This window comes from Mytilus galloprovincialis, chromosome 8, assembly GCF_965363235.1.
Source record: "Mytilus galloprovincialis chromosome 8, xbMytGall1.hap1.1, whole genome shotgun sequence".
In the NCBI taxonomy this organism is placed as follows: Eukaryota; Metazoa; Mollusca; class Bivalvia; order Mytilida; family Mytilidae; genus Mytilus; species Mytilus galloprovincialis.
Window position 1 is genome coordinate 81,598,123 of NC_134845.1, and position 72,089 is coordinate 81,670,211.

The 72,089-nt window shown below is 33.4% G+C and overlaps 2 long non-coding RNA genes across 2 annotated transcripts; one reads left to right on the plus strand and one right to left on the minus strand.

Moving 5' to 3' along the window:
- Positions 1 to 1,282: 1,282 nt before the first annotated feature.
- On the minus strand, positions 1,283 to 43,686 carry LOC143042664 (uncharacterized). The gene is made up of 4 exons (XR_012968076.1): positions 43,492 to 43,686; positions 35,555 to 35,712; positions 6,301 to 6,524; positions 1,283 to 2,236 (listed from the first exon to the last, which is right to left on the minus strand). It is a non-coding gene; the product is annotated as an uncharacterized LOC143042664 (long non-coding RNA).
- LOC143043570 (uncharacterized) lies at positions 8,142 to 15,205 on the plus strand. Its single transcript, XR_012968474.1, has 3 exons — positions 8,142 to 8,344; positions 9,401 to 9,508; positions 15,047 to 15,205. It is a non-coding gene; the product is annotated as an uncharacterized LOC143043570 (long non-coding RNA).
- Positions 43,687 to 72,089: the final 28,403 nt, after the last annotated feature.

Sequence of the window (72,089 nt, forward strand, 5' to 3'; positions counted from 1 at the left end):
AATTGTTATCAAATCTTTAACAAATCAGAAGTAAATCATATTCCTACGTCAAGCAAATCAGAAGTAAATCATATTCCTACCTCAAGCAAATCACAAGCAAATCGTAAATAAATTGGCATCAATCATCAATTCACAGATTATAGCATTAACATCCAGATCAAAAATAAGTTCTGCCCCTGAAACCCCCAAATTTTGAAGCGCAAGTGTCTTCATTTTACCTTTAATAGCTAATCCACTAGTTGTAAAAAGGAGTACTATCTTTGGTTGCGATTAGGGACAAATTGTTCTTTTGAAGTTTCTCTTACTTTTTACCCGAATTTGACTAAAACGAAATTTGAAAAAAAACATAGGCAACCACGTGTACTTAGTAAATTAATGTTGAATAGGTGATGGGTCTTAGTCTTGGTCCAAATCTGCTACATTGTAATATATATATATATATATAGCTTTGTCCATTTTGCCCGGCACATGGTCAGTAAACAACAATTAAAACATTAAACTTGCCAGTGAATTTTATCTGCTGGCTCGGGAAGCTATTCTTGAAATGTTTTGATCTGCTTACACATCTTTTACACATTTTTATTTTTAAAATTAATCCTAACAGCACTAAACTATCATGATTATAACGAGATACTGAAATGCAAAGTTTCTGAATTTTAAAGGTTAACATTTGAATAGTATTAGTTAAATATGTGAAATTATAAATATAAAGATTCCTTACCATACGTCATCTTTCATAGACTGAATAAAACTCCTCATCTTGCAACCTTCTTTGTTCAGTTCATATAGAACAGTATTTGAAATTTGAATTTGACCTCAACCGGAAGTCAGAGAGATAGATAAACAAAGAAAACTGGAATGCATTAACATTTTATTCATTGTAGCAAATCATCAATGAATCACATCAAGATAGCTAAGAAAGTTAACAAATCGTTTTCAAATCATTTCATAGAATATTCAAAGTTAACAAATCATAACGAAATCACACCGTTCTAGCTAACAAAGTTAACAAATCTCTTTCAAATCATTTCATACGATATTCTAAGTAAACAAATCATAAAGAAATCACACAAAAACAGAAACAAATGGCTTACAAATCTTACAATAGAAAGAAATCACATAGAAATCAGATTTAGGGAATTTAGAAAATTCTGATTTGTCTATGATTTGTTTAATGAATCGCAAGCAAATGGTACTAACAAATCGCAGAATCACGATTTGAAAGAGATTTGAATACGATTTGAAAGCAATTTGTTCATTTATTTTTCTGTTTGGGATATAGTACATAGTTGAAACATTTCTTCAGGAAAATCAAATTACATTATACATCATTGTTTAAAAAGATATTCCATGACTTTGACTGAGGTGATGGAGGGTTGTTGTTGAGACAATCGTTTTCTATTTCTGCTAACACCAGTCTAGTAGACGTGCTGTTGTCAAGTCTAACTAAATCTTCGATAGTGTCACAAAATGATCTAGACATCAGCTTATCAAGCGATTCGACTTTTGTAGACTTGTCTATACCTTCTTGAATAATAGTTGAACCTAGTGGCGACTCCGGAATAATTGAAGGCTCGTTACTAGTAGATGGAACGAATGATTGAACTTTGCTGGTTACCGGAAGTGTAGTCGTAGAGGGTACAGTTACAGGAAGTGTAGTCGTAGCGGTTACAGACTCTTTTATACTAACCGTCTTTACCTTGTTGGTAGATGGAGGAACTTCAGTTGGTTTAACACACTGCCATTTGAGTAATAAGCTATGAATATCTTTTACAGTGTTTTCAATGGAAACAAGTCGACTTGAATCTAACTGTTGGTTAAGCATGCTGATGTCAAACTCGGATAAGTTCAGACTAAGTCTGCTCTCTTGTAGCCGTTGGTTGACCTTCGCACCCCGCGATTGAGTTTCTGCTGCTTTATCAGTTGGTGGCGGTTCAAATGGGTTGGCAGGTGATGGCGGATTAGATAGTTTGGCAGGTGATGTCGGGTTGGATAATTTGATAGGTGATGGCGGTTCAAATGATTGAGCAGATGCAGGCGGTTCAAATGGTTTGACAGGTGATGCCGGATTAGATAGTTTGTCAAGTGAAGGCAGCTCTTCTAAATGGCTGGCTACATTTGTAAACATTGGTGGTATATCAACGTGATGAATAACTGATCTGCTCAATTTAACTACGTTTGTTTTGATGCCAATTGATCTCATTAAATGGCTGAACTCACTTTCTTTAACTGGGTTCTAAAAATAAAAAAACTATTTATAAGTAAATGTGTTTAGTATGGCGTTCATTATCATTGGACTAGTATATATTTGTTTAGGGGCCAGCTGAAGGACGCCTCCGGGTGCGGGAATTTCTCGCTACATTGAAGACCTGTTGGTGACCCTCTGCTGTTGTTTTTTATTTGGTCGGGTTGTTGTCTCTTTGACACATTCCCCATTTCCATTCTCAATTTTATTAATATCCTTAATATAATTTCTTACTCCATTTTATCTAATAGTAATAAATAACTTAATTCGTAAAGATTTTGCATGCGATATTATTTATACTTACAGTATCTATATCTTATGACAATAATCGGTATCCATGTAAATGACTTAAACCCAGTTTACATAAGTGTATGTGATTAGCTGTATCATAGGTTTACATTAGAGAAAAACAATATGTCCATAGTACACAGATGCCCCACTCCCATTATCATTTTCTATGTTCAGTGGTCTGGACCGTGAAATTGGGGGCAAAAGTCTAATTTGGCAATGATATTAGAAAGATGATATCATAGGGAACATGTATACTAAGTTTGAAGTTGATTGGACGTCATCAAAAACTACCTTGACCAAAAACTTTAACCTGAACGAACGAACGAACGAACGAACGGACGGACGGAAGGACGGAGAGACGCACAGACCAGAAAACATAATGTCCCTCTACTATAATCGTAGGTGGGGCATAAAAAGGTTCCGATTTAAGTGTTCCTTAGCTAGGTGAATACTTAAATATGTTTATGCATACGACTTATGTATTTTTACGAAACTAAGGAAATTCTTAGTGAAATCTAAGATGTTTTATGCATAGGGACCATTAACAATGATCCAGAATGAAGACAATATCCATCTTTTTGGCAAATTAATAATAATTTATATTATAGTACTTTGTATTACTGTATCATAAGTCGGTCCTTTTACATAAATACTAGTGGTACAAATAGAAAAAAAACAGATCTTGCCGAATTTTCAATAAATGGTTTTCAACAAATTAGAAAACAACTTGCATTTTAGCCAAATATATTCTACTTTTGTATATGGTTGACATAAGCAGGATCATCCTATACATGTTATTTTATTTTCAAAAAGTGAAGTAGTTTTGGAGAAGAATATTTTTGAAAATAGCTTTTATCAAGAATCGTCAAGTGTAGTCAAAATTTTATTAAAGCTCTTAAAGTTAAAAAGGCAGAGCAAAGGTTACAACAACAGAAGACCAATAACATAATACCACTGCTATGTTGTCAGAAAACAACAAATTTAAAGTACTTAGATAGAATTCTCATCTTGTAAAGTTACAAACTACTAGTATTCCACGTATTGTCTTAATATATTCAGTAGTTGTTGTTTGTTGAAGTGGTTCATAAGTGTTTCTCGTTTTTTTTTTATATATATATAAAAAGAAGATGTGGTATGATTGCCAATGAGACAACTTCCACAAGAGACCAAAATGACACAGACATTAACAACTATAGGTCACTGTACGGCCTTCAATAATGAACTAAGCCCATACCGCATAGTCAGCTATAAAAGGCTGTAAAACAATTCAAACGAGAAAACTAACAGCATAATTTATGCGCCAAAAAATAATGAAAAACAAATATGTAACACATAAACAAACGACAACCACTGAGTCAAGGCTCCTGACTTTAGACAGGAAAAGGAACTTGGTTTTCCCGTTTAACTAGTTTACTAGTTTTACTCTAGTCATTTTTGGGGCCCTTTATAGCTTGCTGTTCGGTGTGAACCAATGCTTCGTGTTGAAGACCGAACTTTGTTCTATAATGGCCAGTTTACTTTTACAAATTGTGACTTGGATTAAGAGTTGTCTCATTGACACTCATATCACATTTCTTATATCTATATATTATGTTCTCTGCATAATTATCAAATTGAATATGAAATAAGGAGAACTGGTATGATTGTCAATGAAACAACAATCTGTCAGAACTTAAATGACATCAATAATGTTAGCAATTGTAGGTCACTGACTTACCGTACGGTCTTTGGTAACGAGCAAAAAAAAACAATACCATATAAAAAGTCCCGATATGAAAAATGTGAAACAATTTGCTCAAATTTACAATGCCGTAGTATTGTACGAAAAACAAATAAAACAGACATGCATAACCCTTCGGGGAACACTGAATACAGGCTGTTGACTTAGGACTGGTACCGAGATAAAAGATGTCAGTTGTTAGCGCTCCCCTTACATGGGACAGTGGAGTAATAGCACAACATAAGAACATACTGTAAAAATTGGTTGCAAATGACAACAAGAACCATCAAAAGTAGACACAATGCACCGATTTACCCATAGTAACTTGGGTCTAGTTCAAAGCCAAAAGTTCTGGTGATTTTTTGTTTTGTAGTTTGTAATCTTCTTTTACTATTGTTATTTATAAGTGAAGGCTTAATGCTTAACTCTGTACCACTTTCGTGTACATGTAGGTACTCGGTTTTGCGTTAGTTCTCGGTGAACGTTCGTAATTGTCTATTGTGTAATTGGACGAACATTTGATATTTAGGGTGGGGGGTTTACGGTCAATGGGCCAACCCAATCTTTATGCAGCCAATGTTATAGTACTTTCAATATCAACTAATATTTAAGAGGGTGTCCATGGAAAAACCCGGAAGTGGATGGCACATGATATATTTTGTTTTTAATTTTTTTTTCATGTATTTCATATCACAAATTCATTCTTTCTCAAAGTTAAATTTTGTTTTCTTTAATAACTGCAACAAATAAAGAGAAAAAAAATACATAGAAAACACTGAAAATTCATTGAATAGGGGAGATAACTCTTCATTTTGTACAAAATTTTGTTGCATTGTTAGTGAACTTTAAAATCATTTTCTGAGCCATCAACTGTTGATTCAAAAGTATCTTTGACATATATATCCTTTGTATGATATAAACATTGCATTGGAACCAAAAATTTAGTGGGAAAAAAATTATGTTGTGCCACCCATATCATAGGATTTGCCTGATATTTACTTGAACAATCTCTTAAGCTTAATAAACATGAAACGTTAAGCTCAATTGAAACGTAAACATTAAATATCAATAGAACAGGTACCAACCCCAAATTTCCAGGGCCTTACATGTTTCCATAAATCGCAAAATTAAAACAGATACTCGTCAAATAGGTTATTTTACCAATTCAAAAATATGAAAACTGAAAAATTGAAATAAATAACCCTTTTTTAAACGTAGGACTACAAGTCACTTTTGAGACGAATATATACAATTATTTAACTACATTTTGTATTAGTAGATTTATTGCAATAAAGAAAAAATAAGTAGATCACGTTGGCCTACATTTTCTAATTGAACAATTTAGGTCTCTTTCACAGATATTTGACATGGTAGAGGTATTTTTTTTTATGCACATATATTTATTTTTTAAGAAAAAATTGTCTTTTATTTTTTAGGTCCATATATTTCAGTTAATAAATATATATTTATTATTTATTCAAAGATATTTTATTTTATGAGTTCACAGATATTTTGATTTTTTTAATACATGTTTTGTTTTTATATACATTTATTAAATTTATTTTATTTATATTTATGAACATAGATATTGCAACGCCATAGCATTTTGACAAATACTAATTTTGATCATTAAAAAGCTTGATTTCTTATAACGAATACGTGGTAATTAAAACGTCCAGGGTTTTTGTTAAAAGTTAACTTCCAGTGTCGAGGATATCCTCATAAACGGACCTATTAAGGACCATCGATATTTTAAGAAAAGAGTCTACCTAACACGGTGTACATGTACGAGAAATTTTAAGACACAAAATAATTTTGAAATTTGTGTTAACAATATGATACTAAATAGTTCGATGTAATAAAAGCAATTTTGACCCCTTAGAATCGATAAACATCAAAAAATGTCCACCGTTAAAAGTTAATTTGCTTCGGACTGCTCACTCAGGGAAACAACCTTTTAGGGATGATGAACTTCGATATGCAACTGTTATACGGGCCTTTATTTATAATGTTTTGCGTTCTTGGGCTAAAAAAATGAACTTACTGGTTTGTCGTCATCAGGTGTAACAACTGTTATATCGTCATCGGCCGGTGTAACAACTGTTATATCGTCATCGGCCGGTGTAACAACTGTTATATCGTCATCGGCCGGTGTAACAACTGTTATATCGTCATCGGCCGGTGTAACAACTGTTATATCGTCATCGGCCGGTGTAACATGCTGCTCGACAAATCTGTCCTCAGCTTCTTCTAATACAGCACGATCATCTACAAAAAGAAAAATATGCTATATACATGGTATGTAAATAAAAACAAATTTTTGAATCCGTCCTCAAGTTCTCAATTCAAACATATCTTAAATCCAGAAAAGCGCTTCGGACGCAAGAAATTATTAAACGTGTTGTTTTCAATTTTTGTTTACATCAATGCATGCATGGGTCGATACCTCTGCTGGTGGACTATCAGTCCCCGAGGGTATCGTCAGCTCAGTAGTTCGGTACTGGCATGATTAAACAAACTACTAAAATTGTCCGTTGATAAATTTTGAAATTATTAAGAAGCAAAGGTTTCAACTCCTTCAGACAAAGTTGGCTTTAGATAAATTTGGCTATGTATTTTGGGAATTTTTGAGATATAGCTTTCAAACGGTTTCGGTACTTATACATCTCATTATTCTTCAGATTTCAAATGCTTCAGACAAAGTTGGCTTTAGATGAATTTGGCTATGTATTTTAGGAATTTTTGACATATAGCTTTCAAACGGTTTCGGTACTTATACATCTTCAGATTTCAAATGTTTGGCTTTGAGATCTCCTGATGAAGGTAAATCCAGATGCGCTTCGGACGCAAGAAATTATTAAATATGTTGTTTTCAATTTCTTGCATCACTGGGTCGATACCTCTTCTGGTGGACTATCAGTCCCCGAGGGTATCATCAGCTCAGTAGTCAGTACTTCGGTACTGATATATGATTTAACAAACTTGACCAAAATTGTCCGTTTATAAATTTTGAAATTATGCAGTAACTAAACTCCCTCAGGCAAAGTTGGCTGTAGATGTTTGTCTATTTATTTTAGGTATTTTTGACATATAATAGCTCTTCGACGGTTTCGGTTCTTATACATCTTTGGATTTCAAATGTTTGGCTTTGAGCGTTCCTGATGAAGGTAAATCCAGAAAAGCGCTTCGGACGCAAGAAATTATTAAACGTGTTGCTTTCAATTTTTTATAAGCAACCATACTACATCGGATTTTTATATTTTATATATCCTGACATAAGTTATATGGTTTGCTGCCGACCACCAACGGATCCATAGTCGGTTAGCAAAATCAATGGGCTCTGAGGCCAAATGTCGGGAAAAATTAGTAGCCTTTTACAAAACGACTATAATTATTACATCAAGTAAATACCAAATACATTTTTTTCCCTCGTATCTATATGTTCATATAGAAAATCTCAAAAATAATTGAAATTAAAAAGAAAATAAAAATTAACGATTTTGGAAAAAGAGAGGGATAAACAAACATTCTTTATCCCAATTAAGTACCTAGTTTGTTAGCGACCCGCTAGAAAGTTTAAACATGAATATACAGTATGACACTGCCCCTGCATGAGGCACCCTGTTAAATGGTAGGCACTTAAAGTTAACCATCGAGAGACGTTAACCACCGAGAGTCGGTTTTTAGACCCGCCCAGTGCACCTAAGCACGCCTACTTTTGGAGCTCTTTAGTATGAAGATAAGAAAAATATACAAAATTACGGAACTGTATACCCTGTTTTATCCTTGTAGTTGGTGTTTCTTGCGCATGCGCACAAAGCACGGTGATAGTTACGGTTACTGACCCAGGAACCTTGTATATTATATACGTTTAATAAACTGGATCCTTGTTGTGTTCAGTAATCGATACACTACGATGGAATTACGGACCAGTTTAACATAAACATGGTAAATAGATAGACAGCTGATAATCATAATTGATTAAGAAATAACCTGGAAGAAGAAATGAGTTAACTATTGATTACAACAGAGACGAGAATGCCATCGTGTTTGTTCTGCTAAAAAAAGCAGGAACATTGGAGTTTATGGTTAGATTTTAAATATTTATTGTCTCCAAACTGGGTAAATTTGATATAGTAACACCCCCCCTTTTTTTATTGTTAGTTTCAAGAATAATTAATCGTCAAAACTTATCCCCTCCCCGACATCAAAGGAAGTTAAATGTATTATCCCAAAATTAGACCAAATTTTTATGATATAAGGACGTCTTGACAAGCTATTATTTTGTTTTGTTTTGTTGGTTTTTTTTTGCTTTGACGTCTTCCTCCTGTATGAAAAAAAAACATAATAGACCCCCCCCCCTTTTCCCCATAATATAGCTTTTTAAGAAGTCATAACTATTTGGACTACCCCTGAATATATTTCAGACAGACTCTTCTCTAAAAAAATGTAAACATGATTTGAGAGAAATCTTTGGAATAGTTTTTTAAATGATTTAATTATTATGTCATGTATATAATTGACATTAACATAGTTATAAACTGAGACTACTAGTATAACACATAGTGTTATAGTAGTCTCAGCTATAAACTTTCCATTGTATTGACTAATATGACTAACTCATATGCTCTTTCCCATAAATGTCACAATATCAATATATTACAGTAAAACTGATAGTTTGATGACATTGTTTAAGACTATTGACCTCAGGTCAGCCTAAACTGAGTTTAAAACGTACTGTAATTTATTCATTTAAACAGTTCAAGACATGTACCTTCTGAAATGTGATTGCATCAAAATTAAACCTAAGGCATAACATACTTAGTGTGCAGGAAGTGCCACCAAATAAATACTGATTTGTAAAATTAGATGATGATATTTGTGAAGTCAAAGATATTATAGCTAGTTATAACTGGTTTTAGATATAAATCTGAGTAAAAGGTTGATTTATATGTGCTCTTTCATGTTTAGATTATAATTTAAATTTAATCTTTTGAAGTTTTTTTTATAATATTAAGACATTAAAATCACAATTATTTATTTATACACAAAAAAATAATTTTTGTCCTTTTTTAGTTGAATGACTGTACACAAACATTATACACACATAATTTTGATAATTCTGTAATGTTTTTTTTCTATAGCCCCAGAATGTGACAAAAGACTTATTAATCCAGATTTACAAAAAATAGAAATAGTTCAGCTACCATAAGACTGCTATGACAAAAATTTTGCAGTTTCCAGAATTTGAGGTAGAGTATAGTTAGGAATAGTTTGATTATGCAGATGCTTAGTTTGCCATAAACAATTATGCCCTTGATACAAAAGCAGAGGAAACAAAAAAGTATGAAAATAGTTGAAAAAAGTAATCATTATTACCTAGTCATATACTGTAAATAGAAAAAGAGATAAGCACTGGTTATGATTTGGTATTTTTAATAGCATTATCATTTGTCCATAACTTGGAATATATACTGGATTGAGCTTGACATTTATTTAATATCATTGACACATGGTTGCAAGAAATGAAAGATGGTAATTTAAACCTAGCAATTTTATTAAGATTTAAAAAAAAGCTTTTGATTTGGTAGAATATGACTTTCTTTGTTTAAAGCTCTACATGTATGGATTAAGTGAGACTACTGTTAGTTTTTTTTAAGTCGTACCTGAATAACAAAAGGTATACATTTGTAATGTTAACTCTGAACAACAACATGTAAAATTTGGTGTTCCCCAATGTTCTATACCTTGTCCTCTATTGTTTGTGCTATTTATAAATGACCTTCCCTTATGCATTAAAAATTGTGAAACAGACCTATATCGTTGTATATGCTGATGACACCACTATTCATAAATCAGGGGGAAACATCTAGAAAATATAAATGATGATGTTCAAGAAGATTTATACAGGGTTGAAGAGTGGTGTAAAATGAATAACATGTTCATAGATGCAAATGAAACAAAATGTTTGATTACTGGAACAAAGCAGAAACTATTCAGACTTTTCAACCAAACTTGATAATAAATCAAAGTATTACAAAATTCTTCATGTGAAAAAATATTAGTTTCAAAATTGACAGCCCACTAAGTAACTGGAGAAATCAAATTGACCAAGGTTGTGCTAATATATCATCCAGAATATACCATCTTTCTTAAATACATTTTTTTTTATATAACTGCAAGAATACATAATACAATGGGTGTTCTGCCCCTAATTGACTACTGTTGTATTATTTGGGATGAATGTAAAAATTGAGGGATAACAAGAATTTTAAAAATCCAAAAAAAGGGCAGCATGATAAATTCTAGATGCAGATCCGTTATCCCTCTTGGTATATAGGAGCACTATATTCTATGTTAACCTCCGCCAGTAGGTATAAACAAATACTGTTGATAGACGGTATATAGGAGCACTATATTCCTTGTTAACCACCGACGGTAGGTATAGACAAATACTGGTGATAGACGGTATATAGGAGCACTAAATTGTATGTTAACCACCGACGGTAGATATAGACAAATACTGTTGATAGACGGTATATAGGAGCACTATATTGTATGTTAACTACCGACGGTAGGTATAGACAAATACTGTTGATAGACGGTATATAGGAGCACTATATTGTATGTTAACTACCGACACTAGGTATAGACAAATACTGTTGATAGACGGTATATGGGAGCACTATATTGTATGTTAACCACCGACGGTAGGTATAGACAAATACTGTTGATAGACAGTACATAGGAGCACTATATTGTATGTTAACCACCGACGGTAGGTATAGACAAATACTGTTGATAGACGGTATATAGAAGCACTATATTGTATGTTAACTACCGACAGTAGGTATAGACAAATACTGTTTATAGACGGTATATGGGAGCATTATATTGTATGTTAACCAACGACGGTAGGTATAGACATATACTGTTGATAGATGGTATATAGGAGCACTATATTGTATGTTAACTACCGACAGTAAGTATAGACAAATACTGTTGATAGACGGTATATGGGAGCACTATATTGTATGTTAACCACCGACGGTAGGTATAGACAAATACTGGTGATAGACGGTATATAGGAGCACTATATTATATGTTAACCACTGACGGTACTAAGGTATAGCCAAATACTGTTGATAGACGGTATATAGGAGCACTATATCTTATGTTAACCACCGACGGTAGGTATAGACAAATACTGGTGATAGACGGTATATAGGAGCCACTACCGACAGTAGGTATAGACAAATACTGTTGATAGACGGTATCAAAGAGCATATATTGTATGTTAACCAGCGACGGTAGGTATAGACAAATACTGTTGATAAACGGTATATAGGAGCACTATATTGTATGTTAACCATCGACGGTAGGTATAGACAAATACTGTTGATAGATGGTATAAAGGAGCACTATATTGTACATGTATGTTAACTACCGACGGTAGGTATAGACAAATACTGTTGATAGACAGTATATAGGAGCACTATATTATATGTTAACTACCGACAGTAGGTATAGGCACATACTGTTGATACAAGGTATATAGGAGCACTATATTCTATGTTAACTACCGACGGTAGGTATAGACAAATACTGTTGATAGACGGTATATTGGAGCACTATTTTGTATGTTAACCACCGACGGTAGGTATAGACATATACTGTTGATACACGGTATATAGGAGCACTATATTGTATGTTAACTACCGACAGTAGGTATAGACAAATACTGTTGATAGACGGTTTATGGGAGCACTATATTGTATGTTAACCACCGACGGTACGTATAGACAAATTCTGTTGATAGACGGTATATAGGAGCACTATATTGTATGTTAACCACCGACGGTAGGTATAGACAAATACTGTTGATAGACGGTATATAGGAGCACTATATTGTATGTTAACTACCGACACTAGGTATAAACAAATACTGTTGATAGACGGTATATGGGAGCACTATATTGTATGTTAACCACCGACGGTAGGTATAGACAAATACTGTTGATAGACGGTATATATATAGGAGCACTATATTGTATGTTAACCACCGACGGTAGGTATAGACAAATACTGTTGATAGACGGTTTATGGGAGCACTATATTGTATGTTAACCACCGACGGTAGGTATAGACATATACTGTTGATAGACGGTATAAAGAAGCACTATATTGTATGTTAACTACCGACAGTAGGTATAGACAAATACTGTTGATAGACGGTTTATGGGAGCACTATATTGTATGTTAACCACCGACGGTAGGTATAGACATATACTGTTGATAGACGGTATATAGGAGCACTATATTGTATGTTAACCACTGACGGTAGGTATAGACAAATACTGTTGATCGACGGTATATAGGAGCACTATATGGTATGTTAACTACCGACGGTAGGTATAGACAAATACTGTTGATAGACGGTATTTAGGAGCACTATATTGTATGTTAACTACCGACAGTAGGTATAGACAAATACTGTTGATAGACGGTATATGGGAGCACTATGTTGTATGTTAACCACCGGCGGTAGGTATAGACAAATACTGTTGATAGACGGTATATACATTGTAGGAGCACTATATTGTATGTTAACCACCGACGGTAGGTATAGACAAATACTGTTGATAGACGGTATATAGAAGCACTATATTGTATGTTAACCACCGACGGTAGGTATAGACATATACTGTTGATAGATGGTATATAGGAGCACTATATTGTATGTTAACCACTGACGGTAGGTATAGCCAAATACTGTTGATAGACGGTATATAGGAGCACTATATCTTATGTTAACCACCGACGGTAGGTATAGACAAATACTGGTGATAGACGGTATATAGGAGCAACTACCGACAGTAGGTATAGACAGATACTGTTGATAGACTGTATCAAAGAGCACTATATTGTATGTAAACCAGCGACGGTAGGTATAAACAAATACTGTTGATAAACGGTATATAGGAGCAATATATTGTATGTTAACTACCGACGGTAGGTATAGACAAATACTGTTGATAGACGGTATATAGAAGCACTATATTGTATGTTAACTACCGACAGTAGGTATAGACAAATACTGTTGATAGACGGTTTATGGGAGCACTATATTGTATGTTTACCACCGACGGTAGGTATAGACATATACTGTTGATAGACGGTATATAGGAGCACTATATTGTATGTTAACCACTGACGGTAGGTATAGACAAATACTGTTGATAGACGGTATTTACGAGCACTATATTGTATGTTAACTACCGACAGTAGGTATAGACAAATACTGTTGATAGACGGTATATGGGAGCACTATGTTGTATGTTAACCACCGACGGTAGGTATAGACAAATACTGTTGATAGACGGTATATACATTGTAGGAGCACTATATTGTATGTTAACCACCGACGGTAGGTATAGACAAATACTGTTGATAGACGGTATATAGAAGCACTATATTGTATGTTAACCACCGACAGTAGGTATAGACAAATACTGTTGATAGACGGTATATAGGAGCATTATATTGTATGTTAACCACCGACGGTAGGTATAGACATATACTGTTGATAGATGGTATATAGGAGCACTATATTGTATGTTAACTACCGACAGTAGGTATAGACAAATACTGTTGATAGACGGTTTATGGTAGCACTATATTGTATGTTAACCACCGACGGTAGGTATAGACAAATTCTGTTGATAGACGGTATATAGGAGCACTATATTGTATGTTAACCACCGACGGTAGGTATAGACAAATACTGTTGATAGACGGTATATAGGAGCACTATATTGTATGTTAACTACCGACGGTAGGTATAGACAAATACTGTTGATATACGGTATATAGGAGCACTATATTGTATGTTAACTACCGACAGTAGGTATAGACAAACACTGTTGATAGACGGTATATAGGAGCACTATATTGTATGTTAACAACCGACGGTAGGTATAGACAAATACTGTTGATAGATGGTATATAGGAGCACTAAATTGTATGTTAACTACCGACGGTAGGTATAGACAAATACTGTTGATAGACAGTATATAGGAGCACTATATTGTATGTTAACTACCGACTGTAGGTATAGACACATACTGTTGATACACGGTATATAGGAGCACTATATTGTATGTTAACTACCGACGGTAGGTATAGACAAATACTGTTGATAGACGGTATATATATAGGAGCACTATATTGTATGTTAACCACCGACGGTAGGTATAGACAAATACTGGTGATAGACGGTATATTGGAGCACTTTATTGCATGTTAACCACCGACGGTAGGTATAGACAAATACTGTTGATGGACGGTGCAAAGGAGTACTATATCGTATGTTAACCACCGACGGTAGGTATAGACAAATGCTGTTGATAGACGGTATATAGGAGGACTGTATTGTATGTTAACCACCGACGGTAGGTATAGACAAATACTGTTGATATACGGTATATATGAGTATTGTATTTTATGTCAAACATCGACGATAGGTATGGACAAAATCCGACAAATACTGTATACAGACAGTGTATAGAAGTACTGTATTGTATGGTAAACACTGACGGTTGGTATGGACAATTTCTGTATCATGTATCAATTGTAAATAAAAGTATCATGTGAGTGACACAGGCTCATTGAAGCCTCTAGTTTTAATATTATTAATTTGGAGATCTGGTCTAATTTATCATTTTCTCTATTACATGCATGATAACTGCAACAATTGAATTGAAATAAAAGTGATAATATTTCTATTGTAGGTTATCAAGATTTAGTGTTTCTATACAAGTGACAAAGATTGAACAACAAAAACATCTCAAACTTTACAGGACAGAGTAGACTTTTTTCACTGTGCTTAGTTTTGTCTTTATGTCTAAATTATGATACCTTTGAAAAAACCAATAAAATATGGAATAACATTTATTTCTATCTTATAAAGTAGAGTGAAGAAATAAGGGGTCATTGAAAACATAAGAATATATTGCTATCATATATGCAGATCAGCAGCCCATACATTTGCTATAGCACATAAATATGGGACCAATAATTTCAAGTTGCCTTTTAAAAAAGACCTTATTAATGTTATGCGAGATACCACCAAAGACCACTAGGTGTTGATCAAATGATATTGTAAATAAGAGGGTTGTCCAAAATATTTCCAACAGCTGTTTGATAAACACTACCTTAATCAAACCACAATGGTAAAAAAACAGTTTTGGTCAGTCTTAAAAGAAGCAATTATAATTTAGAAAAAGTGCAAGCTGTTGATAAAAACTACAAATAACTGCCAGTCCTAAATGTGGGTGGAGATTACCATTTAGCACAAATGAGTTTCTGGACTAAAGAAAGTAATTTCGGCACAAACCGATTATACCCTTTCAAAAACTATGTGTAGTCCCTTTTATAAAAGTGGCAGATTATCTTTCTATCTAGAGTATCTATGACAACTAACTGCTGCTCCTAGTGACGTTAGTCTTTGGTTTTTGAAAAGATTGGATATATTGTCACAATTCTTTTCTAAGGTACCGGTCTGATAAACAGGAAGTAGCCAGATTAGCTACTAAATATATGCACACTGAAATATAGTCCCTTAAAATTCCCATGGCTGTGTACATGTTCAGATACGAACTATGAAAATTTTGTTTATATCTTTAGAGAAGTAAAATCAAGTATGTATGTCTTTAGTTTTGTCAAATTACTGTCTTGTTTTGTCCTGTTATTAGGTAACAGTACTGATACAATACTGTAAAAATACGGAGATGTGGTATGATTGCCAATGAGACGCCTACATGTATCCACTCAAGTTCAAATAAAGTGGATGTAAGCAGTTATATGCAACCATACAGCCTTCAACAATGAGAAAAATCATATCAAATAGACCCTTGTAAATAGGTGTTGATCAAATGATATTGTAAATAAGAGGGTTGTATATTTCATGACGGTATAATACTAAACCCCTAACAGGAGGGATTGTGCCTGATATTCATATGATGAAGACATAATCTTTCACTCAGTTTAATTAAGGTCTGGTTCTGGCATGTCAATAACTGCTAGTAGTCTGTTCTTATTTATGTATTATTGTCATTTTGTTTATTTTCTTTTGTTTCATATTCTGACATCGGACTCGGACTTCTCTTAAACTGAGTTTTACTGTGCGTATTGTTTCGCGTTTGTTTATTCTACATTGGCTACAGGTATAGGGGAGGGTTGAGATCTCAAAAAACATGTTTAATCCCGCCGCAATTTTGCGCCTGTCCCAAGTTAGGAGCCTCTGACCTTTGTTAGTCTTGTATGATATATAATTTTAGTTTCTTGTGTATAATTCGGAGCTTAGTATGACGTCCATTATCACTGAACTAGTATACATATTTGTTTAGGGGCCAGCTGACGGACACCTCCGTGTGCGGGAGTTTCTCGCTACATTGAAGATCTATCGGTGGCCTTCGGCTGTTGTCTGCTCTATGGTCGGGTTGTTGTCTCCTTGACACATTCCCCATTTCCATACTCAATTTTATAGTATGATTTACATCTGCAATAATCACGAAACAATCAGAGACAAGTTTGGGTCTAAATCTGTATGTCCCACATAATCAAATTGACCGAAGAGAGAGGCGAAAGATACTAAAGGCTTATTCAAACACATAAGTCAATAATAAACTGACAAAACCAAGGCAAAAAAAGAGAAAGATTAAAAAACAAACAACAGAATGCAAAACACAACAAAGAACATCACAGACTGAACAAAACGAACCTCGCCAAAAAACTGGTGTGACCAAATGACTAATTTATCTCAGCCTTACATTATTTAGCAGACCCTTTATTATACCAAACCAAACAAAGTTCTTTATGGTACAATGTTTTTGATCCATCGGTCTGTCAGTCCTGTTCTCGTTATTGCAACTCCTCTGAAACCACATAACAGAGTTTTATAAATCTTTGTAGATAATGAGGAAATTATGAAATTATCAATTCATTGATTTCCTATATACTCCTACAACAGTTTGTCATAAAATCTGTCTAAAGACCACAACAGAGTTTCATGAATTTTTTAGATAGTTAGGACATGCTATGTAAATGTGCATATTGGCAGAAAATCATGATTAATTTTTTTATGCCCCACCTACGATAGTAAATGGGCATTAGTTTTCCGGTCTATGCGTCTGCTCCTTCGTCCGTTTTCTCGCTTCAGGTTAAATGTTTTGGTCAAGGTAGTTTTTGTTGAAGGTCAGGTCCAATAAACTTGAAACTTAGTACATATGTTTCCAATAATATGTTTTTTTCTAAGCTTAATGCCAAAGAAGGTTTTTTCCCCTATTTCACGGTCCACTGAACAAAGAAAATGATAGGGCAAGTGGGGAACGGTGTACGATGGACACATTCTTGTTTTTGTCGAGCCTGCGACTTTTGTCGCAGAAAGCTCGACATAGGAATGGTGATTCGGCGGCGGCGGCGACAGCGTTAGTTCACTTTTTAAAAGCTTTATATTTTAGACGGCGAACGACCTGGATGCTCCATACTTTAAATGCAGATGCCTTAAGTTTGGAAGTTTCCGTCTGTCACATGTCCATTGTCCTTGAACTCATTTTCATGGTTCAGTGACTACTTGAAAAAAAGTTAAAGTTTTTTGTAATTTCTCTCATATTATGGGTAACTATGTTTAGTATTTGCGTACCTTGGTCAGCATGCCCATCAGACAGTTTTCACTTGACCTCGCCATCATTTCATGGATCAATGAAAAGGGTTAAGTTTTTGGTGGTCAAGTCTATATCTCAGATATTATATGAAATATGTCTTGTATATTTGGTGTATGGAAGGATTGTAAGGTGTACATGTCCAACTGACAGGTATCATCTGATCTTGACCTCATTTCCTTGGTTCAATGGTCAAAGTTAAGCTTTTGAGTTTTGTTCGTTTTTTCTAATACTATATGCAATAGGTCAACTTTATTTGGTGTCTGGAAATATCTTATGATGTCAGCCTCGCAAGTCTCATTTGACCTTGACCTCATTTTCGAGGTTCATTGTTCAGTGTTTAGTTTTTGTGCCAAGTGTCATCTGACCTTGACCTGATTTGTATTGAATGATTGTAAGGTGTAAATGTATTCCTCATTTTGGTCATATGACCTTGATCTCATTTTCTTTGGTCATGTTATTAATAAGTTTATGTGATAATTGTAGTAAAACTTTATATTTAGGTCTATCAACATAAATAAGGCGAGAAATTTCAACGTGTGTACTCTTGTTAGGAATTAGGAACTATGCCTTCTGAACTTAGAATTTCGGCCTAAATATACTTCTGCATATCTTCTGAAATTACACAACAGAATTTCATGCGTGTTTGAACTAAATAATCTGTTGAAATTTTGTTTGCTTAGTGACAATGTCGGGCTGTGAAGTATGTGAGCGTGCTCACAAAGGTTCTTTGATTACACACAGTCAATGCATTGTCTGTGCTTCCCAGATACAGTCTGTATGCATTTTCTTTGTTGTAAATTAAATTAAGTTTATGTATTGTACGTCGTTCTTAGTCTTTATACATTGTTTATATGCTTTGACTATGAGTCTAAGATACTTCTATTGTCGGTATATCTTAGATTTAGTCGGTTAACACTGTCTATGGATCAGAGACACAGTATGTATGCATTGTAAGTTGTTCCAAGTTGAAATAAAAGTCTGTATGTTTTGCCTGTTACTGCAAGATAAAGTGTGTGCACTGCCTGTGGCTCTTATATACAGTCTGTATGCATTTTCTGTATGCTTTATCTATGGGTCTAATTTTTAGATTCAGTCTGTATACAAACTGTATCTCTGACCCATATACAGTGTCCAAAAAAACTGTTTTAAGATCTCTAACCCATATACAGTGTGAAAATGATCTTTGGTTCTAAGATGCATTTTGTTTGATTGGCTGAATGCTTAGTATATATTGGTTTCGATATATGGTCTGTATGTATTGTATGGATCTTATATATTTGTATTTTTTTCCATCTGATGAGTAAGCCTTTTTCAACTGATTTTTATAGTTCGTTCTTATGTTGTACTGTTACACCAAAGTCCCAGGTTTTTGGAGGTTTGGGATCCCGCTAACATGTTTAACCCCGCCACATTCTGTATGTATGTGCCTGTCCCAAGTTAGGAGACTGTAATTCAGTGGTTGTCGTTTGTTTATATGTTACATATTTGTTTTTCGTTCATTTTTTGTATATAAATTAGGTCGTTAGTTTTTTCGTTTAAATTGCTTCACATTGTCATTTCGGGACTTGTTATAGGTGACTATGCGGTATGGGCTGTGCTCATTGTTGAAGGCCGTACGGTGACCTATAGTTGTTAATTTCTGTGCCATTTTGGTCTCTTGTGGAGAGTTGTCAGTAGTGTTTGTTGGACAGAATGAACCCATAAAGGTGGAAGTCGGACGCTGACGCTATATTTGGACCTGGGTGTGAACGCCGACGCCATATTTGGGCCTTAACGCGGACGCCATGGTCGACCATGAAATCGGGACGCGAATTTGAGGTTGGACCGTATGATTCGGACATCGAGACACCGACGTCATATTTGGGCTTTAAACTTGGACGCTATACCTTAATGTTGCATCAGACTACCCTTTAAAGTGACGTCATACCCTTAAAAGTGGACGGTATATTCTCGAAAATGGACGAGAATTTGTCTTTGATAAACGCTTACCCAACCCCTAGGTAATAAGTCTGTGATAATTCTGAAAAGAATCTTCTACCTCTTAAATAATTAACTGCTTATACATGTTTATAACAACTGTAAGAATTCTCAAAAATATACTATTTATATTAATCAGAAAAACTGTCACTCAATGCAGTAGGCGGAACTATTCCCGTGTAAAGAGAATTGGATTAAAATGTTTGATATCAATACATAAAATATTTGTCTTTATCTTTTTAATTATTGGATTTCTTATCTTATTAACATGACAATCGTGAAACATTCAGTAGTATTGCTTTCTACGGAAGCCCATTTAGGACCTCCCAAAAATATAAAATTATTTGAATTCGAAATCACGAATTTAAATTGTTATCTCGAATTTTATAATTCGTTTTAACAGATTAAATTTGTGATAATGAATTGGTGAAAATCGTTATAACAGATCTTGTAATTCGTTATTAAGAATTAAATTCCTTATCACAATTTTTTGTAATTTTTGATAACGATAAATTCGTTATAACGATTTTATCGTTATAACGAATTGTAGAATTTGTTTAAACTGATTAAATTTGTGATAACGAATTTGTGGAATTCGTTATCACAGTTTTTATTGTAATTGGTAATTTCAGATTAAAATTCATTATCACAGATTTTTAGCTCACATGGCACACAGAATAAAGAGAGCTTTCTTCCTCACTCTGCACCCATCGCTGTTTATTACTTTTACAAAAATCTTCTTCATTAAAACCTTTTTGACAAAGTGAAACAAACTTGACCGCAATCAATTTAGTTTTAACGCATTTTACACTATACCTAGAAATTTTTGTCGTGTAAACGGGTGGGTTTATTAGCCAGTGACCCAGTTTACACACCGAAACTCTCCGGGGGAAAATATGTCTAATTCTCATATTTCTTGACCGAAATATTTTTATTTTTTATTTTCTACCAAAGTTTTTTTAAGCGGTGAATATCATTAGTGTGTGTACCTGGATACATTTTACACAGATGCAACGGAAATAGTTTCGCCAACATGGTTTATCGAAATGTAAACCTAGGGATGAAAATCTTAGGTATTACACTTCGATTAACCATGTTGCCGAAACTAATTCATTTGCTTCTGTGTAAAATATATTAATTGGCGATACACACGAAGGAAATCGCCTGTCTGAGAAGACTTTAAATTAAGAAAAAGGAATACAAATGTTACTGTCACGAATTATGGGTATCAAACACATTTTTTTATGCCCCCGCCGCTAGGCGTGGGAGAAGTTTAGTCTAGCCCTTGTCCGTCAGTCAAGTCCGTTTGTCGGGTACGTTCCCAGAAATGGTTTCCGTTTGCCTCAACCAAATGTTATAAATTCAACTTATACACTATGCCAATTACTAAAACACACAGATAAAATTTGAAATTGAAGGGCGTCTCTTTTATAGTTCGTGAGTTATGCCCCTTTACAAATGGTCAAAGACGTAGTGTTTATTCTGTAATTTCCGCTCTCTACATTTAGTTTGCCTCAACCAAATGTTATTGAATTAATACACAATGTTTATTAACACAAAACACTGAGTCTGATGATCAAGTTTGAAATTGGGTGACGTCACTTTTACCGTTCTGAACTTGTGCCCATTCAGCGCTAATTTACAAAAACAAAACAAAACCAACAAACAACCAAATTAAGTGTCCAATAAATTTTGCTAATTTTTAAAATAGAAATCGTTAAAACTAAATTGCTCGTGGTCAAGTTTGTTTAACTTTGACCAAAAGGTTTCAGTAAAGAGAAAAAAGCTAACTTAACCCTGTGTGCCAGGTGAGGTAGTTCAAATTTAGGTGAAAATGTTTTTAATCTGGAATCACAAATTACATTAAAAAAAAATGTGATAACAAATTCCACAAATTCGTTATCACGAATTTAATCCGTAATAACCATTTATACAATTCGTTATAACGATTTTAATTCGGTATCACACATTACAAAAAATTGTGATAACGAATTTAATTCGTAATAATTCGTAACGAATTACAAAATCTGATATAACGATTTCAAACAATTCGTTCTCACAAATTTAAGCTGTTATAACGAATTATAAAATTCGTAATAACGATTTAAATTCGTGATTTCGAATTCAAATTATATTTGTGGGAGGTCCTATGGGCGTCCGTAGCTTTCCGACTTATTTGAACCACTTAATTAATATCCTATGGTCCTGTTTAACATGACATCTCAAATAATTAGATTAAGAGATAAAGCACATGTGGTGATTAAAAATAAGTATCTTTATACACTTTCTTTCAATAACATGTTTACAGGTGTACACTTTTTTATTTGGTTCTAATTAACGGACACCAATTATAAAAATATAGTCTGTGACATTAAATAATTATCTTTATCTTTTAGATAAGAATGACAACCGTAAACATTGAGTAGTATTGCATTCCAACTCATTTCAACCACATATAATTACTATCATATGATTAGGATTTCAACCCAAATGATTAACTAAAACCACGTCTGGTCATTTAAAATTGTTTCTCATTTAACATAATCTTAACTATATATTTGAAAATTCCACGGTCGTAGTTGGTTTTTATCTACACGGATAATATATTTAATCAATCAATATTTATATACAAGGAGTTTGGATTGGGTTTACAGAATAGAGAATAATGGACGAAAAAATAAATAAAGAATGATATGGGCGAGAAAAATAAAGAATAAAGAAATATGACCAAAATAAATATAAAGAATAGTGAAATAGGGACTGGTAAAATATATCGAATAGAGAAATATACGGCTGCTTAAATATAAGGAATTAAAAATTATGGGATGTTAAACTATAAAAAAAATTATAAAGGAATACAAACAAATACGACTGTTACAGTATATAATTACAGTAGCATTTTTTGTTTGTTTGTGCACGTGCAAGAATTATGTCCGTGCAGAGAAACAAGAACCGGTTTGAACCGGTAAAATGAGATGATTCTGGCTCTGTAGGTGGCCGGCTCTTAGCATACGGTCCAATCAAACAAGTTTTATTTCTATATAGTCCTTAACATAAAATTATGATGAAGATTACTAAATGCTTAAGGAAGAAAGATGATCAGGAGGATTCATTAATTATACAGAAACACAAAAAATTGTATTGACTATAAAAATTATTTCAACCGTATAGAAGATAAATTAGTCTACTGTACTTATACACAACACATTTTAGCCTATTGCAAGGCAAAATTTATGTTCCTATCCAATATACCCTTTATCCCGCGGGGTGGCCTCTTTTACAAGACCTATACCTATTGTATTTATGGTTAACGTGTTCTAAACATTCATGAATTATTTGCCACTGGACGTTAAGCAATCAATTACTATTTCCGTTTATTTCCTTAAATACGGCTTTGAGTATAACAAAGCTGTAAGAGAGATACTAAAGGTTTCACTGGAATTAACACTATGGACGAGTTTTGTTTATTTATTAATAGCGAAAACTCGCTTTCATCCATTGTTTGAAAATAACGTACGTGGCAATTTCAAAGTGCGCCTTGCAAAACGCTATACGTTGGATGGATCGTGGGAATGTGCATTGAAGGTGTCGTTCATACCGGAATTAGAAGCCTAAACGAGACGTATGTACTTCTGTTCCGATTTCGTGCACCAGTCGTACGTTAGGGAAAATCTCTCCATATTCTCCAGTCGATACGATTAAATGAAGATATCACGGACGTGATGTTTGGGAAACCAGTCTATTTCACGGTAACCAGGAATGAATTGTATCACATCGAATTTGTTTTGAGATACGATCATCTTCAAATATGTCGTCTAAAAGATGACCATGTATTTCTCTTGCTATATTTTCGAAGGAAGTCAAGTAAATCTATAAGAGGAAACTACTCACTGTCATTTAGGAAATTACGAGTATGTTTAATTGCAATATTTGCTGTAAAGTGTATGTGTGGCCGCACGATCTTCAAAGACATATAAGGAGTAAGCATTCTTCCGATTAGCCACTATACCACCCAGGTGTTACCCAGCAGCAGCAAAAGCAGTAACAGCAGCAGCAGAAAAAGAAGCAGCAGCAGCAAAAGCAGCAGCAGAAGGCTTTCGTGTTTAGACACCCTTTCACCATGATTCTGTCCGGTCCAACCTCCTGCGATAAAACTTATTTTATTTTATTTGTTTCAACACATAAAAAAACTGTGAAGTCCTAGTCCAGACAGGATCGTTTGGTTGTATAAAAGGTGGCAACCTCTTTACGAGGAAATACAACGAGCATGCAGTGCTTCCACGCGTTGAATTCATTCGTGGAATTCCTTTTGATCTCGAAAGGGACGATTTTTTCGATCCCAACATTCGAAACATGATCCTATTAGATGACCTCATGTCGACATCGGACAAAGACTCCAGAATAAATGATTTGTTTACGGAAGGGTGTCACCATAGGAATTTATCGGTCGTCGTTTTTAATCAGAATTTATACTTTGGCAAAGACCCCACCCAGAGACGAAACTGTCATTATCTCATTCTCTTTAATAACCCCATTGATCGACAGCCCATCGTGACTCTTGGCCGACAGATGTATCCTTCTCGAGGGGACTTCTTTCTCCGGAAATTTGAAGAGGCAAAGAGGACACCTTTCGGGTACTTTCTTGTTGACCTAAAAGCTAGAACCCCAGAAGCCTCCAGATTGCACACAGAGGTCTTGCAGGTCGGTCAAGGAGAGACACCAGACGGACAGAGGGATGACGACCGTCTCTCGAATACTTTTGAAGACGATAGTTCGGTCTCATCAGACGAAGATATTGCCGACGAGACAACACATATTTCGTCAGAGGATGCTGAAACACGGAAAGATCTCATCGCCTGTCAGGATTGCGGAGTACTTAGTGTTTGCTCACCTACGTGGATGAGAAGCCCAACGTCAGCAAGGTTGTGGGAATAAAAACGGCATTGCCCTTAACGATGACCGGGAAAGATGTAGAGGATGCTTTGAGTGGATTGCCCGTGACCGTTTGCTGTGCAGAAGACTTGCCTAGATATGTGAGCGACAGGCGTAGAAGGTTTGTGGTCAATACGGACAACTGTGATCAAAAGGGGAGTCATTGGGTTGCATTTCATTTCCCCGCATCGGGTCCATCAGAATTTTTCGACTCCTTAGGACGATTACCGGAAAAGTACCAACGCTATTTCAGAAATGTACTCATCGTCAATGGACCGAAATACTGTGTGGTTTGCAATCAAATCCAACCCGATGATTCAGATACATGTGGCCTGTATTGCATTTATTACGTCAAATTGAGATGTCGGGACTCGAGATGAAGGACATTATCAACAACTTTTCATCCACTGACACGATTCAGAATGACAGTAAACTCGTAGCACTATTTGGTTAAATGAAAAATAATGATACAAAAAAAAAATAATGAAAAAAGAAAGAAAAAAAACAGAAGAAAAGAAAAAAAAACTTAAAACACCTACATGGATGTATAGCAGGTCTCAAGTCTTGAAAAACTCTTTCTAGGGTCACTAAAAGTATTCACCCTGGAGGGTAGGCTGATCAAACATTAAGATATAGCGTCCAGGATTTAAGCCCAAATATGGCGTCGGCGTCTCGATGTCCGAGTAACATGGTCCAACCCGAAGTTTGCGTCTTGATTTCAGGGTCGACTATGGCGTCCGCTTTAAGGCCCAAATATGGCGTCGGCGTCTGCGCCAACTTTCGAATATGGCGTCAGCGTCCGACGTCCACTTTAATGGGGGTCATTCTGTCCCACAAACACTACTGTTGTCTCATTGACAATCATACAACATCTACTTTTTTATATTATATATGTATTATCTATACGTATATATTTTCTATATACGAATTTTACATGTTTAGATGATGCAATGAAAATTCAGAAGATATGTGGTAATATTGCCAATGGAAAACTTATCCACCAAAGACAAACGAATGTGAATCAGCCATGAGTTACACATATGTATTCATGTAAAATGCAATTAAAACCCATTCCTGACTAGATGTGACGAAAAACGAAAACTAACAGCCCGATTAATGCTGAAACGATAAACGTAAAATTAATATCAAAGACAGCAACCAATAACAATACAGTGCTCCTATATATCGTCTACCAACAGTATTTATCTATACCTACCGTCGGTGGTTAACATGCAAAACAGTACTCCTATTTACCGTTTATCAACAGTATTTGTCTATACCTACCGTCAGTGGTTAACATACAATATAGTGCTCCTATACACCGTATATCAACAGTATTTGTCTATACCTACTGTCGGTAGTTAACATACAGTATAGTGCTCCTATACACCGTATATCAACAGTATTTGTCTGTACCTACCGTGGGTGGTTAACATACAATACAGTGCTCCATTACACAGTCTATTGACAGTTGTCTATACCTACCGTCGGTGATTAACATGCAATATAGTGCTCCTATATACCGTCTATCAACATAATTTATCTATACCTACCGTCGGTGATTAACATGCAATAAAATGCTCCTACATGTGTATACCGTCTATTATTATTTTTTTTCTAAACCTACCGTCGGTAGTTTACATGCGATATAGTGCTCCTATATTCCGTCTACCAACAGTATTTATCCATATCTACCGTCGGTGGTTAACATGCAATACAGTACTCCTATTCACCGTATATCAACAGTATTTTTCTATACCTACCGTCGGTGGTTAACATACAATATAGTGCTCCTATATACCGTCTATCAACAGTATGTGTCTATACCTACTGTAGGTAGTTAACATACAATATAGTGCTCCTATATACCGTCTATCAACAGTATTTGTCTATACCTACCGTCGGTGATTAACATACGATATAGTGCTATTACACATACCGTCTATCAAAAGTTTTAGTCTTTACCTACTGTTGGTACTTAACATACAATATAGTGCTCCTATATACCGTCTATCAAAAGTATTTGTCTATACCTACTGTCGGTAGTTAACATACAATATAGTGCTCCTACATGTGTATATACCGTCTATCAACAGTATTTGTCTATACCTACTGTCGGTAGTTAACAGTCAATAGAGTGCTCCTATATACCGTCTATCAACAGTATATGTCTAATACCTACTGTCGGTAGTTAACATACAATATAGTGCTCCTATATACCGTCTATCAACAGTATGTGTCTATACCTACCGTCGGTAGTTAACATACAATATAGAGCTCCTATATACCGTCTATCAACAGTATTTGTCTATACCTACTGTCGGTAGTTAACATACAGTATAGTGCTCCTATACACCGTATATCAACAGTATTTGTCTGTACCTACCGTCGGTGGTTAACATACAATACAGTGCTCCATTACACAGTCTATTGACAGTTGTCTATACCTACCGTCGGTGATTAACATGCAATAAAATGCTCCAATATACCGTCTATTATTAATTTTTTTTCTAAACCTACCGTCGGTAGTTAACATGCGATATAGTGCTCCTATATACCGTCTACCAACAGTATTTATCTATACGTACTGTCGGTGGTTAACATGCAATACAGTACTCCTATTCACCGTATATCAACAGTATTTGTCTATACCTACCGTCGGTGGTTAACATACAATATAGTGCTCCTATATAACGTCTATCAACAGTATTTGTCTATACCTACTGTCGGTAGTTAACATACCATATAGTGCTCCTATATACCGTCTATCAACAGTATGTGTCTATACCTACTGTCTGTAGTTAACATACAATATAGTGCTCCTATATATCGTCTATCAATAGTATTTGTCTATACTTACTGTAGGTAGTTAACATACAATATAGTGCTCCTATATACCGTCTATCAACAGTATTTGTCTATACCTACTGTCGGTAGTTAACGTACAATATAGTGCTCCTATATACCGTCTATCACCAGTATTTGTCTATACCTACCGTCGGTAGTTAACATACAATATAGTGCTCCTATATACAGTCTATCAACAGTATTTGTCTATACCTACTGTCGGTAGTTAACATACAATATAGTGCTCCTATATACCGTCTATCACCAGTATTTGTCTATACCTACTGTCGGTAGTTAACATACAATATAGTGCTCCTATATACCGTCTATCAACAGTATTTGTCTATACCTACCGTCGATGATTAACATACGATATAGTGCTATTCTATATACCTTCTATCAAGAGTTTTAGTCTATACCTACTGTTGGTAGTTAACATACAATATAGTGCTCCTATATACCGTCTATCAACAGTATGTGTCTATACCTACTGTCGGTAGTTAAAATACAATATAGTGCTCCTATATACCGTCTATCAACAGTATTTGTTTATACCTACCGTCGGTGGTTAACATACAATATAGTGCTCCTATATACCGTATATCAAGAGTTTTAGTCTATATCTACTGTTGGTAGTTAACATACGATATAGAGCTCCTATATGGGTCATTTTCAAAAAATGTCGAATTTTGAAATTGAAAAATTTATTAAAAGTTACTTATTCAAACAACCCTCTACATAAGCAAATCAAAACAAACAGTACTTTAAGAACAACATATTAAAAGATGCAATCTTAATGATGTCATACAAGAATATCTTGAAACATTTTTTGATCGGTGGTACAATATTTTGTCTATCCTGTTACCATTTTCAAAAGAAATTTTGGGTTATTAAGAAAAGGTTTAGATAAAATGTTAAGCTTGTTTTACGTTACCAATTAGATGGTTTTCAAGAGAATAAACTTATATATATATTCATTCTGTAAAATAATAGATTATTTGCCAATTTTCTAGGTTGTACTGAAAAATGGCTCTAAAAATTGGTTTTCAAAGGTTGTAAAAATTACCACCAGTAATGCAAGTCTAAGATAGCAATTTATATTGTTCGGCCTTTTTTCACCCTTTCAAATAAACCCAACATCAAGTAAATCCCTCATAAGTTAATTTACTTTTCTCTTTATTTCGTTGGTAACAGGAACGTACGTTTCTGATATATCACTATATAAAAGTCTATCCTGTTACCTTTTTGTCTATCCTGTTACCGATATCAGTATTGCACCTGCAAATGCTTAATTGGGAAGATTAAGACGTTATAACCTTAAGATGAGTTCAAACAATGAAATATTTCATTCGTTTTCCACCTACATGTTAAGATAAAAAATTGAACGACGTTTTTGTCTATAATTGTCTATCCTGTTACTGTAACCATAGCAACCATAGTAACAGGATAGACATAACAGGATAGACAAATTTCTTCGTTTTTGATTGCTGTTGTGAAATAACTACTCCCTTTGGTGAAGTGATTATGGTTTTCTATTGTGAATTTGATTTCCAACACGTTATTGCACTTTTTACAACCATACTGTTAGTGTAATTAATCAAAATGGTTGGTAACAGCATAGACATGAAAAAAAGTACGCTCTATTTTTTTCACTAAATGTCTTGAAATTTCTTTTCTCTACACTGTGGTTCAAGAAACGAGGCGTTTTAAATGTAAAGATCACTTTGCATTTTTGAAATCAACACTGACTGATTCAATATTCATAGGGAGAATAATTTAACGACTGATTTAAGTAGCGGTAACAGGATAGACATGAACCTCCTGTACGCTGATTGAATTTAGTTTGTAGATAATCTGTTACATACAATGATAAAGAAGCTACGATTTTTCGTTAGAATTATAATTAACGTTCTTAAAAAGTCCCTTTTGCAGATATCAAGGCGATCAGAAAAAAATCATATGAAATGTGTTTTTCTGACAATGTACGCACACAAATACCCCCAAAATCGGACTTAAATGCAGTTTAATCTTATCAAAATAGATGTAAGGTGTGTTTATTATTAATGTTCTGAATCACAAATCCGACAAGCTTTCATTTAAACCATTACAACTGAAATTTCCATTAGAAATAAAAATTTTAGCATGGGTGTACTGAAAATTCGACATTTTTTGAAAATGACCCATATACTGTCTATCAACAGTATTTGTCTATACCTACTGTCGGTGGTTAACATACAATTTAGTGCTCCTATAAACCGTCTATCAACAGTATTTGTCTATACCTACTGTCGGTAGTTAACATACAATATAGTGCTCCTATATACAGTCTATCAACAGTAGTTGTCTATACCTACCGTCGGTGGTTAACATACAATATAGTGCTCCTATATACCGTCTAACAAGAGTTTTAGTCTATACCTACTGTCGGTAGTTAACATACAATATAGTGCTCCTATATACAGTCTATCACCAGTATTTGTCTATACATACTGTCGGTAGTTAACATACAATATTTTGTTCCTATATACCGTCTATCAACAGTATTTGTCTATACCTACTGTCGGAAGGTAACATACAATATAGTGCACCTTTATACTGTCTATCAACAGTATTTGTCTATACCTACCGTCGGTGGTTAACATACAATATAGTGCTCCTATATACCGTCTATCACCAGTATTTGTCTATACCTACTGTCGGTAGTTAACATACAATATAGTGCTCCTATATACCGTCTATCACAAGTATTTGTCTATACCTACCGTCGGTGATTAACATACGATATAGTGCTATTACATATACCGTCTATCTAGAGTTTTAGTCTTTACCTACTGTTGGTAGTTAACATACAATATAGTGCTCCTATATACCGTCTATCAACAGTATTTGTCTATACCTACTGTCGGTAGTTAACATACAATATAGTGCTCCTACATGTGTATATACCGTCTATCAACAGTATTTGTCTATACCTACCGTCGTAGGTTAACATACAATATAGTGCTCCTATATACCGTCTATCAAGAGTTTTAGTCTATACCTACTGTTGGTAGTTAACATACAATATAGTGCTCCTATATACCGTCTATAAACAGTATTTGTCTATACCTACCGTCGGTGGTTAACATGCAATATAGTCCTCCTATATACTGTCTATCAACAGTATTTGTCTATACCTACCGTTGGTGGTTAACATGCTATACAGTACTCCTATATACCGTATATCAACAGTACCTGTCTATACCTACCATCGGTGGTTAACAAGCATTACAGTACTCCTATATACCGTCTATCAATACTATTTTTCTCTACCTACCGTCGGTGGGTAACATATAATACAGTGCACCTATATACCGTCTATTATCAGTATTTTTCTAAACCTACCATAGGTGGTTAATATGCAATATAGTGCTCCGATATACCGTCTATCAACACTATGTTTCTAACCTGTTTCTATACCCACCGTCGGTGGTTAACATGCAATACAGTGCACCTATATACCGTATATCAACAGTATTTGTCTATACCTATCGTCGGTGGTTAACATGCAATATAGTCCTCCTATATACTGTCTATCAACAGTATTTAGTCTATACCTACCGTCGGTGGTTAACATGACATATAGTACTCCTATATACCGTATATCAACAGTACCTGTTTATACCTACCATCGGTGGTTAACAAGCAATACAGTACTCCTATATACCGTATATCAAAAGTATTTGTCTATACCTACCGTCGGTGGTTAATGTAAAATATAGTGCTGTCTATTAAAATTATGTGTCTATACATACTGTCGGTGGTTAACATACAATATAGTGCTCCTATATACCGTCTATTAACAGTATTTCTTTATACCTACCGTCGGTGGTTAACGTAAAATATAGTGCTCCTTTATATACCGTCTTTCAATAGTATTTCTTTATACCTACTGTCGGTGGTTAACATAGAATTTAGTGCTCCTATATACCGTCTATCAACCGTATTTGTCTATACCTACCGGCGGTTGTTATCAAAACAAACTAGTTTCAATCGACAGTCCAAAGTTTCGTATCTATACTTCACTCTGAATGACTGATGACATTTATTTGACCAGTAACATTCCCTATTGTATTCATTATTTAGTTTTCTCCCTGAACTTGTCTGAAATATTTGCGGCTGTACTGATGGCAAACAACAATCAATCAATTTCTTAAAGTGCTTCTTAATCTAAATAATATATTATTTTTTAATCTAACCAGTAATATGTGATCGGTGAATGTACGTATGACAATTACGCCAATTTTGAAAAAGCATATTTTTTTTCATTTGCGCACATTGACATTTTTTAATTTGCGCCAAATTGATTCGAAAGGTTAGGTCTGATAAATTTAGATGATAAAATTTAACTTGTTTAACCAAACGCAGCAATTCAATGAACACAAGCTACAATATAGATAAATGTGTGTATAGACACATGTTGAGCTCATGGGTATCATCATTTAATCACACTTCTGGTACCCGAACATTTACTTTCATATATGGAACCGATGCCATAAAGAAAAAAACAGGCTTTAACTTATAAAAATTTTGATAAAAAAGGGGATGCTTTATTGTAGGGAAGATATCACAAGGTTGCAGTTCAACAGAAGTGTTGCATGACAATACTCAGTTAAAAAAGATTTGTGCATATGCAAATGTGCTTTTTATGTCAAACTGTTACAATCTTATTTTATAAAGTGCTACTTCAAGTGTGATGTACACTTGCAATAAACTTATCCTGCTTTCAATCCCCCTCCTCCTCCTCGTCACGTGTGAGCAAGTGGCAGGTGGCAAAAGGCCAGAAGGAATATTTTTGTTATTATATAAATAAATTCTATACATCTTATATGCCTCATGACTTGTGTTTACCTGTTAATTTGTGCAAATGAAGAAAATAAATTTGGCGCAAAGAAATAAAAAAAAATAGGCGCTAATTAAGTGCAGATTGGCGCAAATGGAAAAAGCCGAAGCAAATATAATCTTTTCTCGTATCAAGATTTCAAGATTTTATTCATAACCTCAGACACATACTTGTGTACAAGAGGACAATAATATATACAACCATATTAAGATAATACATAGCGAGACAGGACAAACGAAACACAAATACATAGTATATTTTAAAAGACAATTGGTATAATTAGATTAAGTATTTATGATTTTCTTCACGAAAATTGATAATTTCCTTTGAACTTGTACGTTACATATAGACAACAAGCCAGTGGATTTCTTCTTGCTTGGATTCATTACATAGTAATTTGGTACAAACTTTGATCTAAGAGCAGAAACATCAGCATTTTTACAGGTAAACAATATATGAAACTCATCCCCTATTCCCTCATTACATAATGTACATATTCTATTTTCCCTCGCGATCCCCGCCCATCTACCCGTCTCAATAGGTAACTTCAAATTCGAGCATCGAAGTTCAGATATGTAATATCTGTCCTTAGGTAATAATCGCAATAGATACGGTTCCAAACCAAACTCGAGTTTGAATTAATAAAGAATAGAATTCACCCCTATCAGATCAAATTGGTGTTTTCTTTCTTTTTTTCGTTCAGTTTCATCTAGTCCATTTGTTCATTTGACTCTGTCTCCATCACGACTAGGATGCATTTTAATTTATAATGTAAAGTCGTTCAGGTTTTTGTTTTATTATATAAAAAAAAGAAGATATAGCATGATTGCCAATGAGACAACTCTCTAAAAGAGACAAAGTGACACCGGAATTAACTATTAAAAAAAACCTTTAACAGATCACGGTACGCTGACGGTACAGATGTCTGTAAATTCAGAAATTAATGCGAGGTTTTTATTATTGCGACAATAATTAAGACTCGCATTTTGAAGTATTGCGTTTGAATTTTTTCTTAATCGTTGTAATCAAAATCTCATTTCAGGCTATAATGACACTCATCGCATTAAATAGAATGAAATTCAAAACAGTGTGGCTGTGGCCATTGATTGACACATTAAATTCATTCATTGACTGGGACAATTTAGGTGAACGTTTGTATGTAAAGACCACTGCTCACTGTGTACTTTTTAAAGACACTTAAACTATGGGGTCACCAAAGGTTCTCAACACCTTAATAAAGTAATTCGAAAAATCAATCAGAAATAACACGATGTTTTGATTTATATCAATTATATAGATCAAAACATAAAGGTTATTCCTGATTGATTTTTCGAATTATTTTATAATTAAAGGCGTTAAGAAACCTTTTGTGACCCCACAGTTTAAATGTCTATCGTAGGTGCGTCGTGAACAGTGGTCGTTACAGACAAACGTTCACGTAAATTGTCGCAGTCAATGGATGAATTTAATGTGTCAATCAATGGCCACAGCAACACTGTTTTGAATTTCATTCTATTTAACAATTGCATGCAACAAATTTACATTCAAAAGACTATGAATTTGATGTATACTTGACAAGATTAGTTCGTTTAAGTTGCTAAAAATTCTATAATTAGTGTATTATTCTCCCAAGTTTATTTGAAAAGGTATAATTCCTCTATACAAATGGCAAAATCTTTCATAAAATATCCAGTAAGTTGGATAAACGTTTACCAAATCATCCCAATACAGTTTGATTTATATATTCACTTTGCTATTCCGTTCTTGCACAGTGATATAGTTCATTTTGCGTCATCCCATATTCTACCAAAGGGAGATTATCTCAGCATCACCGTTACATTAGTAATAGCTGTCGTACATAAAATAGTTAGCTCGAACTGTATGATCCTGTGTGAATCTGATCTTTATATTAAAAGTGCATAAATGGTTCACATATGGGTCTTATTTAAACATTAAACAGTATCAAAACAATTAGTGCATTATAATATAACCAAATAGGCATGCAAAAAAGAATCAATAGGCAAAATATGCTTGTCTACCGTCTAATTCTAATTGCTAATATTTACTGTATTGTACATAGCTCAATTCCATTCCATTCCATTCAATTTTATTTATTTTTTAATTTTCAGCAGAAAACAGTATTTCTAACAATTAAATTGAATTAATTTGATATGACGTTGACACACGGTAATCACTCTCATGTTTTTATTTACATCGCTGTCAATCATCCGGTAAAGATGAATATTCATTACTACCCTCGGTAGTTAACGTCCCTCGATGGTTAACTTTAAGTGCCTACCCTGTTAAATGTCCACATCAAGAAATGAGAGGAATTCATTCGGTATATATACATCCCGCAAGACAAGACAGATTCACTTTTTAGTATGCGTTTTACTGGCGTTTGTTTAACGTGTTCATATCTACACCCTAGTTTGTCTTTTGATAAAAAAATGCTCAGCGTTGATGTAATAATTATAGTCGAGTAGACTGGCTGCTAAAAGCGAATTGTCATTTTATCATTATCTTCATTAATGATTGAAAAAAAAAACATATTTTAGATTTTTATATATCTCGTAGCTAGTTAAGGGCAAACGAATAAAAAAAATGCACTATTTACAGTTTTATAAAATTTGGTCGACCCAATCTCCCTGCAAAATGATCCATAATGTCGTTTTAAAAAATAGGGTTAGTGCCCCTGTAATTTCATGATCTGAAACGGATTGAATTAGTTGTCTTGTTTGAATTGTTTTACATTGTCTTATCGGGGCCTTTTATAGCTCACTATGCGGTATGGGTTTTGCTCATTGTTGAAGGCCATACGGTGACCTATAGTTGTTAATGTCTGTGTTATTTTGGTCTTTTGTGGATAGTTGTCTCATTGGCAATCATACCACATCTTCTTTTTTATATGAAATAAACATATATATGCAACTTACCCGACAACTTGATAATTTTAGCAGGACACTCGGCACCATCCCAGACTACAGTTACGGTCTCTTGATCTTCGAATCCCAATCACGAAGTTTACAACTTGGTATGATGCTAGTCTGTTGTTCCTCAGGGAAGTAAACAGCGGCATAGCGTGGTCTTTTCACTAAAATAAACAATAAGAAATATTCTAGCTAATTCAATATAAATTTCACATAAATACATTTGTAAGCTTGATTTTTCACACAAAATCGGGAGTACTGACACGATAAACAGTGGCGGATAATAACGATGTAAGTAAGTTTCAACTTCATGTGACTATGACTTCAAACTTAGGGAGCTACCATTTGATTTTTATGGGGGGGCTAGGATGAAAAATTTTGTCCTGCATTTTTTTTTAGCTGTAATCTCTGTCCTGCCTTTTTATTTTTCACTCTGTTCGGTCCTGCCTTTTTGTTTTAGTTTATCCAGACTTTTTTTTACCTAAATTGTCGTCCTGACTTTTTTTTTTGCAAGTGTCTCATCCTGCCTTTTTTTTTTACTCAAAACTCCTGTCCTGCCTATTTTTTTCAAATTTCATCCTAGCCCCCCCATAAAAATCAAATGGTAGCTCCCTTACCACCTTGGCAAAAATCTTTAATCTAATACGGAATGTACAACCGAAGAAGTAGAATACAAGATTGGTACATAGGAATTTCGATGTTTCTCATTTTTTCTTTTCTTTTTACCAATCAGTAAGTTTGCATGTAGCTATGCCACATACATTTTAGCTTATTAAACGCCATGTTTGGCATGATACGGGTTATCATCTTTTCATATATTTTTTATAATAGATGATACTAAAACCTTAAACGGGAGGGATTTTCTTGATTTTCATATGATGAAGACATAATCTTTCAATCAGTTAAGTTTAGGTCTGGAGCTGGCATGTCAGTTAACTGCTAGTAGTCCTTTGTGGATTTATACATCATTGTCATTTTGTTCCCTTTTCTGACATCGTACTCGAACTTCTTTTAATCTCATTTTTAATGTGAGTATATCTGTGTGTTTATTTATTCTATATTGGTTAGAGGTATAGAAGGAAGATTGAGATATCAAAAAACATGTTAAACATGACAAGCCACATTTTTTGCCTGTCCCAAGTCAGGAGCCTGTGACCCTTGTAAGTCTTGTATATATTTGAATATTAGTTCATTTTTATGTTGGTGTTTAGTGTGACGTCCAAGTTAACTGAACAAGTACACATTTTAACAGTGTGCACCACATTTTTTATGTTATTTCGAATAGACAGAAAAAATATTACAGTCATTTCTTATAATTTAATTCTAAATTCCATTGTAAACAGTAGAAAACCATGAAAAAACGTTGATGACGTCACGGTCACAAGACTAAATTATGTCTATGGGCTCATAACAAAATAACGTCAGCCAATCAGAAGACGCATTACATCCAAAATTAAATTATACATATTTGAAAAATGCATATCTTAAAAAATTGAAAAGACAAAAATGATATGGGATCTACATGATTCTTGTAAAATCGTTCACCCATTTTCTCAAAATTTTTGCTAAAAAGACAGACTTGATCGGTCTTAAAATTTGAAAACTGGATTACTCTAAAACTGTTCATTGTAAATACACATTTACATAGTTATGTTTGATTATAATATTTTTAAAATTCAATAATATTTTTCACTTGTATCAAATGTTTTGGAAATAATTTCAGAACGATATTTCAACGAGACTGAAACATCAGAAGAATTACGGGCACACGATACAGTTACAGGGGATGTAATGACATTACAAATGTTTTTTTTTAAATTACATGTAGTAGTATAAAATTGAATGCGTATTGATCTAGAGTGATTGAGTATTCGGTATTTAGAACATATTTTACAGTTTTATAAAAAGGGAGAAAATAATATGGGGTAATCAGCTGGTTATCGAACAGGAGTGCAACATTTACCAGTCGAGTAACAAAGACGAAAAAAAGGAACTGTCCGAGCCAGTCAATAAAACATGGGAATAAAAAAAACCTTGTATTACATACTATCTAAACACATTTCTCAGTAAGCTTATTAAATATGAATATGCTTTTAATGTATACGCTTTTAAATCTGAGTTACTATTATAAAGAGTTAGGGAATAAAGCACTAACTGCTAAGCTCAACACGGTATTAAACAAAATTCTAAGCAGTCACGTTGTCAACCTAAATTTTCAGACCAAAATGTGTAAAACAAAAACCCAGTACATAACAGATGTGTTTAGAATCTAAACATCAATTTAAAGTTCACTTTTCCCTCCTTTCTTTTATATTTTTCAAGTTTTGTGTTCCTTTGTCCATTTTCAAGTTAACTGTCTTTCCTTGCCGATTGATTATGCCCTTCTTGGGGGAGCAGGCAATTTTAAGGGAAATATTCGAAATTACTTGTTGCCAATTTAGCGCTGTAAGTATTCCCCATTTTAGCAACAGTTCAGTGCCGTTCAGAAATAGAAAAATGTGATAAAATTGACAAGGAGACAACTATCAACAAAAGTTCATACATTTTAGTATGAAGTGGACCGAAACAATTATATAGACAACCTTGCGGTCTTCAACAATAAAAAAAACATATACTAGTACCGTATCGTCAGATATAAAACGCCTGGCATGAAACAAATATATTGAAAAAACTAACTGCCCAATTTACGAAAAACAGAAATGACAGACATGAACAAACGGCAACAACTGACCTACTTTTTCATTTAATCTCAACAGACACAAAACATTTCTATGTACATGTAACGTTATTATCATTAAAGTAAATACAAAATAGATTTTCTGAAATATATTATATCCTTTATACATTGTATATGAATGTGGGACGGTAATTCCTATGTACCCCCGTGGGACGGGTTTTCTTTATGTACACATGTTGGACTATATTCTTATATAGACACTTATAAGAGAGCAATTGGAACTTCTGGTTTAAGTGTGAAGCAAATGGCATATGATATACAGATATTTGATTTTATTATAGTGTCACATACCACTATAAAATATCATTCATCATAGCATACGTAAAAAATACACAAAACAGAGATTTTTAAAGAGTTAAAATATCGGTATCCAGTAACAACTGACTTATGAGACTTATTTATGTAGAATTGATAATGTAAACGGAGAATGTGACAAAGAGACGAGACAACAACCTGACAAAAGGGAAGAACATAACCGACGGCAAACCAATAGGTCTACTCCGCACCCGATAGTGTGATTCAGTTGGTACATACACAATAATGTATAATCACTATACTATTTCAGAAAATGGACGCTACACTTAACTACGAAACACTTATTAATAAATGAAGAAAAAAAAACCCACACACAATACTAACAAAGGCTGGAGGTTCCTCGAATTATGTATACTATAAATGAAAATCAAGCAGGTTTTAGAAGAGATTTCTCTAGGACTGAAAACATTTTTACAATACTTATTTTATTTGAATTATTGAAATTGAGAAAACAATTATATTGTTCTGTTATAGACTTTGAAAAAACAGTTGACTCTTAACAGCGACATTTTATTCTGTTATTGCAGGATGAAGTAAATGGGGAAAAATCGTGTTATTCATAATATGTATGATTATGCCAAAATCCGATTTCTTGTGAGATGGGGGTACGGCAAGAGAAAAAAACTTTCGCCTGCTTTGTTTTCTATATTTTTAAATGATATTCAAAGAGAAAATATGACTTGCTTATAATCGATATCACAATAATATCGAAAATAAGCTGAAAGTATTTTTGAAATAATTTTTACTTTTATATGCTGATGATACTGTTAAATTAGCAGAAAATAAGCACTGATCTACAGTACATGTTAAATACCTTTTACGAATACGTGTATTATGAAGAATGGAACATGAAAATAAATTAAAAAAAACGTGAAGTTTTGATATTTTCCAGTGTCAGAATGCCAGCAAATCTCAAATTTACAGTAAATTGTAAATGGTTATTGAACGTATCAAATATTAAGATATTTTCTTTTCTAGAAGTGAATCCAAGGAACAAGTCACATATCAAGCTATGTAAAGTCTATAATTACCAAAATGTAGACAAAACAATGCCAATCGAATGTCAACTTTAATTGTTTGATAAAATAGTTTTACCAATACTGTTAAATGTTTCAGAAATACGGGGATTTGAAAATACAAATATACTTGAACGTGTACATACAATTTTGTCTAAAAAGTCTACTCCAAACTTCGCAGTGCATGCAGAGTTTGACATACACCCCATTACTATGTCTTTAAAGTTGCGAATGATTTATTTCTAGAGTAGAAAGGAAATGTGTGTTGTATTATACAAACTTTTGCTTTTATTTTATAATGTTTCCGGAATAGAAATTAAGTGGATATCATATCTAAGTAAAAATATTTTAGATAATTGTAGTTCTATGAGAAATAAAGTAGCAGTGAAGTGTTAATGACATGCCAGCTCTAGACCTTTAGTTGATTAATATGTTCGAAAGATTATGCCATTGTCCTCGTCTTATGCAAATCAAGGAAAACCCATCTCATTAGGGTTTTAGTATCATGCCATCATAACATATACGAAAAGAACCCGCATTATGCCAATGCAACAACTGGTTTAAAAACGAATTAAGGTGGTATACCCTACACTTTCACTAAAATTAATTTGGCTCTTATAATTTTCATTAAATTTTGACGAAGTATTTACTTTGACCCTTTGACAAAAATATAAAAATTTCAAAAAATTTTAACCAACCGTTTTATCAGAAAAAAAAATACACTGATTATATAGCAGTTTGACAAACACTATTTTTGATCATTGAGACGTTAAAACGTTTAGCTGATTTTACAGAGTTATCTCCCTGTAGTGTTAGGTACCACCTTAATAAAGCTTTTTACAACAAAGGACATACTATAACCAATACTTTCTGCTATTAAGAATAAAATATAAAGATTTCGTTAAAAATGTTTGTAAAGAGTCAGAACAATGAATTTGTCATCATTATTTAAATCGTTAAAATTTGGGTTAATTTCACTTGCTTTAAAAAAAAAAACATATCGCAGATCTGCATAAAATATACAATGCATAAACAAAACATCTTCTACACAATTAATTGTACAGTAAAATATTTACATTTTTGGTCATTAAGAATATCAAGAGTTTTATTATGTCTTTGGTAAATACAAGTTATAAACAAGTTATTTAATTAAGCGGTTTTAAGAAATAATGGCAAATGATTGATTGATTGTTTAACGTCAAGTGACAAATATTTCATGCATTTTCAGCCCGAAACTGGGCTTTTGGTGTACGTGATTTATCATTTTAGCCGTTTAGTGTCATTGAAAAGAAATCCACACTACCCCCCAATTCCTTTTTCATAATTTTATAACACAATTTAAAAAGCCACATATAAAAATGTCCTTGTTAAATATATGAAAAGTCCACAGAAAATTATTTCCCGCAAAATTTAAATGGCTTATATCTCGAAAACAAGCACACGGAATCTTTATTTTTTTCCGCCTTTTCAGTGACTTTATTTATATACTATCAAAAATCGTTATATTATTTTGAAACGTTGTAGCGAATCTATCAATTCAATTCTTTATTTACACTCAGACACAACATATGTGTTACATGAGGACAAATTACAAATCAAAAACAATAAATGACAGAATAGATAGTCAAGTTGAAGCAACTAATAACAAAAGTGTAATTTCTAAAGATCATAAGTTTCTTGGTACATATAGAGAAGTTATTCAATAACTGACAGTGACACAATGACAGCATATTTTGCATTTTCAGTAAAGATGCGGGGTATGTTGTATAATAGTTCGGTTTATATTTCTTCCGAAGTTCAGTAATAGTACTCTTATTACATACATATAAATAATGATATTCATCAACAATACATGATTCGACTTATATAAAGTACATTATGACATCGGTTCTAGCGATGATGTACCATCTGCCAGTTTCCATAGGAATTTTTGTATTACATGCTTTCAGTTTTGAAATCCATATTCTTTTAATCCTCTGGAAGACGTAGAACTGAGTTTTAAATAACTTATAATATTCGCCACGACACAAGTTATCGATATTACTGAACCACTTCTAGGGAAACTGATCTTGATATATATATTATAAGAAACAGTATTGACTATCAATGCCGATTAAGACAATTAGCATTTTCATGGAAGGGATTCGGCTAATCAAACAATATGTCTCAATTTGAGTAGTTTGTATAACTTTTACCGAAAAAGTTTTGTGTGCATTAGCTTTGGGGCCAGCTTTTATGTATATGGCAATTGTTATAACACCAGTTATATAAAATTATAAAGGTTATTAAGATCTAAGTCAAATGAATTATTTCTGATTAATATTGACTTATGGTTGCATCTCTGAAATATTTGTTTTTATTTTAATTTAGCATACATACAAATAATTTTAATATGAATATTATACATTGATAAGTTTTATATTTCTATATGAAATCTGAAAACAAACATTATGTATGTGCCTGTCCCAAGTTAGGAGCCTGTAATTCAGTGGTTGTCGTTTGTTTATGTGTTACATATTTGTTTTTCGTTCATTTTTTTTTTATATAAATAAGGCCGATAGTTTTCTCGTTTAAATTGTTTTACACTGTCATTTCTGGGCCTTTTATAGCTGACTATGCGGTATGGGTGATCTCTAGATGTTAATTTCTGTGTCATTTTTGTCTTAAACGTGGAGAGTTGTCTCATTGGCAATCATACCACATCTTCTTTTTATATTTAAAATATCAAAAATAGTTTTCGAATAATGATATTTGATTGTCCACCTTTGTTATTGTTCAAACAATTATTAACATGTCAAATATATATTATTTTATCCGTTGTATAAAAAAAAATAAAAAATGGGACATTTAATGTGGGCAGGACCGACATGAAAGATTAGTACGCTGCTGCATAACTCAGACTAAAATAGAATCGGACTCGTTCTATAACAATCTCGGACGATTACAAACTCGGACTGCAATTAGTTGTATGCAGAAATAAATTGAACAGACTAGGACTACGATTAGTAAATTGTGGTTTAACATTTTTTCTGAGTCTTAAAAATTCTTTACATATAAAATTAAAGACGAATTTAATGGAGATAATGATAATTTATTTTGAAAAAAATCAATAGAAGTTATAAGGAAATGTATAAAAAATAAACTTAGGTCCATCATATAAGAAATCTATATATAATTTTCACAGCTTTCTAAATATTTTTTTATACTACTTGAAATAGACCTTGAATTTCTGGAAATCTTTGAAATAGGTATACTATGGACCGCATTTTTCCTAACCTGTTAATGCAAACTCATGGACAAATAGATTTTGGCTCAAAAAGAATTAATATATTTCTCTTTCACCAAAAGTTAATTTCATTTTTTCAAATTTGTTGGGTTGGGTTTTTTTTGTCAGGGGAGGGCTTCTTTATATGTTCTAAATTGGAGTAAGTGAATTGGTGGCTTGACAACGATAATACTATGGGCATATATTATACATAAATATTTCTTTTTTAAATATCAAATATTTGTATGTTATACGTTTTTTTTTTAATTTTATCACTATCTGCACAGAGCACGTCTACTGAACAATATTTTCGTTTTTAATTTAACCTATATTTTAATCTACTTTTGAACCCCCCCCCCCCAAAAAAAAAACAAAAAAACTCTACGACATACCCATTTCTGTAAATATTCCCTATTACGCATTAAGGGGTGTTCCTAAGATAGAAAGCTCATACAGAAAAAAAAGAATAAATAAGTATATAAATAGAAGACCTGTTGGTGACCCTCTGCTGTTGTTTTTTATTTGGTCGGGTTGTTGTCTCTTTGACACATTCCCCATTTCCATTCTCAATTTTATTTTTATATAAATATAATTTCTCTAAATTACTTACCAGCTGTCTTTGGTCTACTTGTTGTCATGATGGCAAATTCTCATGTGATGAATAGCCCCGGTTTTCTTTCACTTTTATTCAGAATGACCAAAAGTGGCATGTGTAATGTTAAATGGCTTCTGTGTGGATCAAGGGTGGCATGTGTAATGTTAAATGGTTTCTGGGTGGACCAAGGGTCACAAGTGTTTGACCATGACCGACTGGAAATTACAACTGTATGGCTTCCTGTGCCATTGTCTAAACCTTCATAAATATTTTTACAACCATCATCAGCAATTAAAAAATATAATTCAAATTGTTAGTTAATTATTTAAACAAGTCTGGGGTCAGACATTTTGGCACCAAAATCATATCTTAATAAACTGACAGTAACTGTTCATTGAATACACAAAAATATCATTTAAAACATCGTGTTTAATAAATGTATTAAAATTCTTAAATAATTCTAGTTACTGTTTTTCAATATTAAACTTATTTGAAATTTAAACTCTACTGACTTTGTTAATTATAACTTTAGATTAATACTTCACATGAATTACGTTATTCTACGGAAGAGACATAGAAAAAAAAATAATCATCGAATTTTTTTTTCAAAGATAAAATTTCGATTTTTTAAATCTCCAAAATATACTTAATTGAACTGTAATTTGACTTTAAAAATCTAGAAATATCGATTTTTAAACATCACCTTTCCGCGAATCTATGACTGATTGATTGTTGGTTGCTTAACTTCCAGTGGAAAATATTTCGTGTTTATTCAGGACGAAACAAATGTATGAACAAAGTCTGAATTACAAAGTGACTAGAATAAAAAAAACGAAATAGGGCACATGATAAACACAATTTTCATTTGTGTTTTATTCGTTTTTTTACATTAACTTTTCAAATTCTCGGTAAACGGACAGAAAGTCACAGAACAAAAAGTCACAAATATTTTGTTAAAAATTCTTTGAAAATATAAGAGACAGATCTCGAAATATTACTTGAAATTGTTTATAACTTAAAGGCTTGATTAAAGAAAGCTTATTTGTGCTGTATTTAGACCCCTCCACAACGAAACTTGTCTTACATGCACACGATTCAATCTTCAGTTATTATTTATATGACACCCCAAGAGGAAAATGTTCCTCGTTTTTTAGAACATGGAATAGTTTACAAAAATAAAAATAGAAGATGTGGTATGATTACCAATGAGACAACTCTCAACAACAGACCCAACGACACAGAAATTAACAACTATAGGTTACCGTACGGCCTTCAACAATGAGCAATACCTATACCGCATAGGCAGCTACATTTGTATAAAGGCCAAAGTCTATCTCTTCCGGATTGATTTAAAATGTCTACCCTTTTCAATTTCAAGATTATGGTCAAGGAGTGGACGAGAGTCACATTCCGGCATTTATCGAGATAATATCTCCTTTGCTCGGAGCCCAGATCTGAAGCTTAGATTCTTTATTATGTAATGTTCAATTCGGTGAGACTTTCAGCTGTGAATAAATAACAATGTTTCACATATAACAAGTACTAGTAATGGGAACGTTATTGATCTTATCATATATTTTTGATTTTTTCATAAAAGCATAAATTATTTGATTTTTATTATTTTTCTTTATAAATAAAACTATTTCTTCATTTCAGTTATTATGTATAATCCCTGACGTTTTTTCTAGTGATTATACATAATCCCTGAAAATTTTACAAATTAGCATGTTATAATGCCTATAAACTGGCCAGTGATTCTACATACTCCCTGAAAATTTCAGGGATTCTACAAATTCACTGTAACTTATATATGAAGTTAGGACTTATATACGAAATATTTCAGTGTATTGGTACAAATGTACGACTATAAGATGTATCAATGTGTATAGTCTTTCCCTTTGTCCCATATCTTTACAATAACCAAAACATTTTGATATAAATATAAAAAAAGAAAATGTGGTATGTAGGCAATGAGAAAACTCCCCACACGAGACCAAAATGCTATAAAAGGCCCCGAAATGAAAAATGTAAAACAATGCTAACGAGAAAACTTACGGCTTAACTCATGTTTACTAAGATGTGGCATAGACAAACTGTGTAAACTTACTGTCTGTAAAAAAGAAAAAAAATTTAGAATAACACAACTTCTATGCGCCAATCTGTTATTTCTCTACTGCGTTCTTCCATCCATCCCGTGTCAGTATAAGTTTTTGTTCAAGGGAGTGTAATATGAGGGATGCGGTATGGACTTTGCTCACTGAAATCATACCACATTTTCCTTTTTATATATGTATATATGTGTAAGAAAAATATAAGAAATAATTCAATTTGTCTGTAAAGCGTAATATATCTTCCTTGGGAATACTGCCTTGTGAACTACTAGGTTAAAAATTCGGCTCTGTGTGTCGGTATAGTCCAATCAGGGTTCATATTTACCTCACTCGAAAGACTCTTTCGTTCTGATATGAATGTAATATTTTTCACTGGACGTTAAGCGTCAATCCACCCATATATCTACTTAGTTTTACGGTCCATTTAACAACAGCCATTCCCGACAGTATACACGTAAGACAAGGCATGATACTATTTCACTTAATAAATTGGTCTCTATGGATTACAAAACAGACCATTGTACGCACCCGTAGAGACTGTGGTTCCTTGAGAACACCAAAAGTTACGCTACACAACTTCGAGTTTGTACTATGTCATGTGATAATTAGCATTGGGTATCAATATCATAAAATTTAGTTAAGACAAAGTAACGTAAGAGTAAGGAAATGGCAAATTCAGCCCCCCCCCCCATTTATACAGGAACACAACTTGAGAACAGTGAAAGTGATGCCACTCAAATTCGAGCTCGGTCTGTACAGAGTTTAGTGATGATACTTATTGTGTGCACGTTTATTAATACTGTTTGAGGCAGAGTAAAAAAAGGGTGCAAAGACGGCAAGTTTAACAATTTTCCCTTTAAAAAGGGAATAAGTCGAAACGGTGAAAGTAATGCCACCAACATTTTATCTTTCTGTGGTTGGTAGTAATACGCATGGTGTTTTATAAAACTTGGATAAGGGCAAAACTTAGTGGCCCCGACGATAGACTATTCAAACTTTTATAACTTGTACTATTGAATAAAATAAAAAAAAAAAAAATCAATTTAAGGGCCATATCAAAACATTTATCACATTAGATGACATGCAAACGTTAAAGCTTCGGTCACACCTTACCGGATAGCTCGAACGGACGCCTAAGGTATAACTTTTTTCAATCCGTTCATGTCCGTTAGACGTCCGTTCTTATCCGTTAGAAGTCCGTCCATATCCGTTGCATGTCCGTTAAGCCTCGGTCACACCTTACCGGATAGCTCGAACGGACGCCTAACGGATAAAAAAAAGTTATCCGTTGACAAAATTTTTATCCGTTGGGAGTCCGTTGGTGTACTAACGAACATGTAACGAATGCCTAATGTACACACAACGGACATTGAACGTACGTGAAACGGATACGTACCGGACAGAACGGACGTCGAACGTACATCCAACGGACGAGTACCGGATAAAACGGACACATAACGGAAGCGTAACGGATAAAACGGATGAACAAAATAATTTGAAAATTAAAGGCAATAAACCATCTAAAAATTAAAGGCAATAAACCTTCTGAAAATTTAAAGCAATAAACCATATAAAAATTAAAGGCGCGTCAGATGGACATGCTATCTAGTATATATAATATTTGCTTCTTGGAAAGTGTGGTCAGTAGGACAGGTATCAAGGTCACACGTACCAAGCAAATTGAACAATTTATCCGATTTTTTTTAACGTTTTTACACACGAGGGTCACTTTTAAAAGTTAACTGTTTTAGTTGATTTTATTTTGTAGTTGCGTCTTGTTTAGCATGATAGGTGTGCTAATATAAGGCCACTTTTTTTTTATTAGTTGGTTTACGGGATTCTTCTTAAAAAAGGAAGGGTAGGAGGTCGAAAAAAAAATAAAAATAAAAATAATGAAAAAATATAGGGTAGGAGGTCGAAAAAAAATTAAAAATAAAAATTGGAATTAATGCTGGTTTTTTTTAACCAAAAATGGAGAGAAACAACAAACAATGACATAACTCTAGGCTTAAATTAAAATATTGTTTGTTTGCCCTTTACCGACCGACCCTTTAAATTCGTTCTGCCTGAAAATCTTTTATTTGTATTTATCAGCAAGATTTTATTTTATTTTATTTTTTCGTTCCTACCAAAAATCTTTATTTGTATTTCCCGCTCAAAACTTTTTTACCGGAATCCTCGGGTTTTATCTTTATCGTGAAAGGTCTAGTCCGTTTGGTATCACGTGAGCGTTTGACATGAACACTTGCATTTAGAGTTTCAAAGCATTTGTTTGAAATTGATGTTGAACGCTTTGAAATCATGATATGACGAACGTAAACTATGTATTTTTATACTTGAAGAGCAGGGTTCATTTACAAAAAAGTTCGTTTAATACAAAATAGTTCGTTTAATACAAAATTATCAACGTGTGTACAAACCGTAGTATTTTGTGTAAATGGACCTTGTATTCTATGTAGGGATGGCCTTTTGTGATCCGTAGATCAGGAAGATTATGTTAACGATGCCTTCGACCAGCATTGCTATATTATTTATATCTGACATGAACCAAAGGTGACAAAAGCCTGTGAAGTGGAGAATTTTTGGCAGTAAAATCGCCCAAGTTTTCCATACAGATCATTTATAAATGCGATGTAAAATATGTGACAATTGAGTTCAAGTCTTGTAGCATTTTTATTAGAAACAAAGGCACACACGGAAATTTAAACACTCTAGGGACTTTTTCTACTAGCAATGTATGTCTGCCAGGACATATTTTACCAGGACAAAGTTATCTCTTACAGAAAACCTTTAGGTAGAGGTAAGCGTACAAGGTACGTAGTACAGAATATTAGTGCAAGCTAAAACTCTTCAAAGATCCAGGCATATTTAAACGTTGAAAATATGCGGCACAGCTCTATATTTTGGTATTTGAAAACAAAATAGTACTGAGTGCATATGAATTAACTTCACATTCTACATGATACTTTTTTTCGAAGCCTAGTCCCAGAAACTTTAATAGATCTATTAGCAAAAGCAAAACAGACAAAAATGACATTATGCAGATTTTGTATCTATAAAATAAAATATTATACCTACCTGCCTACCCATGAAAAAAAATATACCGAGCCAAGTTATTTTTTTGGGGAAAAAAATAAAATATTTTACCTACCTACCTACCCTGTTTCAAAACATAGGGTCTGAAAAGGGCAAACAAACAATATTTTAATTTAGGCCCTATATAATAGTGTAATATACTAACAATGTATGCAGATCGTTTCATAATTTGGTATTAATTCTTGCTGTTTTATTTTAAATTAAATGTGTTACAAGGAGTCAAATGCCAATGCAGATTGATGAAAGAAGATATATATATTAAATGTCCATGATGGAAGGGAAGTGTCTTTTCCAATTGCATTTCTCTTTGTTCTGTGTATTTATTTATCAAATTTAGATCAGGGAGTGACAAATTCCTCATAACACAATACAATTTTATTGAGGAAATACCATATGCGCTCTGCAGGTCATATGCCTTCATATGTGGTACATGAAAACATGTCCTTTTTAGGCTTTTTATGCTATTTTACACTGCATTAAGTATTAGCTTATATCTCGAAGTGTCCTGTGATTGTCCCTTTTTATAAATGTTGAAGTGATTTTAATTGTCGTCCATTCTATGACAGTTATACATGTTCTGACTTTGTGTTGGGATATTGTTCACCCGATGATAACCCATCTCTGTTCCATTAAATCTTAATGGGTACCGTGGGAAGGTATTTATATAATAAGGCCAATTAATGACACCCATCCCTGGCAGCAAGTTAAAAGATACTTCCCTTTAGTGACGTCTGGCAAGGCTATTTAAAAACAAATCTGGGATGCCAGGAAGCCTTGCCAGACGTCATAATTATTTGGACTAGTACCTGTAATGGAACTAAAACAGCCCCTTTCAACGGGTCTCAGACTTTCTGATCAACACTTGAACCAAAGTTGACCCGCCGTCAACCTCACTGACTGTCTGAAACAGGGATTCAAACACGGGCACTTGTTTCTATCCATAGGAAGGTCGACTATCCATATAAATAGAACTTCTAGAAACAAGTGCCTGTGGGTTCAAACTAGCGATGGTCCGACCTTTTAAACCAAAATACCCAAACGATCTCAAAAATAATTTTCATTTTTATTATTCATGACTGCGATGTTCAATTTGTTCAACCGCTAGATTTACACCGAAAATCTCCAACAATTAATGGGTAAATCTAAGTACGTAGTCTTTAGTCTTTACAAGTACGTATTGTAAAATCGTATCTGGTCCTCCATTTTCAACTGGTTCCTTTTCACCGCATTAGATCATGATGAAACGTTGACTGAACAGGGAACCGCCTTTGAACTGGTTCCTTTTCACCACATTAGATCATGATGAAACGTTGACTGAACAGGGAACCGCACGGGATTTTCGAATCCACTCCGAGGGTATTCCGACTGGAAGAAGAAAGACCGATCTTTTTTTTATCATGTTTTTATTTTTATTTGTACTTCTTTAAACAGAAAAGGATCGGCGGAATTAAAAAAAATCTTCAAAATCGTTTTTATTTTTATTTCAATATCGTGAAAAACAGGGTCGGCGGATCCGTAAACCAACTAATAAAAAAAAAGTGGCCTAAAGCTCCTCTGATTTAAAAAAATCAAGGTAGAAGCAGTGTGGTAATTCAGTTTTATGGGGTTTAAGTTGATTTTCTGAATTTGTTTATATTATGTACCTCTGGTATGAAAACGGATATGGGAACTCTCCATCCGTACTGCATGCTACGATATTTTGCTCCAGAAGCAAGGTGTGTAAATGTAATTGCTAACTGGAGTCCTGATTCCAGTGGATTTCTGTAAAAGGTATTCGGCTTGGCTATGCGAGGTCCAACCCGCTGATATATCTCGTCGAACATCTCTGTGGGCATTCGAAGGAAGTGTACAAAGGACTTCCGATCCTCCCGCCTAAGTTCGTCATGAGTTGGTCATATAGACCAAAACTGCGTCGTCTTTCAGGACTAAGCCATGGTCTAGTCCACATTCTCCTTTGTCTTCTCCTTCTTCTCCTTTCGACAGCTATAAGGTTTATATTTGCTACATTTAAGTTGAGTCTGGCCCGAATAAGAGCTGCTTGGTAGCGAAGACGTGCTCTTACTTCAAGATCCACAACGAATAATAAATATTCATGACACTCAAGAAAACATACCAATTATTAGCATTTCTGACGCGAAATTTCAATTGGCATTTGTCCGGTTTACATCTGGTAGGCATCCGTTTTATCCGTTATCCTTCCGTAAATGTCCGTTTCACATCCGTTTTATCCGTTAGGCGTCCGTTAGCGTCCGGTAGACGTCCGTTGGTGAATTGGTCTACCGGATCTCCAACGGATGCATAACGGACACGTTACGGATACAAAACGGACGAGTACCGTACAAAACGGACGCCTAACGGAAGTTCAACGGACATTTTATCCGTTGGACGTCTGATACGGTGCTTTTTGTCCGCAATTTGCGTTTTGTCCGCTTTTGCTTTTTGTCCGATTATTTTGCTTTTTGTCCGACACTTTTGATTTTTGTCCGTTGCTTTTTGTCCGTTTTGCTTTTTGTCCGACACTTTTGATTTTTGTCCGTTTTGCATTTTTAGCTCACCTGGACCACAGGGCTAAGTGAGCTTTTCTCATTTTCTCATTATCCGTCGTCGTCAATAATTTTTACAAAAATCTTCTCTTCTGAAACTACTGGCAAAATTAAAGCAAACATGGCCAAAATTATCCTTAGGGTATCTAGTTTCAAAAAAATATCTGATGACCCCGCCCAATAATTAAGATGGCCGCCATGTCTAAAAATAGAACATCGGATAAATGTAGATTTTGGCTTATATATCTGAAACAAAAGCATAGAGACAATCTAACAAGGGATAAAAACATTTCACCTCATAAAATAATGTGGATCAATCAGAACTTTTCATGTGGGACAATCAGAGCTCTTAAATTTTAAATGCACGATATTGTATCTGTATCTAAAATATTGAAAGCATTTATTTCGTGATAGAAATTAAGTAAATGCTTAAGTTAGCATTTTATTACTTTTGCCCCTCTTTTCGAGTTTGTCAAACAACAATAAACTACTTGGCTGATATTGTGTTAAACAAAGTCCTTATATTGCTAGACAATTCTGAAATTTATGGATTAATACAGTGTATTTTGATAAATAGCTAGTGCCACACATGTGTTCCTTAAACTTTGTGATAGTGTTCCAAAAATAAAGTTTGTTTGTTTGTTATATTTGTAATGTTTGTAATGTTTAAGAAAAATAAAGTTGTTGGGAATATGACGAAACTATTACCAAACTGAAATAAAAAAAAATTGAAATGTTGCAAAATATTTGGAGCAACTGTCAATCGTCTATTCGTATATAAGTGGAAATTGTGACTATATATCACTAGCGGGAAGAAGAAACTTTGCGTAATTGCGTATAAGCAATAACATGTCGTAAATGTGTGCATTTCCACATGCAGCAAACGCCGACACCATCACCATAATGGTAAAACTAATCAAACGAGAAAACCATTGATTTACAATTCTCAATACGACAAACAAATATGATATACAGAAACAACAGCTATATTAAATTACAGATTGAACCTCCGTTCCTGACTTATTTGTATGATTGTCATATTTAATTTTTAGCGCGGTTAAACATAAATTTAGAATTTCAATAACGAAACCATTACACAAAGATTATTTGATTTGATCAATTTCTAAACTATTATAAAGTTTCGAGCATGTTCGTCTAATTCTTTAAATATCCGATGCATTCTACATATTGGTGTAGGTACACCATTGCTAACACGTTTGAGGATGACAGACTAACTTACAATCAGAATGAATGAGAATTAGTCTATATAACACGATCTAAAATATCCCTACTGTAAAAGACTAAGAATGCCAACTCTCACACGTACAAATATCCGTATATCTTGCCATCTGCTTCTCCTGTTTATGTCTCTTTTTTTTCTATTACTTCCTTTTCTTTTTTCCACTCATCTAATCATTATGTCTATTTTATGTATCCATATAAATGTATATGAACGCTTATATATATATAATTATTGCGATATCATATAAAAGAGAGAGGTAAAATATACCAATGGACAATCACACTAAAAAAGGTTGAAACAAACTATCAAACCGCAGCTGAATGACAAACATCAAGACACACAACAATCCACAAAACACTAAAAAAAAAACAGATGTTAAACTCAAACTCTCGAACCCGTTGTCTTGGAAGATCTTTAATCCAAGGGGTCCTTAATAGTTGCTTTTTGATAATCCTACAATGAGTTTATAATTTAACTACTTGCGAACACTTTCATAAGGACCGACAATTCCTATCTGCATCTTTTTAATATTCCAAATATTGTATAAATTAAATAGGATATCCCATTTCAAACCCAGCGTCTCGGAAAATCTCATTTTAGGGCACTAGACAATGATTAGATTTGTAGTAATTCGTTAAAATACATGGATTTCTGGCTGATAGAAGAAATTTCACAATAAAAACTGAAACGCAAAAACGCACAAACGCATGTTTATTCAGGACAATAACTTTGTAAAAAAAACCAGCAGAAATATATCGTACCACCAATGGAGTTTGTAAAATACTGTAGGTGATACTTAAACGTAATTGTTCTTTTAATCTTTTTTGTCGTTAAGGGGACTTGAGGGTATTAATCCATTATTTTTTAACCAAAGGATTTTTTTCTTTCTTCTATAGATGAACTTTTATCATATACTTAATAGAAAAATCAAATAAAACATGGGGTTATCGTTCACTCAAAGCTCACAATCTGCCCTCGAAAAAAGCAACCATTTTTGTTTTAGTACTTTTTGTAAGTTGAACTAATAGGAGAAATAGAGATATAAATCGAAATAAAAAAGAACTAAATTACAGAAATCCATTCAATTTTACAACTTTTTAGTTAACCTAAGGCATATTTGAAAAATATATACTAGTCAACAAAAGAAACGATACACGACTTTGAAATAAAATTTCTCAAAAAGTATGAAATATAAAACAAAATGAGATACACTATTTTAAAAAGCTTTCATTTACAATTTATGCATATGTGATAATGAAAATCAAAACTTTTCGGAAAGTATTCAAATTCCGTGTAAACGATCATAGGGTGCAAATTGGTTTTGCGGAAAGTTGAATAAAAAATCGACACATAATTTTCTAAGTACTGAAAAAAATTCAAATTTGTTAAAAAATATTCAATATGCTAATCAAGTTATGTTTATGTTGTAATAAATGGGTTGAAGGACTGTTTTTTCAATTTTTTGGGAAAAAAAAGTGTTTATTGATTTTTTTTCTCGTCTCAAATCAATGGTTTAGATGTGAAAACAACCCAAAGTAAATTTGGAACCTTTCGGATTAGTTTTAAGATTGTTACCACTTTTTGAATATTACTTTACACAAAAGTCATACTGTCTATCAATTGATAATGTTAACATTTTAACGATTTCTCGTGGGGCCGAAATTTGCTTAAAAAATAAACGAAGAAACTGTACGATTTTAAAAAACAAATTGATGGCAAACACTGTCTTTACCTTCAAATGAGAGGTTGGCATCATTAGTTGGAACTTCTGATTTTAAAATTGTCGTTTTATGTAAATTTTGTAAAAAAATAAAATCGCCATAACAAAAATCACGAAAGCCAAAATTTTTTTTGTTATTAAACGGATTTATATTTCCATTATGATTAAGTATTACTACCTTCACTATTGGTCCAATGAACGGAAAACTGTATCTTTAATTTGATAACAAGTCTTGTATCGTTTCTTTTGTTGACTAGTATATTTAGGTCACCGATGAGTTGAAAAAGATATTTCAAGTCTAATGCCAAAACAAAATGTCATTAATGCACTAAAGGGAGATAATTTGGAGCTTTTTCAGTGATATAAACATTTAAAAAATAAATCTGGGGACAAAATCATTCGATTTTTTTGGGGTTGATTTTTGTGCCAAATCAAAAAGTTATAACTAATAATGTAATAAATAAAATTTGTAATGAAAACTAAAATGATTATTTTTTGCTGAAATTCTTTACCTTCGAGCCTCCGAAAGAGCAAGTATTGCACAAAAATAAAGGAATCATCCTTTACGAAAACAACTCTTGAAATCATCAGCTATACGTCGATGGCTAAAGGCTATTTATTTCTGAAATCTAAATTTTGTTTCGCTGTTCTAGGCGTTCAAGAAGTTAAATGCAGCTAAAATATTGGTAAAACATTTGAACAAAATACTGTTCTGTATCAAATGTACACAAAAGTAAAAGAATGAAATCCGCTGGAATGCAGTCCAGGACTCTTATAAATAAGCACATTTAAAAAATGACAGGTTACATGAATTGAGTGTCAATAAAAGCAAAAGTCTAACACTTGCTTTTTCAAAAATAAAATCTTTGTTTAAAATGGTAATCTTTAAACACACAAAAATTGAATATGAAAATTTACAAATCACAATAGATCGATATCAAACAGAAATGTTTCATTATCATTTTTTGGCTACAATGGGTATATGAAACATACTATGTCGAAATACCAACATAGAGTCCTAACAAAGAATGTTTCTGTAATGTAGTGCAACGAAATCTCTACAGCATGGTAGTGACAACACAAGATGTTAAATATGATCCAGCGAAAAGCCAGACTTTAGTCCATGAAGGTAGCAAATTGTCGGTGTGACCATCGCTGACGGCTTTTGGTAACACCCGATATGGTTGTTGGTTAACATTTTTTTACACCGGAAGGCCATTAAAATATCACCAAGGAAAGGTCATGTCAATTGGAACGCCACGCGGAATCAATATCGGAGATGTAAAAGACAAATGTATCGGTCCTGCTGGTCGTTTGTTGCTTTAAGTCTCAATAGACATGGCCTATCATTAAACGATCCTTTTGCGGAATCTGTGAATTATTTGGTCAACTGTAGATTGTAACGAGCAATTGCATCCTGGGAAAAGCCTCATTAGATTAAGCCCTAAATTGTTTGTAATTGGTTGTCAGAAATACCTGGCATATAGTCTAATGCTTATTGAACTTACCTCATGCACAATAAGGGATAAGCTAAACTTTACATGTCTATAATAAAAGCATGCAAGTCATATGTCATATTTTAGTTCAAGAGGAAAAGTTCGAACTCGAATTACGTCCCTTCAAATTACCCTGTACACCAGTTCCAAACTATCAAGCGAAAAGTATTCGACATTGGTCTTTAAAGTCATTTTTAACCAGCTATACATAGTTCTAATGATCATAAACTAGAGTCGCTGAAGAGCATTTGTGATCACCTTGGTCTATATGCATATTCAACAAAGGACACTCTCCGAAATTGTAAACAAGAATAGAGGTCATAAAAAGATCAGTCAGAGTTATTAATCTCAACATGATAATTTATGCAATTCCATTCAGAGGAAGGCCTTGCCTTTAAAATGGCCCATAGCACTTGCCCTTGACCCGTACGAGTAAGTCAGCAAAGGGTAAGGGCAGTACCTTGGTATATTAAAAAGTCGAAATAAACTATAACCGGTTGGCCAAAAGATTCTCCACGTGGGGCATGATGCCAATGGTAGCGGATTGCTTAAAAATTGCATAGAACACTTAGGCCTTAGACCCGTACGAGTTTGACAACAACGGATTTAAAGGGTAATAAAATTAACGGTACTAATTTTCTTGCACCAGATGCGCATTTCGACAATACATGTCTCTTCAGTGATGCTCGTGACCAAAATATTTGAAATCCAAAGCTTATATAAAAGACGAAGAGCTATAATCCAAAAGGTCCAAAAAGCATAGCCAAATCCGTGAAAGGAATTAGAGCTTTGCATGAGGGAGATACATTCCTTAATTTATAATAAGTTCATATATTTTGTAACAGCAAATTTTAATAACACAAAAAATCCGTATTTTCATGCCAGTACCGAAGTACTGGCTACTGGGCTGGTGATACCCTCGGGGACTAATAGTCCACCAGCAGAGGCATCGTGTTACCTCTGTTTGCAACGAAGTCGAAAAACACTATAATAATTACCGGCTGGCCAAACTAAGTGATTCTCCACGTAGGCCATTTCACCAGAGAAAGAGGTGGGCATTGCCTTAAAAATGGTACACTTATGCCCTATACCCGTACGAGTTCGACAATAATGAATCGAAAGCTGGTACCTCTGTTTACAAAAAAGTCGAATTTAACTATTGCCGGATGGCCAAACTAATAGATTCTCCACGTAGGCCATTTTACCAGAGGTTGAGATGGTAATTGCATTTAAAAGGGCCTATAACACTTAGTCAAAATACCTTTACAATTTTGCCTGCTTAGGGTAAAAAAGGAAAGATGGTACCTCTGTTTACAACGAAGTCGAAATAAACTATTGCCCACCTCTACCTCTGGTATAATGATCCAGGTAGAAAATCCCGAAGTACGGGTCTAGGTCATATAAGTGCAGTAAGCCGTTTTAAAGGCAATGACCACCTATACTTCTAGATCTGGTAGCATGGTCAATGTGGAGAATCTGGTAGTTTGACCAGCCGGCAATATTTTATAACGACTTTGCAATATACCAAGGTACCCTTCTTACTCTTTGCTGACCAACTAGTACGGGTCTAAGGCATAAGTGCTATAAACTATTTTAAAGGCAATGCCCACCTCTACCTCTGTTATCATAAAAAATGTGGCGGGTTAAACATGTTACGGGATCGCAACCCTCCCCATAACCTGGGACAGTGGCATAACAGTACAACATAAGAACGAACTATAAAAATCAGTTGAAAAAGGCTTAACTCATCAGATAGACAAAAATACAAGTGGACGTGGCCGGGTACTTATACATCCCGACACAAAAAGACACAATGAACAGATCTGAGAGTACTCGCAGTTATCTGACAGCTAGTCCAAAGCCACTAACAACTAATACAAAAATCATGCCTCTAAGACTAAACAATCAATCCGTACACATCCAACATACAATGGATTTAGTGTAAAGACGTAATAAACAGCCAGAGAAAAACATGACCTTGTGAATGCCAAGTTACAGGTATCGAGTGATTGTAGATCCATGAAAATGTATATGTATATAACATACTAGTAATATTTAGTTAGCTTTTAATCTACTGATAACAAAATCAATATTTATACCAATAAAACAATATTCAGTGATCTTTTTACAGTGTTGAATATGTAACCTTTTAGAATAAGTTTATTTAAAGGAGCAACAAGTTTACATAGATCATTTCTAAACTTCCGGGCACGGTTAACAACATTTCCGTAAAAATGAGGATGTGCTATCCCGTTTGAAATAAGTTTTCTACCACCAAACTTCAAAACAAAATCTTTATATCTATGGAAAAATTTAGTAAAGGTTTTAAGTGATTTATGGTACCGATATCCCTGGTTTAATAATTTACCAGTAATACAAAGGTTGCGTTTGGACAGCCGTCAATACTTTTGGTGGACTTTGTGATATACTAGAGTATACCCCTTACCCTCTGCTGACCAAATGGCACGGGTCGAGGAAAATTATAAAGTGCTATGGGCCATTTGTCATTTTAGAGGCACTGCCTACCTATACCTCTGGTATAATGGCCAACGTGCAGAATCTCTTAGTTTGAAGAGCTGGCAATAATGAAGTTTAATTTTACTTCGTGAAATACCGGCGAAAACGGCGAAGGGTTTGACTACCTCTACTTCTGGTATAATGGCCTACCTGGAGTATGTCTTCGTTCAGCCAGCCGTCAAGAATTTTTTTTAGACTTTGAGGTATACAATAGTATTCCCCTTGTCCTCTGTTGACCAACACCTATTAGTGCTATGAGCCATTATAGAGGCAATGCAATATCTTGTGAAAGAAATGAATATTTCATGTACAAATCAATTATAAAGTGAGTATGATCTGTATTTAACTCCTAAAAGGACATGGTGTTTCGAAGTTAAAAAAAAAATGAAACCTGCCAAAAATATACACATTTTTATATCGGACATAAAGCAAAATTAGCGGACAAAAAAGCAAAACGGACAAAAAGCAACGGACAAAAAGCAAAAGTATCGGACAAAAAGCAAAATTATCGGACAAAAAGCAAAACGGATAAAAAGCAACGGACAAAAAGCAACGGACAAAAAGCAAAAGTTTCGGACAAAAAGCAAAACGAACAAAAAGCAACGGACAAAAAGCAAAAGTGTCGGACAAAAAGCAAAATAATCGGACAAGAAGCAAAAGCGAACAAAAAGCAAATTGCGGACAAAAAGCACCGTATCAGACGTCCGTTCAAAGTTTTGAACATGCTCAAAATTTTCCACCGGACAGAACGGACGTCAACGGATAAAACGGACGCTTAACGGACATGAAACGGATATGGACGGACGCATAACGGATAAGAACGGACGTCTAACGGACATCAACGGATTGAAAAAAAGTTATCCGTTAGGCGTCCGTTCGAGGTATCTGGTAAGGTGTGACCGAGGCTTTAAGAGGACGAGTACCGTACAAAACGGACGACTAACGGACATTTTATTTGTTGGACGTCCGTTCAAAGTTTGAACATGCTCAAAATTTTCCACCGGACAGAGCGCACGTCGACGGATAAAACGTACGCTTAACGGACATGCAATGGACATGGACGGACGTCTAACGGATAAGAACTGACGTCTAACAGACATGAACGGATTGAAAAAAAAGTTATCCGTTAGGCGTCCGTTCGAGCTATCCAGTAAGGTGTGACCGAGGCGGCAGATAAATTCACCAACGGACTTCTACCAGACGTTTCTCGTACGTTGCATATCCGATACATGTGTCCCTTATGCATCCGTTACACGTCCGTTTAATCGGTCAGTACGGACAACAATTTTGTAAACGGACAACTTTTATTTTCATCCGATAGGCGTCCGTTCGTGTTATCCGGTAAGGTGTGACCGAGGCTTTCGACATGAATTAAAAGAAACAACACAGCCAAATAACTGTTATACCAGGCCAGGACAGCACTAGTTAACACATATACCACCTATAAAATAAACCACTAATAATAAGTATACGTGTGGCTAATTTGTATTTATTATCTTTGAACTTCTCCTTATCTCAAGATATTTAGATAAATACTTTCCCAAACATTTATATACGACTATAGGTATAGGGGGAGGGTTGCCATCTCACAAAACATGTTTAATACCACCGCATGTTTGCGCCTGTTTCAAGTCAGGAACCTCTTACCTTTGTAAGTTTACTAGTACACAATTTCATTTAAGGGCCAGCTGAGGACCGCCTCTTGGTGCGGAATTTCAAGTTCTCGCTGTGTTAAAGATCCATTGGTGGCCTTGGGCCGTGTTTCTGTTCTTTATTTGAGTTTTTGTCTCTTTGACACATTCCCCGTTTCAATTCTCAATTTAATCTAGATTTTCTTGTGTAAATAGCCATGTTAACCCTAAAAGGTTGTCTAAACATTGAACATTATTGCAAGTTAAAGAAATTTCAATGAAAAAAAAATCACTTCTATTATCAACATAAAGATGGCGTTCTTTTGAACACAAATCAAGCCAAAGGGTTTCAAGATTGAATTGTATCCTATTTTGACATCTGGATGCTTTATATAGAATTACAATACTTGTTCAGTGGTTGTCGTTGGTTGATGTTGTTCTTATGTGTTTATAGTTTCTCGTTTTTTATATAGATTCTAATTTGACGTGCTCCTTTCGTTTTATGAATAAACCCTTGCTCTAAATGCAATATTTGTTTTTGGACATGCGTATATTGACTACTGCAAAATAATAATTTTAACAAATTAATATATTTCATTAACTTAAAACACTTCAAAACTCTCAAACGATGCACATGTTGTTACTCATTCATTTATTATGACTGTTATGTGTTAGTTTAAACATATTTTATTGTTCAAAATGACAAAAGGACCAGACACAAGTTTTACAACTTAGTAACGTCTTCTCTGTAATGTGTTGCATTCTAGTAGATATCGATACGACAACCGTTCATTCTGGCTGTTTAAAAACTCCTCCCTCTGAAAAATTACAGTACAAGCTGTTTGCTTCTTTACAAACAAAAAAGGGAGGTTCATGGAAAAGAGCATACACAATCGCTTTACCCTTATACACATCGGACATAGAAATTACCTAAATTGTCCTAATCAGAATCAAATTCGAAATAATTGATGCAAGTTATACTTTATTGTAATTTTAACATAGGTAGGCAATATATTCGTGTTATATAAGCACTCACTATCGCTCGGGCAAAAATAATCACGAATATAATACCTATACCCGTGTTTAAACTACAATAAAGTATACATGTATAGCTTGCATCAATTATTTTTTAATAAGAACATTGGTTTTTCATCTTTGAATTGTTTTACACTACTAACGAGGCTGAAAATTCATCCCCTATATATGCCAAATACGACCGAGAAAAGCAGGGGGAATTACAGATTGATTCCCCTGGGCAAGGTCGGGTGCTGCTGATGAAAAACACCCAGAGACGATGCTCTGTGAATATTGCCGTAATTTGCACAGGCACGCCAATAAAAAGCCTGCTTTGTATGTGGGAACAACTAAGTTAGGTTGAGCACCAACAGAATAAATAGCAGATCAACAAAGAATATTGCATACAGTGTATAATATTGCCTTCAAAACAGGGACACCCACTTTGTTGTATTATGAAGCGAAATATAATTTTTAAGGCATACTCGGACTAGCCGGTCAGTTTTGATGGACAAGCAGTTCTTCTAACAGGATTAGTAAAATACTGCTGCCTATAAGTCATGGGCTAGTTAGCTATAACACGAAAATTTAACCCCTGTTAATACTTTGCATATTGACATCACCAGGTATTCGTCTGTTATTTTTGAAAACCTTTATCTCTGAAACTAAAAGGCATTTTTGAGGGGTCACAACGTTGAATATATAAACAGCACGCTCAAGTTAGAACTTCACCGTTTCATTGTTCCAATTAGGTGTTAAATTTTCTTATCCAGATAAATCCAGAATAAGTCTATCCTTCCTAGCCCAAGCAAGTATTGTAGTCTGTGATTTGAATGGACAGTCGATTGAGATATGTCTAAGTGCCAACTACGAGGAATTGAAACATGGAATAATGAAGAGTCACTGCAAAAAAGAATGGTAAGCATGTTAACACTGAAACTAATGTGTGACGTAATGTGTCTAGTTGGTCATGAAAATACACAAACAAGAGCCCACTAAAACATACTTTGCAGTATAAGTCCAGTATTCTTCGCCTGTTGTAATGGTTCTGCAGCGAATATAACAGATAAAGAAATATTAGACATTGACCCAGGAAATTTTTCCATGTTATTAATATAAGATTTTTATCACACTAGTATCGAAAAAAAAATCCAAATGATTGATTTCAACCAATTCGCCGTTTCAGAATCTAAAGCATCATGGGTAATTTCATTGTTCGTACCCCAAAGTGAAAATAACGTTACGTCATTAGTTTAATTTCCATTGTTTATAACGTTTTAAACCAATCAAAATGCTTTGGTGTACGCTTTTGAAAATATTACCCAGGATGCATTAGATTCTGAAACGGCGAATTGCAACATGTTTAAAAAATAAGCCTGATACTCTTTTGATAGCTACAGTATGGTAGAAACTTCATTCCAATTTTTACCATATGTTAAATATTAAACTTTCTGTGCCAATTCAACTAAGATTTCTGAATTTGTTTAGAGATTTATTAAATTTGTCAGCAAAAGTTGTAGTCGGGAAAACTAGCTTATATAAAATAAAGAAGATCTGGTATGATTGCCAATGCGACAAATCTCAACAAATGACTGTACGACACAGAAATTAGCAACTATAACTTGTTAATTAAGTCTAAGATGCATGATTTGTTTTATTAGTTGTTAGTGGCTTTGAACCAGCTGTCAGTAACTGTAAGATATGTACCTAGTTTTTTTTTGTTATTGGTTGGATGTACAAGTACTCAGCTTGAAGACTTACAAATGCTAGAGGCTCCTGAATTGGGATAGACGCAACAAGGGAATGATTTTTTTTTTCTGAATTTTGAAAGCGCATTTTTTGTATCATCGTTGGTGGTGCAAATCTGTTTTATTTATCATATTAATTTTCCATTGCAAGTGTAGTCCGATAGATACATTTAAAATTCCACTATTATATCATAATAAAATTTATTTACGACGAAGAATGAAAGATGTTACACATACAACATCAAGAAATACGTTACTTACATAATCAATTATATTAACAAAGAAAACCTGTCTTGTATGATAAGCCAAAAATAACATTAAAATACTTTAATGTGGTTTTATATCAATATAGCGATGTATTTTTTTACTCATAAAAAACGAAATTCCACAGTTTTCTACATATATCTCAAACGAAACATTTTAATATTTATGATAAGATATGCAATTATGTGAACAGAATGTCCTATCAACGCAAGAACAGGTTAATGTATTAAACAAGAACAGAAGGAACACTACACAAGAGGAATGTGGCATGTGCCCTATATAAACTAAGCCTATACCACCTATCATGAATCAGTTTTCGTAAACATACGTAACTTCTTTGAAGATCAACATTTATCTATCGTATCTAAAACATATACAAAACCCATCACAAATAATATGTTCACTCACAAACACATTTTCAGTTCAGGGTCTCAATATTTATGACTTGAATGCAAACATCTTGATTGCATCTATGCCTGTTCCTAATTCATATTTAAGTCAGCTGGTCATTTTATTTATATTGACCTAAACTTTGTCAATAAAACATTTCGGCGAAAAGTGTTATACGAAGGCTGAAATCCATCAATTTGAAACACCACAAATACGAATAGAATAAGTTGAGGATAATGCCATGCAATAAGATAAAGGAACAGTAGACGTTGACATTCTGTCAGAATATTTTAAATCTGTGAGGTCGTTGATGTAAATCAGAACTAAATCAATCTATACTAGTCAACAAAAGAAACGATACAAGACTTTTTTTTCAAATTAAAGATAAAGTTTTCCGTTCATTGGACCAATATTGAAGGAAGTAATACTTAATCATTATGGAAATATAAATCCGTTTAAAAATTTTTTTTTTTTGCTTTTGTGATGTTTTTTCGCGATTGTTTTTTTTTTTTACAAAGTTTACATAAAACGACAATTTTACAACTAATGATGCCAAACTCTCATTTAAAGGTAAAGACAGTGTTTGCCATCAATTTGTTTTTAAAAATCATACAGTTTCTTCGTTCATTAGTTTAAGCAAAGTTCGGCCCCACGAGAAATCGTTAAAATGTATACATTATCAACTGATTTACCATAGACAGTATGTGTAAAGTGATTTTCAAAAAGCGGTAACAATCTTAAAACTAATCCGAAAGGTTCCAAATTTACTGTGTATTGTTTTCATATCTAAAGCATTGATTTGAGACGAAAAAAAAAAAAAAAAAAAATAGCAATTTTTGAGATTTCAAAAAACACTTTTTTTCCCAAAAATAAAAAAAAACCAATATTTCAACCCATAAGCAATGATTAGTTACAACATGAACATAACTTGATTAGCATATTGAATATTTTTAAACAAATTTGAAATTTTATTTAGTAATTAGAAAATTATGTGTCGATTTTTTATTCAATTTTCCGCAAAACTAATTTACACCCTATGATCGTTTACACGGAATTTAGATACTTTCCGAAAAGTTTTGATTTTCATTATCACATGTGCATACATTGCAAATGAAAGCTTTTTAAAATAGTGTATATCATTTTGTTTTATATGTAACACTTTTTGATAAATTTTATTTCAAAGTCGTGTATCGTTTCTTTTGTTGACTAGTATATGATAAATACACATCCTCGGCGATCTTTAAATTCGTCAAATATGGCTGCGGTGTCTCCTTGACAAATTATTTGTTGATCTCACAGACAAAGCTCCACACACCATTGTTGTGTATGTTAATGACAATACATATACTGCTTGATAACGGAATAAGGTCTTAACCATTCATATGCAACTCAAGATATACCTACACGACACTTCCTAAGTAGGACATTTTATAAAGACATCATGTGTCTTTTTTATGTTCCTTTGGAAGTTCAACCAAGACGACGAACTATATTTAAATTGATTCGTTATTAAAGATAATTTTCTAACATAACTGTCAATACAAACAACGTATATCGTTAGTGAACTAATACATTTTTACAAACCAGCACGATCGTTGCGATCTGAAAATGCTTCTTTAATTGAGATGCCAAAAAATGCACGGACCAAAATGTATGGTGAACGGAGGTTCGATGTGGCGGCCGGAACTCTGTGGAATAGCCTTCCAACAAATCTTCGAAATGAACAATCGCTAGAACTGTTTAAGAAAGAACTGAAGACGCATCTATTCAAAGTTGCATTTGTGGATCGCTCATAAGTTAAGACCTGGAACTGGTTGTATTTGACTGATGTTGATTTTTAATATTTTGTACATTTTATTCTGATTTTATGACTTTCTGTATATTTCGATATAACGTTTGTATTTTTAATTTATTTTTTTACAAGTCGGAATATTTTAGTAACTTATTTTAAATACAAAATTTAGCAAGTTTTAGAAATATTTAATATTAAAATTTTTACTTATTCATTAATAATTCTTTTAAGTAATTTTTTACCAAGTTGCTGTAGTCTTAACTTTTTATAGTTGATTTGATGTATGCTTTATACATATTTCGGTATATTTTTAACTTTGTAATTTCGTGTATGTACGAACTTGTGTATTTTTGTTTTAACATGTAAAGCGCTTAGAGTAATTGTATTTTTATATAATGCGCTATAAAAATGCCTTGTAATAATAATAATAATATCGCTTGGTCTTCCAATTTGAACTTTTTATTTTTCTGATTCAAGCCCCAATCGGCGGGTCGTGTGTAGAGAAAACGCACATCTGGAAAACTGTAACCTTGATGATTGCTAAATCAAGAATACTATTACTTATTCTGAAATTGTGACTTTAAACTTTGCAAATAAGTGCCATATAATTTGCAAAAAATTTAATATGCCATATACATGTATATATACGTCTATAAAAAAGACAAACCAGCAAATAGGAGATGTACCAGATCGTCTAGATTAAAAGAGGGGGAATTTTATTAACTAAATCACATATTAATGTGCAAATGATTTATATTTCAGAGTATATTTATATTTTGATGACGAAGTAAGAAAGATGTTACACGAACAAAATCAAGATATTCATAATGTGCATAATCAATTACATCATCACAGAAAAAGAATGTTGTATACATAGCTAATATCACCAAAGTACATAATTTGTTTTTATATTTACATCTATCAAAGTATTATAGCAACATCGTGATGAAATATTATACTAATTAAAAATGAATTCCATACTCTGCATATACTTCAAACGAAACATATCTATAATTATGATAATATCTAATATGGGAATTATGTGAACAAAATTTCCTTTCAATGCCATTAAAAGTAATTGTATTAAACAAAAACCGAAGAAACACAGCACGAGTGGTATGTGGTCGGTACCATAAATCATCCAAAACCACCCATAATGGATCCGTTCACTTAAACATACTTAACTTCTTTTTTGAGGAATAATATTTATCTAAATTATCTTATACCTATACCAAACCAATAACAAGTTATATGATTAATTATAAACACATTTTCAGGATCTCAAAATCTACGTCTTCAAGTGTAAACATCCTAATTGCACTTATAAAAAAAGATGTGGTATGAATGCCAATGAGACAACTCCCCACTAGACACCAAATACCACAGAAGTTGACAACTATAAGGTACCGTATGGCCTACAACAATGGGCAAAACCCATACCGTAAAGTCAGGATTCAATTGTTCTTTATTCACATATAGTCACTTGTAAAGAAGACGAACGTCTGGCAAACTTGATGATTGCTTTGTAAAGAATAGTATTCCTTATGCTGATGTCGTTAATTAAAGCTTTTCAAAAATTAAAGGTACCAGGATTATAATTCAGTACGCCTGACGCGCGCGTTTCGTCTACATGAGACTAATCAGTGACGCTCATATTAAAATATTTATAAAGCCAAACAAGCTGGTAATTTATCAGGAGTCTTAATCAGAAACCAACTAGAATCAATAAGTGACTCTTCTTTGTCCGTAACACAATTTCCAGATTTACAACTTTCACTATGGGAAGCTGTGAAAAAAATTTCAAAAACTGATGGACAGGGTTATCTCTCTTGCAAATTTAATGGTGGTTGTAACAATTCGAAGTGTAAATGCAAAACACAGAATGTATTGTGTAATTCAAGGTGTCATGGTTTGCTTACCTGCTCCAACAAAAAGCACTATATAATATTGTATAGTATTATAAATAGAATTATCAGTGTGTTTCATATTGATTCGTAGTTAAAATTATTTTTTATTAATTGATTTGAAACTTATATGTAAAATATTGTTTATAAGTGAAATTATGTGTACAAATTTTAATTTGTACAAAATGATAACTTATACACAACATATGAAAAATTCGTAAACTGTCGCAGAAGGTTAAAAAAACGAGTTTCTAAAGTATCGATATCTGATATTCTGAATCTTGAAATTTACCGATGCAGTGAAATATATTCTCTGTTTCACCTTTGATAGGTATAAAATGTTGATGTCGTTATTTACGTCTATTGATGTGGACTTTTGGAAGCTCATTTAAATTGTGAGAAAGTTTAGTAGAATTTTACTTTTCTAAAGCAGAATATATTATATTGTCGTTTTAAATTTTTTATTTAATCCTTATGATATATTATATTCGTCTTAATATCAACCCAACAATGTTAGCTCTGTAAATTTTCGGAAGTAATTTGTTGTTCTTCTCTGGTCTGGACTCGAACTCACGTCAATGAGATATCATGGCATCAAATCGCCTTGCACTATGCCAAACGCGCTTGACCATTCGACTGTCTAAACTCTATACAACTAATAAAGCTATCATCAGTTTTTGTCTAGCTTTATAGCTTTTATACATCAGATCACCAGTGATGGTGATACGAGACTGAACACACATTCTATATATGCATAATTGTCTTAATACCAATCCAACAATGTTATACTAACCAGCAAATGTTTCATAAACTGGATCGTCCATACTAGACGATACTACTCAATTTATATAATAGTAACTAATAAAATATATAAATTCATATTATCTATATTTCTAATATACTTTTTAAGTTATATGTTGAATTCCACTGATGCAATCATAATTAATATATTGATGATGAAGTAAGAAAGATGTTACACGTACATCATCAAGAAGTACATAACTTGAAAAATCAATTCGATGAACAATAGAAAACAAAAGCTGTCACTATTCGATGTTGCGTGATTAGCTAATATCAACAAAGTACTTTTAATTTGCTATCCTTACTGACTATATATTAAAATACCTTATCAATATCATAATAACATAATATACAAATGAATAAATGAAATATTACAGTTTCGGTAAACAATACTCTTGACATATATCAGACAATTTTTAAAAATGATTAAATGTATTTAACGATTAATTAGAACTTTTGTGAACCTACTGTTTTATTAATGTTCGAAAAAGTTATTTCATTTCACTTTTATACATATTGATAGTTCAGTCATAGGTTTGAACGTTGTTTTCAGTTTAGACTTGTAAATATTTTATCTATATTTCTACTGTACTTTAAAAGGTCAGTGTGAAATTCCACTGACTATATCATAATTTATTAGTTTTATAAATTGACCATAAACCCACTTATTCATGGTATGGTATCAATATTTCTGACCTGACACTACGTACTTTTTATTGCTTAATTCATTAGAATTTAATATGCAATGTTTCGGGTTCTTTCGGGAATAATCCCAGGTAAACCCTCATCAGAGGTCGACCTTTATATATTTATTTCGTATCTAGTATCATAGATAGATGTGTGTCTGTTTCATAACAGTTTTTTTCAAATTTACTACACGTGCATATAGGTCTACGTTGTAGCTAGTCTTTTTACAGACTAAAGAAACTGACCAAGTAGATCAGCACCTTTGGTTAATTATTCATATATATAATGAAAAGACTTATTGTCTTTATTCAAGTGATCTAATCTATCATAAATCTACACGAGATCTAATAGAGATAGTAGTTATCAGTGCTATACTGTGGAATTCAACAGCAGACTGTCGTGTATGTTTTAACACCTATTTGATAATATACAAATGTCTCCATGTTTAACAATTGAAGTGGTTTGTGTAGATACCATGTCGGGTCTATACATGAATATAACAGGAACCATTCGGTTTTCCTTGTTTGTGATCGCTTGAAAATAAACGGCATCACGTCTTTTTTTTTACATCTGTTTCACAGATTGTATACTGAAGCCTCCCGTGCTGGGGTATTGTGAATCAATGTCTTTGGCTTAATGATTAATTATCATGTTGCCAATATTCTTATTGTTTTTTAAACCACTATCTGGTTTGGATTTAGATAGTTTGTTTTTTTTGTTATCTATCTTTTGGCAATCGGATCTTTCCGGTTTATATACCAACATTTTTGTTAATACCGTGTTAAGATATTCAAAAATATTTCAGTCATTTGTTTTCTAATCTTTGGTTTCTTTGAGAGTTTCTATATGCATCTATGCTAACTTAGTCTAACTGTTTCGTTAGGGTGAAATGTGCAAGACATGTATACTTTAGAACGTATATATACGCTTTTCTCATTAGTACATGTTGCTATTGTTTCTAAGAATTCTCGTACCTTCCGAAGGAATGAAAACAGTGTACTATTTCAAATAGTTGTTCACTTTGTTCACTTTCTTCATTAAATTTATTAAATTCATCAATTCTCATTCTTAAGTGGAATTTAATATTATTCTTATAGCATATTTCTCTGTTTTATGTCTATAATTATGGTCAAATATAGCAGTATCAGATATTTCCAGGGAGGCAACTCTGCCCATTGAAACGCCAACGATCTGTTGCTAGTATAATAGTATAACTTTCGTTGTTCATTGACAATCATATTTATTTGTTATTAGTTTCTATGTAACCTTAAACGGCTTGACATACTAATTAGTATCGATATTAGTTGCTGAACGTTTTGTTGCCAATATTTCATGTATGTTTAGGACTATGATATAGTAATGACAAGGTTGTTTGCTAGTATAATAGTATAACTTCCATAGTTCATTGACAATCATATTTGTTTTAGTCAGTTTCCATGCTACCTTCTATGGTTTGACATGATACAGCGATGAATAATTATTGTTGACTGCTTAACATCCAGTGGCAAATATTTCATGTATGTTTAGGACTCTATAAGATATAGTATAATGACATAAGGTTGTTTGCTAGTATAATAGTATAACTTCCATAGTTCATTGACAATCATAGTTGTTTTAGTTAGTTTCCATGCTACCTTGTCAGGTTTGACATGATACAGCGATGAATTATTGGCTGTTTGTTGATTAACATCCAGTGGCACGTATTTCATGTATGTTTTGGACTATGATATAGTAATGACATAGGGTTGTTTGCTAGTATAAAAGTATAACTTCTATAGTTCATTTGCAATCATATTTGTTTTAGTCAGTTTCCATGCTACCTTGTAAGGTTTGACATGATACAGCGATAAATTATTGATTGTTGGTTGCTAAACATCCAGTGGCAAATATTTCATGTATGTTTAGGACTATGATATAGTAGTGCTATAAGGTTGTTTGCTAGTATAATAGTATAACTTCCATAGTTCATTGACAATCATATTTGTTTTAGTCAGTTTCCATGCTACCTTGTAAGGTTTGACATGATACAGCGATGAACTATTGATTGTTGGTTGCTAAACATCCAGTGGCAAATATTTCATATATGTTTAGGATTATGATATAGTAATAACATAAAGTTGTTTGCTAGTATACTATAGTATAACTTCAATAGTTCATTGACAATCATATTTGTTTTAGTCAGTTTCCATGCTACCTTGTAAGGTTTGACATGATACAGTGATGAATTATTGGTTGTTTGTTGCTTAACATCCAGTTGCAAGTATTTCATGTATGTTTTGGACTATGATATAGTAAAGACATAAGGTTGTTTGCTAGTATAATAGTATAACTTCCATAGTTCATTGACCATCGTATTTGTTAAGTCAGTTTCCATGCTACCTTGTAAGGTTTGACATGATACAGCGATAAATTATTGATTGTTGGTTGCTTAACATCTAGTAGCAAATAGTTCATGTATGTTTAGGACTATAATATAGTAATGACATAAGGTTGTTTGCTAGTATAATAGTATAACTTCCATAGTTCATTGACAATCATATTTGTTTTAGTCAGTTTCAATGCTACCTTGTAAGGTTTGACATGATACATCGATGAATTATTGATTGTTTGTTGCTTTATATCCAGTTGCAAGTATTTCATGTATGTTTTGGACTATGATATAGTAGTGCCATAAGGTTGTTTGCTAGTATAATAGTTTAACTTCCATAGTTCATTGACAATCATAATTGTTTTAGTTTCCATGCTACCTTGTAAGGTTTGACATGATACAGTGATGAATTATTGGTTGTTTGTTGCTTAACATCCAGTTGCAAGTATTTCATGTATGTTTTGGACTATGATATAGTAAAGACATAAGGTTGTTTGCTAGTATAATAGTATAACTTCCATAGTTCATTGACCATCGTATTTGTTAAGTCAGTTTCCATGCTACCTTGTAAGGTTTGACATGATACAGCGATAAATTATTGATTGTTGGTTGCTTAACATCTAGTAGCAAATAGTTCATGTATGTTTAGGACTATAATATAGTAATGACATAAGGTTGTTTGCTAGTATAATAGTATAACTTCCATAGTTCATTGACAATCATATTTGTTTTAGTCAGTTTCAATGCTACCTTGTAAGGTTTGACATGATACATCGATGAATTATTGATTGTTTGTTGCTTTATATCCAGTTGCAAGTATTTCATGTATGTTTTGGACTATGATATAGTAGTGCCATAAGGTTGTTTGCTAGTATAATAGTTTAACTTCCATAGTTCATTGACAATCATAATTGTTTTAGTTTCCATGCTACCTTGTAAGGTTTGACATGATACAGCGATGAATTATTGATTGTTGGTTGCTAAACATCCAGTGGCAGATATTTCATGTATGTTTAGGACTCTGATATAGTAATGACATAAGGTTGTTTGCTAGTATAATAGTATAACTTCCATAGTTCATTGACAATCATATTTGTTTTAGTCAGTTTCCATGCTACCTTGTCAGGTTTGACATGATACAGCGATGAATTATTGGCTGTTTGTTGATTAACATCCAGTGGCAAGTATTTCATGTAGGTTTTGGACTATGATATAGTAATGACATAGGGTTGTTTGCTAGTATTATAGTATAACTTCCATAGTTCATTGACAATCATATTTGTTTTAG